A 72,089-nucleotide genomic window follows, 5' to 3' on the forward strand; every position below is an offset into this window, starting at 1 on the left:
GTGATCGCTGGTATCCCAACAAATGGGTATTGGCCAATAAAATCATGATAGATGCGTTGTGTTTGGTATCTATGCGAATGAAAAATCGAGATATAAAATATGACACCAATATCTCTCACCTGTGTGGCCCACGGGAAAAGATATCCAAAAACTAGAATTATTTAATTTTTCGGAAGTCCTCAGCAGGTCATAAAAGTCAGAAGCTCATTTTTTGCCTTGGTCAGTACTGGAGGGCATACCTATGTGGTGGTGCTGCCCATTTGCATCTTATTCTGGAGACCCTCCCTCCATAAATTAGGACGTCACATCTATGGCACAAGTTTAGTAAGTTTGAAGTTTATCCCTTTTATTTTTATGTAATGGTCTACACTGTATTTGCATTGTTCCACTTTGTAACAATTTGTATATTTTATAAACACTGCCTATTTTTGGTTTCAATGTATAAAATTTAACAGCTCGTTCCACCTGCTCTATTTACGAATCCGAACCCGAAGAGCCTTTTGCTATCTGTAATGGGTATCCAAACTACCTGTGGAAAGTTCAGTGGTCGCAGCATAATTATTGTTGTGTAAAATTATTGGGGTGCTAGCAGTAAGGGTATCGTGGTATATATACAGTATATTCCATTAGCGGGAATTGGTGATATATACAGTACTGACCAAAAGTTTGGACACACCTTCTCATTCAAAGAGTTTTCTTTATTTTTATGACTCTGAAAATTGTAGATTCACATTGAAGGCATCAAAATTATGAATTAACACGGGGAAAGAAATACTTAAAAAAGTGTGAAACAACTGAAAATATGTCTTATATTCTAAGTTCTTCAAAGTAGCCACCCTTTGCTTTGATTACTGCTTTGCACACTCTTGGCATTCTCTTGATGAGCTTCAAGAGGTAGTCCAAGACCGATAAGGAGAGGGTATTCTGGGATCAGGGGAAGTTGTACCGGGAGACTGTTCCCTGTAACCCCCAACAGGAGTGGCTGAGGGAAAAATAGCTGGTGGTGCCCTGCCCCTATAGGGGTGAGTTGCTGCGGATTGCCCATGAGATCGCACTCGCTTGACACTTGGGGGTCAGCAAAACCAAGGCTCGGCTGTCTCACCACTTCTATTGGCCCAAAATGGGGACAGATGTTGCCAACAAATGCTGCTCCTGTATCACGTGTCAAAGAGTGGGAAAGTCAGGGCCTACTCTCGAGGCTCCCCTGATCTCTTTGCCGGTGATAGAGGAGCCTTTCTAGAGGGTCACTCTGGACATCGTTGGGCCTCCAGCTGTCCCCAGCAGTTCTGGAAAATGTTTCATCCTTACTGTAGTAGACTATGCTACCTGGTATCTGGAAACTGTGGCTTTGTCCTCAATTAGGGCCGATAAGGTGGCAGATGCCATCTTGACTATTTTTCCTGAGTAGGATATCCCAGGTAGATGCTTACTCAGTTCATGTATCATTTAATGGAGGCTCTCTGTAAGAAAATGCAGCTGCAGCATCTGGTATCAAGGTCCTATCACCCTCAGACCAATAGTTTGTGTGAGCGATTTAATGGTACCCTTAAGCAGATGCTTTAGATGTTGGTTGAGTCACATGGACGCGACTAGGAGCGGTACCTCCCACACCTGCTGTTTGCTTACCGAGAGGTACCACAGGCCTCAACGGGGTTCTCCTCCTTCGAGCTGCTGTATGGCAGACGAGTCCGGGGGCCTCTTGGTCTGGTATGGGAATCCTGGAAAGAGGAACTGAACTCCCCAGAAGTGTCCATTGTGGAATATGTTATGCGGCTCCGTGACAAAATGCAGTCAATGATGCGGCTAGTGCATGAGAATATGATGCAGGCCCAGGCCAGCCAGAAACTGTGGTACGACCAACACGCTTGGGAGTGGGTGTACGATGTGGATCAGAAGGTGTGGGTCCTAGTCCCAATGACCCAGAACAAGCTTTAGGCGGCCTGGGAGGGTCCATACCTTGTGCATCAGCGCGTTAATGACGTAAACTATGTGGTCACGATTGACCACGCCAAGAAGAGGCAAAAGGTCTTCCATGTCAACATGATGAAAGCTCATCATGACAGGGAAACCTTCGCTCTTCCTGTGTGTAGCCTTCCCAAGGAAGGCGAAAGCGAAGTCTTGGTAGACTTGCTCGCATTGGCCTGGGATGGAGGGTCTATTGAAGAGGCGGCATTCAACCCACAGCTATCCATGGACCAGAGGTCCCAGCTGTGAGAGGTATTCCTGCCCTATATGACGATCTTCACGAATGTCCCTGGGAAGACGTTGGTAGCCATCCACCAGGTGGACACAGGAAATCATTCCCCAGTCCGTCAATCCCCATACCGTGTCTCCCTAGAGGTACAAAAGGACATAAAAAGGGAGATAGATGAAATGCTAGCCCTGGGGGAGATCCTGAGGTAAAAAAGTGCATAGGCCTCGCCGATAGTTGTGGCTTCAAAAAAGGACCAGACGACCTGGTTTTGTGTGGACTACAGGAGGCTAAATGCCATTACAGCACCTGACGCATACCCAATGCCACGCATCGATGAGCTGCTAGATTGCTTAGCTGGGGCTCGGTACCTGACAATCATGGACCAGAGTCGAGGGTACTGGCAGATTCCTATGACCAAGGAAGCACAAGAAAGGTCCACCTTCATCACCCCATTCGGGCTGTATGAATCTCGTCATGCCCTTTGGCATGAGAAATGCTCCTGCCACTTTCCAGCAATTGGTCGACCAGCTGCTCGAGGGACTAGGAGGGTTTGCCATTTCTAACCTGGATGAAATTGCTATCTTTAGTCCCACTTGGCCCGAACACCCGGGGCACCTGGAACAGGTGCTCAGGTGGATCCAGAGAGCTGGTCTGAATGTAAAGCCAGGGAAGTGACAGATCGGCATGACAGAGGTGCAGTACCTCGGACACCAAGTGGGTGGCAGAACTCTGAAACCAGAGCCAGGGAAGGTTGATGCCATCACCTCCTGGCCTACCCCCAAGTCAAATAAGCAGGTTATGTCCATCTTGGGTAAAGCAGGGTACTATATGAAGTTCGTTCCTAATTATACTGCCCATGCTAAGCCGTTGATGGACCTCACCAAAAAGAAGCTACTGCAAGTAGTCACCTGGACAGTTGACTGTGAGCGGTCCTTCAGAGCATTGAAAGCTGCCTCACCAGTTCCCCAATCCTACAAGACCCGGACTTCACTCGACGGTTCATAGTTCAGACAGATGCCAGTGCATTTGGGCTAGGTGCAGTACTCAGCCAGGTAAAACAGGAAGGGGGAAGAGCACCAGGTGGTGTTTCTCAGCTGCAAGCTCTTACCCCGGGACATGGCCTACACCACTGTGGAGGAGTGCCTCGCTATAGTGTGGGCACTGCAGAAACTGCAGCCCTACCTATCTGGATGCAACTTCACCATAGTAACAGACCACAACTGTTTCAGCTGGCTGCAACGGGTGGCCGGCGACAATGGTAAGCTACTGCGGTGGAGCTTGGCTCTACAGCAGTATGATTTTACCATTCAACACAAGAAGGGAACCGAACATGGCAACGCTTACGGGCTGTCCCGGGAGGGGAATGCCAGCGAGGTAGGCTTGGGAGACTATTGGCAAATCAATCTCCCATGCTGCCTCAAAAAGGGGGAGGTGTCATGTTAAAACTCTTACGGTCCCTTATACCACCCCCCACCCCAGCACTAGCACAGATCGCCATGAGGACACTATCTGATCGGCCTGAGAGTTTTGGTATTTACGACAAGCGGGATGGAACAACTGAATCCAAATATGTACGCACAAAAACGCTAATTTGTTCTTTTAAGTAGAAAAGCTATTAACCCAGTTTTTAGGTGACACGTTAATGCTAGAAAAATGAAAAGTATGTTGCTGGAATCCCAGTGAACCGCTGAACACGGAGCACCGTCTGGCTTTGCTAAGTGATTGCTGGTATCCCGACAAATGGGCTTTGGCCAATAAAATCATGCTAAATGCGTTGTGTTTGGTATTCATGCGAATGAAAAAAAAATCGAGCTCTAAAATATGACGCTAATATCTCTCACCTGTGTAGCCCAGGGGCACAGATATGCGAAAACTAGAATTATCTATTTTTTCGGAAGTCCTCGGCAGAGCCTACAAGATATTGTAAAATGAGGTCACAGATGGGAGGGTGAACTTAGGTCAGAAGCTCATTTTTCACCTTGGTCAGTACTGGAGGGCATACCAATGTGGTGGTGCTGCCTGTTTGAATCTTATTCTGGAGACCCTAGCTCCATCAATTTTTAGACGACACATCTACGGCACGAGTTTAGTAAGTTTCATGTTTATCCCTCTGATTTTTATGTAATTGTCTACACTGTATTTGTATTGTTCCCCTTTGTAACATCTTGTATATATTATAAACACTGTCTATTTTTAGATGGAATATATAAAATTTAAGAAGCAAGCAGGGTAAGGATCCAGCTCAGACTCCAAGGATTTGAATAAAAGGCATTTCTTTATTTCAACTTGTTAAAAAGAATATTTATAAAGAAAAAAGTATGACACCGGCTGATAATACTGACAGATGGTAGGTGAAGAAAAAAAAAACTACGCGTTTCGGCAGTACGCCTTGATTAGGTTTAACAAGCTGAAATAAAGAAATGCCTTGTATTCAAATCCTTGGAGACTGAGATAAATCCTTCCCCCGCTTGCTTCTTGTCTATATACGGCTGGCTGCCATGAACCGTGCTGGAACCGAGGATACTCATCTGGTGGAATAATCTGGCTGACTTCCATTGTGGTGAGCGGTTCGTGTGTCCACTGTCTACAATTATATAAAATTTACCATCTCTTTTCTTCTGCTCTATTTGAAATAGAAAAACGGATTTTTGTGTACTCACCGTAAAATCGTTTTCTCTTAGCCATCATTGGGGGACACAGGACCATGGGTGTTATGCTGCCTATCCATAGGAGGACACTAAGTAGATGCAAAAGCATAGCTCCACCTCTGCAGTATACACCCCCTGGCCGGGCCAGGCAGTCTCAGTTTTAGTACACAAGCAGTAGGAGAAAAAAGCAGTAAAAAACTTTTCAACAGAGGAACATGAGAAAAGAAGAGTCAAAACCAAATAAGGTACTGAGAGAACCAAGGCCCCGCAGGGCAACAGGGTGGGTTCTGTGTCCCCCAATGATGGCTAAGAGAAAACGATTTTACGGTGAGTACACAAAAATCCGTTTTTCTCTGATGCCTCATTGGGGGACACAGGACCATGGGACGTCCTAAAGCAGTCCATGGGTGGGAAACAGAAAAGAAGACAACACAACCCAAGGACTAGGAACCAGTCACAGACAGCCTGGAGCGCCTACTGAGAGAGGTGCTCTACTGCCGTTTGCAGAATTTTCCTACCCAGATTTGCCTCAGTTGAAACCTGGGTATGGACTCTGTAATGCTTTGAAAACGTATGTAGGCTAGACCAGGTTGCAGCCTTAGACACCTGTTCCACTGAAGCCTGATGCCGAATGGCCCACGAAGCGCCAACTGCTCGCGTGGAATGAGCCCGCACCCACTAGGAATGGGCTTGAGTTGCAGGCGGTAGACTTCCTGGATCGCAGAGCGAATCCAGTGAGCCAGAGTCGCCTTTGAAGCTGCCTGTCCCTTCTTAGGCCCCTCAGGAATGACGAACAAAGAGTCCGTTTTCCTAAAGGGGGCTGTCCTGGATATGTAATATCTGAGAGCTCTGACGAGGTCTAACGAATGCAGAGACCTTTCCACCCTATGAACTGGGTGTGGACAAAATGAAGGCAGAACAATGTCCTCGTTCAAATGAAACAGGGTAAGAATCTTTGGAAAGAAATCCGGAAGGGGGCGCAGAACCACCTTGTCCTGGTGAAAGATAAGGAAAGGCTCGCGGCAAGAGAGTGCTGCTAGCTCCGAAACCCGTCTGATGGGCGTAATTGCCACCAGGAATGTTACCTTCCAGGACAGAAGAGCAAGGGAGGATTCCTTGAGGGGTTCAAAGGGAGACCTCTGGAGACCATCCAGAACGAGGTTGAGGTCCCATGGGTCCAGCGGCCGTTTGTGCGGGGGAACTAGATGGAAAATGCCCTGGAGGAAGGTCTCGACTTGCGGTTTTTGAGCCAGGCGGCATTGGTAGAAGATTGAGAGCGCTGAGACCTGCCCTTTAAGGGAACTGAGAGCCAACCCCGCTTGCAAGCCAGACTGTAGAAAATCGAGAATTCTGGGGATGGCCAGAGGCATAGGCTGGACGTTAGTTTCTCTGCACCATGAAAGGAAGATTTTCCACGTACGGTGGTAAATGCGGGATGAAGCAGGCTTTCGATCCTTTTGATGGCCTTTTGATCATGGTGAAAATAACCGCGGGGGAGAATTCCGCTCTTGTTAATACCCAGGTTTCAATGGCCATGCCGTCAGCTTCAGGGCTCTGGAGTTCTGATGGGAAATGGGCCCTTGGGTCAGCAAGTCTGGGATGTCTGGAAGGTGCCACGGTGCGTCTGTGAGCATTTGTACTAATTCGGCGTACCAGGCGCGCCTGGGCCAGTCCGGTGCTATCAGTATCACCGGGACTCCCTCTGCCTTGATCTTCCCGATCACCCGCGGCAGCAGGGGTAGAGGTGGAAATATGTAAGGCAGGCGGAAGTGGTGCCAGGAGCAGACTAGAGCATCCGCGCCGATGAACTGCGGGTCGCGTGACCTGGCTATGAACGCGGGTACCTTTGCATTCAACCTTGAGGCCATTAGGTCCACGTCTGGTGTGCCCCAGCGAGTGCAGATGTGTAGAAACACATCTGGGTGGAGAGACCATTCTCCGGCGGCCAGGCCTTGGCGACTTAGAAAGTCTGCTGCCCAGTTCTCTACCCCCGGTATGTGTACCGCTGATATCACTGATCCCGTCGATTCGGCCCAGCTGAGGATCTTGTGGGCCTCGAGATAAGCCGCTTTGCTGCGGGTGCCCGCCTGCCGATTGATATAGGCTACAGCTGTTGCATTATCCGAGTGGACTCGAATCTGACGACCCGCTAGCAGAGGGCAGAACTCTCTGAGCGCGAGGAAGATCGCAGAGTTCCAGGGTGTTTATGGGTAGGGAAGACTCCTGGGGCGTCCAACGTCCTTGAGCAGTGTGGTGCCGGTACACTGCTCCCCAGCCTAGGAGGCTGGCGTCCGTGGTCAGGACCAGCCAGTTCACTGGGAGAAAGGATCTCCCCTTTGAAAGGGATGAGGACCGAAGCCACCAGCGGAGTGCATACCTGACTGAAGGCGTCAGGTGAAGAGGTCTGTCCAGGGAGAAGGGGCTCTTGTCCCAGGCCGCTAGAAGGGCTAGCTGCAGTGGGCGGAGGTGCAGTTGAGCAAAGGGTACTGCTTCCATAGTCGCCACTATCCTGCCGAGCACTTTCATGCTGAATCGAATGGAGCGAAATGGAGGACGTAGAAGGCAGCGTACCGCTCGTTGAAGAGCGATCGCCTTGTCCTGAGGGAGAAGGATCAAGCCCCGACGGGTGTCCAGGGACATGCCCAGGAAGGTGATGGATCGTGATGGTACCGGGGATGATTTGTCCAGATTCACTAGCCATCCTAAGCGGGATAGGGTGTCCACAGTGATCTGTACGCTGGTTGAGCAGTCGCGGAAGGAGGGGGCCTTGATGAGGAGGTCGTCCAAGTAAGGGAGAACGACCACTCCCCTGGCGTGAAGGACGCTCATGGCGGCCGCCATGACTTTGGTGAAGACCCTTAGTGCGGTGGCAAGGCCGAAGGGTAGAGCTACGAATTGAAAGTGGGAGTCCTGAATTGCAAAGCGGAGGAACTTTTGGTGATCTGGGGCGATGGGTATGTGCAGGTACGCGTCCTTGATGTCTATGGATGCGAGGAATTCCCCTTCGACCATGGATGCAATAATGGACCTTAGGGACTCCATTCTGAATCTCCGTACGTGCACATGCTTGTTTAGGTGTTTGAGGTCCAGGATGGGTCGAACTGACCCATCTTTTTGGGGACCACAAAGAGGTTGGAATAAAAACCTCCGAACTTCTCGTCGTCTGGGACAGGTATCATCACTCCTGCTGTTAGAACCGACTCGGGGGTCGGGTCCGAAATTCTATGTGGTAACCGGAAGACACAAGGTCTCGCACCCATTTGTCGTCTGAGGCGGGAGCCCAGATGTGTTGAAAGAGCCGCAGTCTACCTCCTACAATGAGTGTGTCTTCCGGGGCGCTGAAGGAGTCACGAGGGGGGAAAACGTCGTGGCCGAGTCTCCCTAGTCCTGGACTGTTTCAGTCTAGCCTGCCATGACGAAGTAGGTTTCGGGGAGAGCTGAGAAGGTCGGTCCCTGCGTAGTCCGCGGCTGGTGGCGTGGACAGCACGGGGTGTCGACCAACCAAATGAGTTCCGAAAGGAGCGGAACGAGGACTGTGGACGTCTGGTGAAGGACGTCCTGGACTTCAGCTGGGGGAGGGAGGTACTCTTTCCTCCCGTGGCGTCAGAAATGAGCTTGTCCAGACGTTCGCCAAACAATCGGTCTGGAAAAAAGGGGAGGCCCCGCTCGCCATTGTCGGAGCCAGAGAGCTCTATGGATGGCTATGGTATTTGAGGCGGCAAACGCTGCGCAGGTAGCAGCGTCCATGGAGGCCTGCATGAGGTACTCCGCCGCAGTGGCAATTTGAGCTGTCACCTCTGTGAAGGTATGAGTGAACTGGGATTCCTCAAGCGAAGTGTTAAGGGATTCTGCCCAGACCGAGATCGCCTTTGCGACCCACACAGAGGCAAAGCAGGGCGAGAGGGAGGAACCCGCAGCCTCAAAAGCAGAGCGGGCGAGGTGCTCCACCTGTCTGTCTGTCGGGTCCTTGATGGACGAACCATCGGGTAAAGTCAGGAGCGTCTTTGTGGTAAGGCGGGAGACCGGGGGGTCGACCGAGGGCGGATCGGCCCAGCCCTTAGGGGCAGGTGAGGCAAAAGGGTACCGGGACTCCATGAGTTTTCGGTTACCGAAGTGCCTGTCAGGCTTCTCCCTTTGCTTTGTGAGTATATCCTGAAACTCAGGGTGATCAGCGAAAACCTTTTGGGTTTTCCTTGCCCTCTTAAAGGAGACCGCATGGTCAGTGGTAGTGGATGGGGGATCCTCCACATGCAGAGTTTGGTTGATTGCTGCTATAAGGGAGTCTATTGGAGTTTGATCATCTGGGGAGGATGAAACCAAGGAATCCTCCTGGTACAAACAGCATTCTCCCTCCTCCAGCTCTTCAGAAGCTGTGGAGCGTGTGGGAGAGCCTGCCCTGTGTGCTCCCGATGGAGAGCCCACTGGAGCAGTGTGGAGGACAACATTGCATAGCCAGCACCAGGTTCTGTGACAGTTTGTCCATGGATTGGGACAGAAACTGTGCCCATTCCGGTGGGCTGGGAGCCCTAGGCTCTGGGCTGACGGTTGCGGCGGTGGTGGCAGGGGGGTCTTGGAGGGCTATAGGGCACAGGACTCACAGAGAGAAGAGGTGTGGTTACGTGGTAGCTCAACGTGGCAGGCAGTGAGCCTTAGCCCTCTTAGTGCCTTTTGAATTCTGCATGTTCCTGATAGAAGTATGCCAGGAGGGGGAGCAATGCTCAGCAGAGCTACAGTGAGCAGCACCTTACCAGAATCAGCCGATGGCTGGAGATCTTCCCACGCTTTCCGGGGGGGGGGGCTTATCGCAGCCGCGGGGGGGGGCGGGGCTTAGCGCTAAAAGAGCACGAAGAAATAGTCAGTGTGCCCCCCCGCTGTGGGTTTTAAAAAACGGCGGGAAAGGAGCTTCTGATAGTTTTCCTCCCTCTCCCTCTAGTCAGCACACATGTCACTGGTGGTTATCAGCCGGCTTTTCTGCTAGATCAAATAAACAGAGCAGATAATAAACAGCTCGAGTCCCTGAGCTCTGTGATTCTCTAGCCACCCCCTCCCCCCTACCACCAGGAAATTATCTGTGCAGGAGTTTGCAAACAGGAGGGACTTCCCCCCCCCCTCCTCCAGACAGCAGGCTAGGGAAAAGTTAACACTGTGTGTTCAGGATTCCTGGCGCTCTCTTCCTTGCATTAGCCAGGGACTTTCTCATAAAAAATACTGTATATTCAGCCCTTGGGAGCCTTTCCTGCACAGCCTTTTCTCCCTTTGTCTGGGAAACCAGTCAGGGGGGATCTCACCTTAAACACTGCTTCAATCCAGGCAGTGACAATAGCAGAGTCAGCTTGCTGTATCCGGTCACAACGGTGCCATATTCAACTCAGAGCTTGCAAAGAGGGACTGAGGAATTGTGCCTCTGCCCTGGGCTTTAGAAAATCGGTGTCTATGGAACCCGTCATCCAGCCCAGGATCCAGCGTCGCGGGAGGGGGTACGTGTAGGCAACACTTCACGTTCCCGCCCGTTGATGGTAGTGGGACATCGGTCCCAAAAGGAAACCGTCGCCCTCAAAAAATAACAAACCTTGAAAGGAAGTGCCTCCTATAGACACTAAGCTAAAACTGGGACTGCCTGGCCCGGCCAGGGGGTGTATACTGCAGAGGAGGAGCTATGCTTTAGCATCTACTTAGTGTCCTCCTATGGATAGGCAGCATAACACCCATGGTCCTGTGTCCCCCAATGAGGCGTCAGAGAAATGCTCTATTCTGCTCTATGCAAAATGATTGTTGTGTAAAAATATTGGGGTGATATCAGTAAGGGTATCGTGTCGTGAGATTATATATATTATACACACACACTAGCTGTAGTACCCGGGTGTCGCCCGGGATAGTAACTGTCTCTCTCACAGTCTCTGTCTGTCTGTATCAGACTTAGTCTCTCTCTCTCTGTCTGTCTCGTTCCAGGTCTGTATTGTTCCAGTTCTGCAATACAAAACAATCACTGATCTTTGGGAAACCAGCCAGAGAAAACATTGCCGGCAGCCAGCAAAGGTGCTCAACACAGTGAAATCATAGGTACATCGTTCCCCGTCTGTCCCGTTCCCAGTCTGTGCCGTTCCCAGTCTGTCCCGTTCCCCTTCTCTGTCTGTCTGTCTATCTGCCTGCCTGCCTCTGTCTGTCTCTTTGACTGTCGGTCTCTATCTCTTTCTGTCTCTCTCTCTATCCGTGTCTCCACCGACATCTTATTACCTCACACAAACTTCTTATACTAACAATTTATTTTCTTCCTATAGCAACCAATTACAGCTCCTAATAATAACCTAATAGCTCGCAGCTCCATTGACTTTAATGGAGGCATGTTTTTTCAAGAGTAACTAAAGCGAGGGGTTAAATTTTCCCATCAAAACATAGTCTATGATGTTCCCCGAGTCACATGGGGTGTCTGTGCAGAATATCGTGATTGTAAATGCGACGGTGCGGACATTTGGCATTAGTAGCTCAGCAGCCTCATTAACTTATTGTCCAAATTGGTGAACAGCGAGACCCCCACCCGGCTGTTCGTGACACCTGTTATAAGAAATTAACATGTAATCCACTACCTCAGTACAAAGTGGAACTATTGCACATTTTGGAATGGAATGGAGTTAAATATGTCACACAATAGATCATTGTCAAAAAACCTTTGGTTTTCAACCCTACATTCTTACATCAAAGACACCACAGCAGCATTACAAAGACTGGACGATCTCAATCTGCCAGATAACATGATCTTAGTTACAGCAGATGTTGAGGCTTTATATACCTCCATAAGGCATCACGATGGCCTCTCGGCTACTGCTTGGTTACTCCGCAATAGTAATTTGGATCCCAAAATGGCCACACTATTATTGACATGGCTAGAATTTATTTTAACACACGTTTCTGTTTTCATAAACAAATTTACCTCCAGACGCAAGGGACCGTGATGGGGGCGGTGTGCACCTTTTCATATGCAAACCTTTTCATTGGTGCTTGGGAACTTGAGATCTTCATCAGTGAACCCATACCTTAAATGAAAAAAAGCACAACAATGGATGAGGTATATTGATTACATGCTCTTTGTATAGGAGGGTACAATTCATGAGCTTGACAGTCTGATGGCCCAGTTGAACACTACAATATCAATGTAAAATTGTCATAAATATGGCAAAGAAGGGAATTTTGTTTACTTACCGTAAATTCCTTTTCTTCTAGCTCCTATTGGGAGACCCAGACAATTGGGTGTATAGCTTCTGCCTCCGGAGGCCACACAAAGTATTACACTTTAAAAAGTGTAACCCCTCCCCTCTGCCTATACACCCTCCCATGCATCACGGGCCCATCAGTTTTGGTGCCAAAGCAGGAAGGAGGAAACTTATAAATTGGTCTAAGGTAAACTCAATCCGAAGGATGTTCGGAGAACTGAAACCATGAACCAAAGAACAATTCAACATGAACAACATGTGTACACAAAAGAACAACAGCCCGAAGGGAACAGGGGCGGGTGCTGGGTCTCCCAATAGGAGCTAGAAGAAAAGGAATTTACGGTAAGTAAACAAAATTCCCTTCTTCTTTGTCGCTCCATTGGGAGACCCAGACAATTGGGACGTCCAAAAGCAGTCCCTGGGTGGGTAAAAGAATACCTCGATAAAAAGAGCCGTAAAACGGCCCCCTCTTACAGGTGGGCAACCGCCGCCTGAAGGACTCGCCTACTTAGGCTGGCATCTGCCGAAGCATAGGCATGCACCTGATAGTGTTTCGTGAAAGTGTGCAGACTCGACCAGGTAGCCGCCTGACACACCTGCTGAGCCGTAGCCTGGTGCCGCAATGCCCAGGACGCACCTACGGCTCTGGTAGAATGGGCTTTTAGCCCTGTAGGAACCGGAAGCCCAGACGAACGGTAGGCTTCAAGAATCGGTTCCTTGATCCACCGAGCCAAGGTTGACTTGGAAGCCTGCGACCCCTTACGCTGGCCAGCGACAAGGACAAAGAGCGCATCAGAACGGCGCAGGGGCGTCGTGCGAGAAATGTAGAGTCTGAGTGCTCTCACGAGATCTAACAAGTGCAAATCCTTTTCACATTGGTGAACTGGATTAGGACAAAAAGAAGGTAAGGAGATATCCTGATTGAGATGAAAAGGGGATACCACCTTAGGGAGAAATTCCGGGACCGGACCCAGAACCACCTTATCCTGGTGAAACACCAGGAAGGGGGCTTTGCATGACAGCGCTGCTAGCTCAGACACTCTCCGAAGTGATGTGACTGCCACTAGGAAGACCACCTTCTGCGAAAGGCGTGAAAGAGAAACATCCCTCATCGGCTCGAAAGGTGGTTTCTGAAGAGCCGTTAGCAACCTGTTAAGATCCCAGGGTTCTAGCGGACGCTTGTAAGGTGGGACTATGTGGCAAACCCCCTGCAGGAACGTGCGTACCTGCGGAAGCCTGGCTAGACGCTTTTGAAAAAACACGGAAAGCGCCGATACTTGTCCCTTGAGAGAGCCGAGAGGCAAACCCTTGTCCATTCCGGATTGAAGGAAAGACAGAAAAGTGGGCAAGGCAAACGGCCAGGGAGTAAAACCCTGATCAGAGCACCAGGATAAGAAGATCCTCCACGTCCTGTGGTAGATCTTGGCGGACGTTGGTTTCCTGGCCTGTCTCATAGTGACAATGACCTCTTGAGATAACCCTGAGGACGCTAGGATCCAGGACTCAATGGCCACACAGTCAGGTTGAGGGCCGCAGAATTCAGATGGAAAAATGGCCCTTGAGACAGCAAGTCTGGTCGGTCTGGTAGTGCCCACGGTTGACCCACCGTGAGATGCCACAGATCCGGGTACCACGACCTCCTCGGCCAGTCTGGGGCGATGAGGATGGCGCGGCGGCAGTCGGACCTGATCTTGCGTAACACTCTGGGCAGCAGTGCCAGAGGAGGAAATACATAAGGCAGTCGAAACTGCGACCAATCCTGAACTAATGCGTCTGCCGCCAGAGCTCTGTGATCTTGAGACCGTGCCATGAATGCCGGGACTTTGTTGTTGTGCCGGGACGCCATTAGGTCGACATCCGGCGTTCCCCAGCGGCAACAGATCTCTTGAAACACGTCCGGGTGAAGAGACCATTCCCCTGCGTCCATGCCCTGGCGACTGAGAAAGTCTGCTTCCCAGTTTTCTACGCCCGGGATGTGAACTGCGGAGATGGTGGAGGCTGTGGCTTCCACCCACAGCAGAATCCGCCGAACTTCTTGGAAGGCTTGACGACTGCGTGTGCCGCCTTGGTGGTTGATGTACGCCACCGCCGTGGCGTTGTCCGACTGAATTCGGATCTGCCTGCCCTCCAGCCACAGCTGGAACGCCTTTAGGGCTAGATACACTGCCCTTATCTCCAGAACATTGATCTGAAGGGAGGACTCTGTCGGAGTCCAGGTTCCCTGAGCCCTGTGGTGGAGGAAGACCGCTCCCCACCCTGACAGACTCGCGTCCGTCGTGACCACAGCCCAGGATGGGGGCAGGAAGGATTTTCCCTTCGACAAAGAAGTGGGAAGAAGCCACCACTGAAGAGAGGCTTTGGCTGCCCGAGAAAGGGAGACGTTCCTGTCGAGGGACGTCGACCTCCTGTCCCATTTGCGGAGAATGTCCCATTGGAGTGGACGCAGATGAAACTGCGCAAATGGAACTGCCTCCATTGCTGCCACCATCTTCCCTAGGAAGTGCATGAGGCGCCTCAAGGGGTGTGACTGGGCTCGAAGGAGAGATTGCACCCCTGTCTGTAGTGAACGCTGTTTGTCCAGCGGTAGCTTCACTATCGCTGAGAGAGTATGAAACTCCATCCCGAGGTAAGTTAGCGATTGTGTCGGTGTCAATTTTGACTTTGGGAAATTGATGATCCACCCGAACCTCTGGAGAGTCTCCAGAGCAGTGTTCAGGCTGTGTTGGCATGCCACCCGGGAGGGTGCCTTGACTAGAAGATCGTCTAAGTAAGGGATCACCGAGTGTCCCTGAGAGTGTAGGACTGCCACCACTGTTGCCATGACCTTGGTGAAGACCCGTGGGGCTGTCGCCAGGCCGAAAGGCAGTGCCACGAACTGAAGGTGTTAGTCTCCGATGGCGAAACGCAGGAAGCGCTGATGCTCTGGTGCAATCGGCACATAGAGATAAGCATCCCTGATGTCGATTGATGCTAGGAAGTCTCCTTGGGACATCGAGGCGATGACGGAGCGGAGAGATTCCATCCGGAACCGTCTGGTTTTCACGTGTCTGTTGAGCAGTTTTAGGTCCAGAACGGGACGGAATGATCCGTCCTTTTTTGGCACCACAAACAAGTTGGAGTAAAAACCGCGACCACATTCTTGAAGGGGAACAGGGATCACCACTCCTTCTGCCTTCAGAGTGTTCACCGCCTGAAAAAGAGCATCGGCTCGCTCGGGGGGCGGAGATGTTCTGAAGAAACGAGTCGGAGGACGAGAGCTGAGCTCTATCCTGTAACCGTGAGACAGAATGTCTCTCACCCATCGGTCTTGGACATGTGGCAACCAGGCGTCGCAAAAGCGGGAGAGCCTGCCACCGACCGAGGATGCGGTTTGGGGAGGCCGAAAGTCATGAGGAGGCCGCCTTGGGGGCGGTTCCTCCGGCGGTCTTTTTAGGACGTGACTTAGACCGCCATGAATCAGAGTTCCTCTGGCCCTTCTGTGGCCTGTTGGACGTGGAGAATTGAGATCTGGCTGAGGGCCGAAAGGACCGAAACCTCGGTTGTATCTTCCGTTGCTGAGGTCTGTTTGGTTTGGACTGGGGTAAGGACGAGTCCTTTCCCTTGGATTGTTTAATAATTTCATCCAATTGCTCGCCAAACATACGGTCGCCAGAAAATGGCAAACCGGTTAAGAACTTCTTGGAAGCAGAGTCTGCCTTCCATTCGCGTAGCCACATGGCCCTGCGGACTGCCACTGAATTGGCGGATGCTACCGCTGTACGGCTCGCAGAGTCCAGGACGGCGTTCATGGCGTAGGACGAAAAAGCCGACGCCTGAGAGGTTAAAGACACAACCTGCGGAGTAGAGGCACGTGTGACTGCATTAATCTCAGACAGACAAGCTGAGATAGCTTGGAGTGCCCATACGGCTGCGAATGCCGGAGCAAAAGACGCGCCTATGGCTTCATAGATGGATTTCATCAGGAGCTCTATTTGCCTGTCAGTGGCATCCTTGAGCGATGAACCATCTGCCACTGCTACTATGGATGTAGCCGCCAGTCTAGAGACTGGAGGATTCACCTTGGGACACTGAGCCCAACCCTTAACTACGTCAGTGGGGAAGGGGTAACGTGTGTCATTAAGGCGCTTAGTAAAGCGCTTGTCCGGAAATGCTCGGTGCTTCTGGACCGCATCTCTGAAGTTGGAGTGATCGAAAAACGCACTCCGTGTACGTTTGGGAAACCTAAATTGGTGTTTCTCCTGCTGTGAAGCTGACTCCTCTATCGGTGGAGTTGGAGGAGAAAGTTCTAGCACCTGGTTGATGGACGCTATAAGGTCATTTACTATGGCGTCCCCTTCGGGTGTATCAAGATTGAGAGCAACGTCAGGATCAGAGTCCTGATCTGCCACCTCCGCTTCATCCTCCAGAGTGTCCTCATGCTGAGACCCTGAGCAGTGTGATGAAGTCGAGGGAAGTTCCCAGCGAGCCCGCTTAGCCGGTCTGGGACTGCGGTCCGTGTCGGAGTCCTCACCGTGGGACCTAGGAGTCACCCCAGGAGCACTTTGCTGCGCCGACCGAGGGGGGCCTGGGGGCAATGATTCAACAGTGCCCGGGGCCTGTGTTACCGGTCTGGACTGCAAAGCTTCTAGTATCTTAGCAGACCATCTGTCCATAGACTGAGCCATGGATTGTGAAAGTGACTCAGAAAGTTTCTCAGCCGACACTGCAAACTCTGTCCCTGCCACCTGGACAGTGGCAGCCGGTGGTTCTACCTGGGCCGAGGGTCCCACCAGTGCCTGAGGCTCCGGCTGAGTGAGTGTCACAGGGGCCGAGCATTGCACACAATGAGGGTAGGTGGAACCTGCAGGTAACATAGCCGCACAAGAGGTACAAGTTGCAAAATAAGCCTGTGCCTTGGCACCCTTGCTTTTTGCGGACGACATGCTGTTGTCTCCTCTTAGAGCAATCAGTGAGGGTATATAGCCAAAAGCAAATAATGCGGCCGAACAGAGCAAATGTATACAAAATATGGATATATATATACACTTCGGCACCCAGGGGGGCCAGCACCTGGTAACTGGTGCGGCTTACCGACCGCCCTCAGCGGTTGTGTGTCCACCAGATTCCCTGCCTGGGCCTCCCAGAGCTGTTGGAGCTCGGTCTGAAGTTCTCCAACGGCAGCAGTGATGATAACAATGGCTGCCAGCGTTCTCAGAGGAGGAGGGAGCCGTGGGCGTGCCTCATAAAGTGCGGGAATCTGGTGCCCCACAGTGCTCAGTGAGGGGGGAGGAGGATACCTAAGTATGCTCCAGCCCTCACCGCTGACGTCCAGTCTAGCGTCCCGCCCTTACCCCTGACTGGCAGGCCCGGGGGCGGGAGTATGCCGTACTAGGCCGCAGAAGCCGGGGACTAAATTTAGTAACGTGGCCGGCAAACAGGCGCGGTCGGCGCGGTAGTCCCGGCGACACAAAACACACAGCAGCCGCCGCAGCGTCTGTTACACAGGCGCTCTATGCGCCGTCCCCAAGGGGACACAGAGTACCTCTGAGAAGCAGGGCCTGTCCCTGATGATACCCGGTCTCCTGTCCGTCAGATTCCCTCAGGGGCTGCGGAGGGAGCCCGGTCCAAGTGCATGGTGACCGGTTAGGATCCCACTTCTCCCAGAGCCACTAAGGGATGGGGAAGGATAACGGCATGTGGCTCCAGCCTTTGTACCCGCAATGGGTACCTCAACCTTAACAGCACCGCCGACCATAGTGGGGTGAGAAGGAAGCATGCCGGGGGCCCTGGGGCCCTCTTTTCTTCCATCCGATAAAGTCAGCAGCTGCTGCTGACTAAAATGTGGAGCTTGCGTGAATGTGTGCCTCCTTCAACACAAAGCATAAAACTGATGGGCCCGTGATGCACGGGAGGGTGTATAGGCAGAGGGGAGGGGTTACACTTTTTAAAGTGTAATACTTTGTGTGGCCTCCGGAGGCAGAAGCTATACACCCAATTGTCTGGGTCTCCCAATGGAGCGACAAAGAAAGCATTGATTTCCTCAACATTAAAATAAACATTTGCGACAATGGTGACATTTCTACTGAAATTTTTAGAAAGGAAACGGCCAATTCATTGTTGCAGGCCAATTCTTCACACTTACCTTCTACTATTAGAAGTACAGCATATCCACTAGTCAGTTCCTCAGAGCAAGAAGGATCTGCTCTACCAAATCATCTTTTGAGAAATACTCTAAAGACCTACATTCTAGAGTTAGAGAGAGAGGTTAAGGTCACAAGTGCATTAGGCAAGAATATTTGCGGGCCAAGAATTCACAAAGAAATGATCTTTTGTGTAAACAAAGTTTACCAGACTATTCCATCAATAATGACAGCTCGGAGATCCAAAAACCTAAGGGACATCTTGATCCATAGCCATTTTAACCCTAAACAAGAAAGAGAATCTCAGGCTAACTGGCTATCTGTTAAGGGCTTTTACCCTTGTGGACACTGTTAGACCTGTCCCAGTATGATTAAGAGTAAGAATTTCCATAATGTTGACTACTCGGACCTTTGAAATACAACATCTTCTAAATTGCACATCAAAGGGCGTTATTTATTGGGCCAAATGCCCCTGCGAGAAAATTTATATAGGAATGACCACGAGGCAACTTAGGATACGGATCCGCGAACATATTAGGGACATTGACTAAGGAAAAGCCACTGAGGACACTTCCCACTCTTGGTAGACACTTTTTCCATCATCACCAATTCAATTCAAGCTTACTAAAGGTTATGGGAATTGATCAGGTTTGTTTGAGTACTAGAGGAGGCAACCTGGCCAAAATTCTGGCACGTATAGAGAGCAAATGGATCTATAGAATCAACATGATCAATCCTTTTGTCTTAAATGAAAATTTTGGCTTTAGTGCATTTTTTTAATTTTCCATAATGGGACTTCCCTAGTACAATAACTGTGTTCATGGGGTGAGGGGTGGTTGTTTTTATATTTGTACATATTTTAATTTTGTTTTTAATATTTTCTTTACATAGTTTATACTTAATACTCCACGCTTGTGCCGCTGTTATCTGGTGTTCGGTAGTCCGTGAGGGGTTGAGGAGTATGCTGAATCTTGAGCGTCCTAAAAAAGAAAAATACATTTCTTTTATGAGAAGGTCCATGATTGAAGAAAGGGGATCTCATCACTATGCATTACAGAATTATCCTAGATAAGGACTATCTGACATATTTTTTCATTATTACATGGGACACTTTTCTACATATGGATTTGCATCACCTACCGTATATTATCAACAGGACACCTCCCTCTGGATTTTTGTTTTTTCCTTATTTTCTTGGATTTTTTCTTCATCCATTACTTTATTATTATTAGAGTGGTGGGCATCTATTATTGTTAATTTATTTTTTTTTTTTTTTTTAATAACATACCGTATTTTTCAGACTATAAGACGCACTGGACCATAAGACGCACCCTGGTTTCAGAGGAGGAAAATAGGAAAATAATATTTTAAGCAAAAAATGTGGTCATGACACACTGTTAGGGGGTGAGGATCTGCTGCTGACACTGTGCCCTGTGTGCACTGGAAAAAGGAATTTTCTTAAGAAAATTCCGCAGGCACTGAAAGATTACCGCACCCGCGGGAAAAAAAAACGCAAAAAAAACGCACCGAAATCCGCGTTTTATTGCGTTTTGGTGTGGTTTCGGTGCGTTTTTTCCGCAGGTTGGTACATGTGTTTTAATGCATTTAATGCAATAAAGCACATTGAAAGAATAAAAAAAAAAAAGGTAATTTCCTTCTGATATAGATAGAGAAATAGATAGATCATGGATAGATAGATAGATAGATAATCATTAGATAGAGTCCCTGTGAGGACACGCTGCAGTTCTCACGATCAGTGGTGTGTTCACATTACCGACCATGAGAAATGTCCTGTAGCTACCTCTGCAGGCTCGTTACGAGGCTGCATTCAGTACAGTGTGTCAGTCGCAGCTGGATGCAAGCGTCGTGGGACCTCGGTGGATTTTCGCAGGAGCTGTGTTGGAGGGGTTAATAAAAGGGTGAAAGAGGGGCTTTTTGTCTTTTATTTAAAAAGAAGGGAATTTTGTTACTTACCGTAAATTCCTTTTCTTCTAGCTCCAATTGGGAGACCCAGACGATTGGGTGTATAGCTACTGCCTCCGGAGGCCACACAAAGTATTACACTAAAAAGTGTAAGGCCCCTCCCCTTCTGCATATACACCCCCCGTGGGATCACGGGCTGCTTCAGTTTTAGTGCAAAAGCAAGAAGGAGGAAAGCCAATAACTGGTTAAACAATTCAATCCGAAGGAACATCGGAGAACTGAAACCATTCAACATGAACAACATGTGTACCCGAACAACCAAAAATCCCGAAGGAACAGGGGCGGGTGCTGGGTCTCCCAATTGGAGCTAGAAGAAAAGGAATTTACGGTAAGTAACAAAATTCCCTTCTTCTTCGGCGCTCCATTGGGAGACCCAGACGATTGGGACGTCCAAAAGCAGTCCCTGGGTGGGTAAATTAATACCTCAAGTTTGGACTGTAAAAACAGCCCTTCCCTACATGGAGGCAACCGCCGCCTGCAGGACTCTTCTACTTAGGCTGGCATCCGCCTAAGCGTAGGCATGCACCTGATAACGCTTGGTGAAGGTGTGCAGACTCGCCCAGGTAGCCGCCTAGCACACCTGCTGAGCCGTAGCCTGGTGCCGTAATGTCCAGGACGCACCCACGGCTCTGGTAGAATGGGCCTTCAGCCCTGATGGAACCGGAAGCCCAGCAGAACGGTAGGCTTCAAGAATTGGTTCCTTGATCCATCGAGCCAGGGTGGATTTGGAAGCCTGCGACCCTTTGCGCTGACCAGCGACAAGTACAAAGAGTGCATCCGAGCGGCGCAGGGGCGCCGTGCGGGAAATGTAGATTCTGAGCGCTCTCATCAGATCCAACAAATGCAAATCCAATTCATATCGATGAACTGGATGAGGACAAAAGGAAGGTAAGGAGATATCCTGACTGAGATGAAAAGGGGGATACCACCTTAGGGAGAAACCCCGGAATCAGGCGCAGCACTACCTTGTCTTGGTGAAACACCAGGAAGGGAGCTTTGGATGACCGCGCTGCTAGCTCGGACACTCTCTGAAGAGACGTGACCGCTACCAAAAAGGCCACTTTCTGTGAAAGTCGAGAAAGTGAAACATCCCTCAGAGGCTCAAAGGGCGGCTCCTGGAGAGCAATTAGTACCCTGTTCAGATCCCATGGGTCTAACGGCCTCTTGTACGGAGGGACAATGTGACAAACCCCCTGCAGGAACGTGCGTACCTGAGGAAGTCGTACTATGCGCTTCTGAAAGAATACAGACAGCGCTGGGACTCGTCCGTTAAGGGAGCCGAGCGACAAACCTTTTCCCAAACCAGATTGCAGGAAGGAAGGAAAAGTAGGCAATGCAAATGTCCAGGGAGACACTCCCTGAGCAGAGCACTAAGATAAGAATATCTTCCACGTCTTGTGGTAGATCTTGGCAGACGTCGGCTTCCTAGCCCGTCTCATGGTGACAATGACGTCTTGAGATAATCCTGAAGACGCTAGGATCCAGGACTCAATGGCCACACAGTCAGGTTCAGGGCTGTAGAATTCAGATGGAAAAAACGGCCCTTGGGACAGTAAGTCTGGCCGGTCTGGTAGTGCCCACGGTTGGCCGACCGTGAGATGCCACAGATGCAGGTACCACGACCTCCTCGGCCAGTCTGGGGCGACGAGGATGGCGCGGCGGCAATCGGAGCTGATCTTGCGTAGCCCTCTGGGCAACAGTGCCAGAGGGGGAAACACATAGGGTAGCTGGAACTGCGACCAATCCTGAACTAAGGCGCCTGCCGCCAGAGCTCTTTGATCGTGAGACCGCGCCATGAAAATTGGGCCCTTGTTGTTGTGCCGAGACGCCATTAGGTCGACGTCCGGCCTCCCCCAGCGGCTACAGATTTCTTGAAACCCGTCCGGGTGCAGAGACCATTCCCCTGCGTCCATGCCCTGGCGACTGAGGAAGTCTGCTTCCCAGTTTTCTACGCCCGGGATGTGAACTGCGGATATGGTGTATGCTCTGTCTTCCACCCACATCAGAATCCGCCGGACTTCCTGGGAGGCTTGCCGACTGCGTGTTCCGCCTTGGTGGTTGATGTATGCCACCGCTGCGAAGTTGTCCGACTGAATTCGGATCTGTTTGCCTTCCAGCCTCTGCTGGAAGGTTTGCAGGACAAGATACCCTGCCCAGATTTCCAGAACATTGATCTGAAGGGTGGACTCCTCTGAAGAGAGTCCTTGCCCGTCTGAGAAAGGGGTACGTTCCTGTCTAGGGACGTCGACTTCCCATCCCATTGGCGAAGAATGTCCTATAGAAGTGGACGCAGATGAAACTGCGCGAAAGGGACTGCCTCTGCATGAGGCGTCTTAAGGGGTGTGACTGGCCTTGAAGGAGAGACTGCACCCCCGTCTGTAGTGAACGCTGTATGTCCAGCGGGAGCTGCACTATCGCTGAGAGAGTGTGAAGCTCCATGCCAAGATATGTCAGCGATTGGGTCGGTGTCAGATTTAACTTTGAAAAGTTTATGATCCACCCGAAACTCTGGAGAGTCTCCAGCGCCACGTTCAGGCTGTGTTGGCATGCCTCTTGAGAGGGTGCCTTGACAAGTAGATCGTCCAAGTAAGGGATCACAGAGTGACCCTGAGAGTGCGGGACTACTCCCACTGCTGCCATGAACTTGGTGAAAAGCCGTGGGGCTGTCGCCAGACCGAAGGGCAGGGCTACGAACTGAAGATGCTCGTCTTCAATAACGAATCGTAGCCAACACCGGTGCTCTGGAGCAATCGGCACGTGGAGATAAGCATCCTGATGTCTATTGACGCTAGGAAATCTCCTTGAGACATTGAGGCAATGACGGAGCGGAGGGATTCCATCCGGAACCGCCTGGTTTTCACGTGCTTGTTGAGCAGGTTTAGGTCCAAAACGGAACGGAAAAAGCCGTCGTTTTTTGGTACCACAACCAGATTGGAGTAAAAACCGTATCTTGTTCCTGAGGAGGAACAGGGATTACCACTCCTTCTGCCTGCAGAAGAGCATCGGCTCGGTCGGGAGGTGAGGAACTTCTGAAGATCTAGTCGGAGGACGAGAACAGAACTCTATCCTGTACACGTGAGACAAAATGTCTCTCACCCACCGGTCTTTGACCTGTGGCAGCTAAATGTCGCCAAAGCGGGAGAGTCTGCCACCGACCGCGGATGTGGAGAGAGAGGGCTGAACGTCATGAGGAAACCGCCTTGGTAGCGGTTCCTCCGGCTGCCTTCCTTGGGCGTGATTGAGCCTGCCAGGAATCTGCGCCTCTCTGAGCCTTTTGAGTCCTTTTGGACGAGGACAATTTGGACCTGCCCGAGCCTGGGAAGGACCGAAACCTCGACTGTCCCTTCCTCTGTTGGGTGTTGTTTGATCTGGGCTGGTGTAAGGAAGAGTCCTTACCCTTGGACTGTTTAATGATTTCATCCAATCGCTCACCAAACAGTCTGTCACCAGATAATGGCAAACTGGTTAAGCACTTTTTTGGAAGCAGAATCTGCTTTCCATTCCCTCAACCACAAGGCTCTGCGTAAAACCACGGAGTCGGCGGACGCCACTGACGTACGGCTCGTAGAGTGCAGGACAGCATTAATAGCGTAAGTCGCAATGCAGACATTGCGAGGTTAAGGACGCCATCTGCGGCACAGATGTACATGTGACAGTGTCCACGTGCGCAAGACCAGCTGAAATAGCTTGGAATGCCCATACGGCTGCGAATGCCGGAGCAACCGACACGCCGATAGCTTCATAGACAGAATTCAACCAGAGGACCATCTGTCTGTCAATGGCATCTTTAAGTGAAGTCCCATCTTCCACTGCAACTATGGATCTAGCCGCAAGCCTGGAGATTGGGGGATCCACCTTTGGACACTGGGTCCAGCGCTTGACCACGTCAGGGAGAAAAAAGGATAACGTGTATCCTTAATACGATTGGAGAACGCTTATCTGGATAAGTGTGGTGTTTCCGGATTGCTTCTCTGAAGTCAGAGTGGCCAGAAAAGTACTCAAAATACGCTTGAGATACTGAAAAGGGATTTCTCCTGCTGTGAAGCTGACTCCTCCACCGGAGGAGCTGAGGGAGAAATATCCAACATTCCCTTGATGGACGCTAGAAGATCATTCACTATGGCGTCACCATCCGGAGTATCCGGATTGAGAGCGGTCTCAGGATCAGAGTCCTGATCAGCTACGTCTGCCTCATCATACAGAGAGTCCTGCTGGGACCCTAACCAGTGGTGAAGCCGAGTGCCGCTCCCAGCGAGCTCGCTTAGACTGTCTGGGACTGTCGTCCGTGTCAGAGCCTGCGCCCTGGGATGCATGGGACCCCCCCCGGAGCACTGATTTTTTCCAAATGAGGGCGGCCAGGGAGCATTGTATCAACATTGCCCATGGTCCGTCTGGACTGCAAGTCTCTAAGATGTTAGTCACAGTCACAGACAATCTATCAGCCGAAAACTGCAACTCCGTCCCTGTCCCTGGACAGGGTTCACAGGTGGTTCCTTTGGCCACCTCTAGCAGAGACCCCGGCTGACCAAGTGCTACAGGGGAGCATTGCACACAATGGGGACAGTGGAACCTGCCGTGTGGAACAGTATCACGTGCAGTACAAGCAGCATAGAAAGCCTGTGCCTTGGCACCCTTTCTTTTTTGCTGCCGTTGTCTAGCCATCTAGAAGCATATAGCCAAGAATAGCGACCGTACAGTGCAATGTATAGCATACAAGCATAAAGTACAAATGAACACTTCAGCACATGCAGTACAAGCAGCATAGAAAGCCTGTGCCTTAGCACCCTTGCTTTTTTGCTGCTGTTGTCCAGCCATCTAGGAGTATATAGCCAAGAATAGCGACCGTACCGTGCAGTGTATAGCATACCAGCATAAAGTACAAATGAACACTTCAGCACATGCAATACAAGCAGCCTAGAAAGCCTGTGCCTTAGCACCCTTGCTTTTTGCTGCTGTAGTCTAGCCATCTAGGCATAAAGTACAAATGGCATTAGTGGGGTCAGCACTTCAGGTGCTGCTTACCGCCCGCACAAAGGCGGGTGTGTGGTCGCCCGAATCCTGTGACTGGTTGCCCAGAGCTTGTCTCCCTTCTCCAGCCCAGACTGCGTGCAGGAATGGCTGCCGGCGTCTTGTGAAGAGGGGCGGGCCGTGGGCGTGCCCCAGACAAGAGCGGGAAACTGGCGTCCCACTGTGTCCAGTGAAGGGGGCTGGAGAATGCAAAGCAGACTCCAGCTCTCGGCGCTGACTTTCTGTACAGCGTCCCGCCCCTCCCCTGACTGGCAGGGCTGGGGGCGGGAACGAAGCGAAAACTAGGCCGCAAAGCCGGGGACTCGAGTAATAAGCGCGGCCGTCCTATGTGCACGGCCAGCGCGGAAGTCCCCGGCGCACCACAAGTCCCAGCCGCGCCACAGTGTAAAACACCCCGCAGCGGCCGGCGCGGCAGTTTCTAACACATAAATTCACTCAGCTAAGCTGCAGTGAATAATAGCACAAGCGCTCCGCGCTGTTGTCCCCGGCGCACTAGCACTCCCAGCAATGCTGGTGTGTGTGTGCGCGATGTGTACGGGGACACAGAGTACCTTAATGTAGCAGGGCCCTGTCCCTGACGATACCCAGCTCCATATCCAGCAGGTTCTCCGGGTCTGTGGATGGAGCCCGGTCTCAGTGCCTGGAGACCGGTAAGATCCCACTTCACCCAGAGCCCCGAGGGGGGATGGGGAAGGAAAACAGCATGTGGGCTCCAGCCTCCGTACCCGCAATGGGTACCTCAACCTTAAACACCGCCGACAAAAGTGGGGTGAGAAGGGAGCATGCTGGGGGCCCCATATGGGCCCACTTTTCTTCCAACCGACATAGTCAGCAGCTGCTGCTGACTAAAAACAGTGGAGCTATGCGTGGATGTCTGACCTCCTTCGCACAAAGCATGAAAACTGAAGCAGCCCGTGATCCCACGGGGGGTGTATATGCAGAAGGGGAGGGGCCTTACACTTTTTAGTGTAATACTTTGTGTGGCCTCCGGAGGCAGTAGCTATACACCCAATCGTCTGGGTCTCCCAATGGAGCGCCGAAGAAAAGGATTTTTCGGTGTGTGTGTGTTTATTCACTTTACTTACGGGTTAATCACGAAAGCTGTCTCATAGACACTGCCATGATTAAGCCTGGACTTAAATGGCAGCGATCTGCTGCCATTTACCTCCTTATTACCTGGATTGCCACCGCATCACGGCAATCTGGAAGAGCCGGGGACACTCCGGGACTGTCGCATAATGGTGCGACAGTCCCGGGGCAGCTGTGGCTGATATTCTCAGCTGCGGGAGGGGGGTGGCATTAACCATTGCCCTCGCCCTCCCCAGCCTGAGAATACCGGGCCGCTGCTGTGTATTTACCTCGGCTGGATGGTAAAAGAAGGGAATTTTGTTTACTTACCGTAAATTCCTTTTCTTCTAGCTCCTATTGGGAGACCCAGACAATTGGATGTATAGCTTCTGCCTCCGGAGGCCACACAAAGTATTACACTTTAAAAAGTGTAACCCCTCCCCTCTGCCTATACACCCCCCAGAAGAAGGCATTAAGATCGAAACCTAGGTCGGGTTCTCTTGGATTCTCACCCCACAACCCAGGTATATGACATCTCCACTCGTTGTGTGCTGTTACTTTGATTCTTTTTCTATGTGCACCTGCTGCTTTATACCCTGAAACTGCCTGACTGCTTTTGCATTACTATTGACTTTTGGGACATGCCGTTTGGCAGTCATTTACGATATAGCTTTTAGGCAGTTTCTGTTAGTGCTTTCAGCATGGTGCCTCAGCACATTTTATCATTTCTATAGACTTGGTCTTTGGGTTGTGGTGTGAGTACGCCACCTGCTGGCTCTCTCATATCATTCTCCTTTTTAAACTTTTTTATCTTTTGTAAACTTTGACTCTAATAAAATTATACAAATTTTCTAAGCCTTTGTACAGTCTTGTCCTTTTTCATTTGATATTATATCTGTATATGGCTTTTTCCATGTACACACTATGGCACGGGTTCTACTCCCGTGTATGTTGGTTGTTCTAACCCTATATATCACGGGCTCCTCAGTTTTGGTGCAAAAGCAGGAAGGAGGAAACTTATAAATTGGTCTAAGGTAAATTCAATCCGAAGGATGTTCGGAGAACTGAAAACCATGAACCAAAAGAACAATTCAACATGAACAACATGTGTACACAAAAGAAGTAACAGCCCGAAGGGAACAGGGGCGGGTGCTGGGTCTCCCAATATGAGCTAGAAGAAAAGGAATTTACGGTAAGTAAACAAAATTCCCTTCTTCTTTGTCGCTCCATTGGGAGACCCAGACAATTGGGACGTCCAAAAGCAGTCCCTGGGTGGGTAAAAGAATACGTCGATAAAAAGAGCCGAAAACGACCCCCTCTTACAGGTGGGCAACCGCCGCCTGGAGGACTCGCCTACCTAGACTGGCGTCTGCCGAAGCATAGGTATGCACCTGATAGTGTTTCGTGAAAGTGTGCAGACTAGACCAGGTAGCTGCCTGACACACCTGCTGAGCCGTAGCCCGGTGCCGCAATGCCCAGGACGCACCCACGGCTCTGGTAGAATGGGCTTTCAACCCTGAAGGAAGTGGAAGCCCAGAAGAACGGTAGGCTTCAAGAATCGGTTCCTTGGTCCACCGAGCCAAGGTGGACTTGGAAGCCTGCAAACCCTTACGCTGGCCAGCGACAAGGACAAAGAGCGCATCTGAACGGCGCAGGGGCGCCGTGCGAGACACGTAGAGCCGGAGAGCTCTCACCAGATCTAACGAGCGCAAATCCTTTTCACATTGGTGAACTGGATGAGGGCAAAATGAAGGTAAGGAGATATCCTGATTGAGATGAAAAGGGGATACCACCTTACGGAGAAATTCCGGGACCGGACGCAGAACCACCTTATCCTGGTGAAAAACCAGGAAGGGGGCTTTGCATGACAGCGCTGCCAGCTCCGACACTCTACGGAGCGATGTAACTGCCACTAGAAATGCCACCTTCTGCGAAAGACGTGATAAAGAGACATCCCGCAGCGGCTCGAAACGTGGTTTCTGAAGAGCCGTTAGCACCCTGTTAAGATCCCAGGGTTCCAGCGGACGCTTGTAAGGTGGGACTATGTGGCAAACTCCCTGCAGGAACGTGCGGACCTGCGGAAGCCTGGCTAGACGCTTTTGAAAAAATACGGAAAGCGCCGATACTTGTCCCTTGAGAGAGCCGAGAGACAAACCCTTGTCCATTCCGGATTGAAGGAATGAAAGAAAAGTGGGTAAGGCAAAGGGCCAGGGAGAAAAACCCTTATCAGAGCACCAGGATAAGAAGATCCTCCAAGACCTGTGATAGATCTTGGCGGACGTTGGTTTCCTGGCCTGTCTCATGGTGGCAATGACATCTTGAGATAACCCTGAGGACGCTAGGAGCCAGGACTCAATGGCCACAGTCAGGTTGAGGGCCGCAGAATTCAGATGGAAAAACGGCCCTTGAGACAGCAAGTCTGGGCGGTCTGGGAGCGCCCACGGTTGACCCACCGTGAGATGCCACAGATCCGGGTACCACGACCGCCTCGGCCAATCTGGAGCGACGAGAATGGCGCGACGACAGTCGGACCTGATCTTGCGCAGCACTCTGGGCAGCATCGCCAGAGGAGGAAATACATAGGGCAGTCGAAACTGCGACCAATCCTGAACTAATGCGTCCGCCGCCAGAGCTCTGTGATCTTGAGACCGGGCCATGAATGCCGGGACTTTGTTGTTGTGCCATGACGCCATGAGATCGACGTCCGGCGTTCCCCAGCGGCGACAGATCTCTCGAAACACGTCTGGGTGAAGAGACCATTCCCCCGCGTCCATGCCCTGTCGGCTGAGAAAATCTGCTTCCAAGTTTTCTACGCCCGGGATGTGAACTGCGGAGATGGTGGAAGCTGTGGCTTCCACCCACTGCAGAATTCGTCGGACTTCCTGGAAGGCTTGATGACTGCGAGTGCCGCCTTGGTGGTTGATGTATGCGACGGCAGACTGGATCCGGATCTGCCTGCCCTCCAGCCACCGATGAAAGGCCAATAGGGCTAGATACACTGCCCTTATCTCCAGAATATTGATCTGAAGGGATGACTCTATCGGAGTCCAGGTTCCCTGAGCCCTGTGGTGGAGAAAAACCGCCCCCCCACCCTGACAGGCTCGCGTCCGTCGTGACCACAGCCCAGGTGGGGGGAAGGAAGGATTTTCCCTGCAATAGAGAGTTGGGAAGGAGCCACCACTGAAGTGACGTCTTGGTTGCAAGGGAAAGAGAGACGTTCCTGTCGAGTGAAGTTGACCTCCTGTCCCATTTGTAAAGAATGTCCCACTGGAGTGGCCGCAGATGGAATTGCGCGAAGGGCACTGCCTCCATCGCTGCCACCACCTTCCCCAGGAAGTGCATGAGGCGCCTCAAGGGGTGTGACTGACCCCGAAGAAGAGATTGCACCCCTGCCTGCAGCGAAAGCTGCTTGTCCAGCGGTAGCATGACTACTGCTGACTGAGTATGAAACTCCATCCCAAGGTACGTCAGTGATTGGGTCGGTGTCAACTTGGATTTTGGGAAGTTGATGATCCAACCGAACTGCTGGAGAGTCGCCAGAGCGACGGAAAGGCTGTTTTGACACGCCATCTGAGAGGGTGCCCTGACCAGAAGATCGTCTAAGTAGGGAATCACCGAGTGGCCCTGAGAGTGTAGGACCGCCACAACAGATGCCATGACCTTGGTGAACACCCGTGGGACTGTCGCCAGGCCGAAAGGCAATGCCACGAACTGAAGGTGTTCGTCCCCGATGGCGAAACGCAAAAAGCGTTGATGTTCGGGTGCGATCGGCACATGGAGATAAGCATCCTTGATGTCGATCGATGCTAGGAAGTCTCCTTGTGACATCGAAGCGATGACAGAGCGGAGAGACTCCATCCGAAACCGTCTGGTGCTCACATGTCTGTTGAGCAGTTTGAGGTCCAGAACGGGACGGAACGAGCCGTCCTTCTTTGGCACCACAAACAAGTTGGAGTAAAAGCCGCGACCATGTTCCTGGAGGGGAACAGGGATCACAACTCCTTCTGTCTTCAGAGCGTTCACCGCCTGAAAAAGTGCATCGGCTCGCTCGGGGGGCGGAGATGTTCTGAAGAAACGAGTCGGGGGACGAGAGCTGAACTCTATCCTGTAACCGTGAGACAGAATGTCTCTCACCCATCGGTCTTGAACATGTGGCCACCAGGCGTCGCAAAAGCGGGAGAGCCTGCCACCGACCGAGGATGCGGTTCGGGGATGCTGAGAGTCATGAGGAGGCCGCCTTGGAAGCAGTGCCTCCTGCGGCCTTTTGGGGGCGTGACTTGGACCGCCACGCATAGGAGTTCCTCTGGCCTTTCTCCGGCCTGCTGGACGAAGAGGATTGGGGCTTGGCGGAGGGACGAAAGGACCGAAACCTCGATTGTATTTTCCGTTGCTGAGGTCTCTTTGGTTTGGACTGGGGTAAGGAGGAGTCCTCTCCCTTGGATTCCTTAATAATCTCATCCAATCGTTCACCAAACAAGCGGTCGCCAGCAAACGGCAAACCGGTTAAGAACCTCTTGGAAGCCGAGTCTGCCTTCCATTCGCGCAGCCACATGGCCCTGCGGACTGCCACAGAGTTAGCGGATGCCACCGCTGTACAACTAGCAGAGTCTAAAACTGCGTTCATGGCGTAGGAAGAAAAAGCTGACGCCTGAGAAGTCAAAGACGCAACCTGCGGAGCAGAATTACGTGTGACCGCATTAATCTCAGCCAGACAAGCTGAGATAGCTTGTAGTGCCCACACGGCTGCAAAGGCCGGGGCAAAAGAAGCGCCCGTGGCTTCATAGATGGATTTTACCAGGAGCTCTATCTGCCTGTCAGTGGCATCCTTTAGCGATGATCCATCTGCAACCGATACCACAGATCTAGCCGCCAATCTAGAGACTGGGGGATCCACCTTGGGACATTGAGCCCAACCCTTAACCACGTCAGAGGGGAAGGGGTAACGTGTGTCAGTAAGGCGCTTAGTAAAGCGCTTGTCCGGAACCGCTTTGGGCTTCTGGACAGCATCTCTGAAGTTAGAGTGATCGAAAAACGCACTCCGTGTACGTTTAGGGAACCGAAACTGGTGTTTCTCCTGCTGAGAAGTCGACTCCTCTACCGGTGGCGGCGGGGGAGAGATATCTAACACCTGGTTGATGGACGAGATAAGGTCATTTACTATGGCGTCCCCTTCAGGTGTATCAAGATTGAGAGCAACGTCAGTGTCAGAGCCCTGAGCTGCGACATCCGCCTCGTCCTCCAGAGAGTTCTCACGCTGGGAACCCGAGCAGCGTGAAGAAGTCGGGGAAGATTCCCAGCGGGCCCGCTTAGCCGGTCTGGGACTGTGGTCCGGGACGGAGTCCTCCACGTGAGACCTAGGGCCCCCCTGGGAACGTGCTGCGGCGCGGACAGAGAGGGGCCTGGAGGTGAAGATCCAACAGGGCCTGGGGCTTGTGTAAGGACCGGTCTGGACTGCAAAGCTTCTAGCAGCTTGGCAGACCATTTGTCCATAGACTGAGCCATGGATTGTGAGAGTGACTCAGAGAGTTTTTCAGCAAAAACTGCAAACTCTGTCCCTGCCGCCTGGACAGGGGGAGCAAGGGGTTCTACCTGAGCCGAGGGGCCCACTAGTGACCGAGGCTCAGGTTGAGGAAGCAAAACAGGGGTTGAGCATTGCTCACAGTGAGGGTAGGTGGAACCCGCAGGTAACTTAGTCGCACAAGAGGTACAGGTCGCAAAATAACCCTGTGCCTTGGCACCCTTGCTCCTTGTGGACGACATGCTGTTGTCTCCTAGGAGAGTGATCACTGAGGGTATATGGGAAGGGTATACAGCCCGACCAAACAGAAATATATAAATATATATATAGTATCTATTCCGGTACCCTAAGGGGACCAGCACCGGGTGACCGGTGTGGCTTACCGACCGCTAAAAAGCGGAGTGTGTGTCCTCCAGATTCCCTGCCTTAGGTCTCCCAGCGTTGCAGAGCTCTTTCCAGGAAATCCTCCACAGGCAGAATGCCAAAGAAATGGCTGCCGGAGCTCTCAAGGGAGGAGTGGAGCCGTGGGCGGCGTTAGAAAAAGTGCGGGAATCTGGAGTCCCCACAGTGATCAGTGAGGGGGGAGGAAACATACAGGATGCTCCGGCCCTCACAGCCGACGTCAGGCCGGCCGTCCCGCCCTTACCCCTGATAGACAGGCCCGGGGGCGGGAGTTTTGCTACTAGGCCGCAATTGAAGCCAGGGACTAAATTTAAGACCGCGGCCGACAAACAGGCGCGGTCGGCGCGGAAGTCCGCCGGCCGTCACAAATAAGCAGCTGCTGCAGCGTCCGGGATGAAGGCGCTCCATGCACATCCCCCATGGGGATACAGAGTACCTTAGTGATGCAGGGCCCGGTCCCTGAGGATAAATAAATTCCTGTCCGACAGATTCCCACAGGGGCTGCGGAGGGAGCACGGTCCCAGTAGATGGATGACCGCTCAGGATCCCACTTCTCCCAGAGCCGCTAAGGGATGGTAAAGGAGACGGCATGAGGCTCCGGCCTTTGTACCCGCAATGGGTACCTCAACCTTAACAGCACCGCCGACATAGTGGGGTGAGAAGGGAACATGCCGGGGGCCCCGTGGGGGCCCACTTTTCTTCCAACCGATATAACTAATCTGAGAATTCATGAGTGGATGTGTGCCTCCTTCCACACAAAGCATAAAACTGAGGAACCCGTGATGCACGGGAGGGTGTATAGGCAGAGGGGAGGGTTTACACTTTTTAAAGTGTAATACTTTGTGTGGCCTCCGGAGGCAGAAGCTATACACCCAATTGTCTGGGTCTCCCAATGGAGCGACAAAGAAATACAGCGGAGCCCACGTTTTTTTTTTTTATATATATGTACGTTTCATTTCTATGTGTATTCTATATGTCTGTGTGTGAGAGTGTGATGTGTGTGTTTTCTATATATTATAAATGCAAACAGTTGCACACTGAAAAAGCCAAAAATGTACAAGGGAAAATATGGCACTGCATTACTGCAAAAGAAAGATAGTTAGTTTATGTATTAGCCAATGCATGTTAGCCCGGAAACCAAACGGCAAGGTATATCTCTGTAATCCGGGAACCTAACGTTCCCAGATTACAGAGATATACCTTGCCGTTTGGTTTCCGGGCTTACATGCATTGGCCAATACATAAACTAAATATCTCTCTTTTGCAGTAATGCAGTGCCATATTTTCCCTAGTACATTTTTGGCTTTTTTAGTGTGCAACTGTTTGCATTTATAGTTACTATGTTTTTTCAGTTAGCACCTGTTCACCTTTGTTGGATGTGCGGGTCAGTTTTTTGATATTTCTTGTGTTTTCTATATGTCTGTGTCGGATATGTGTGTGTTTACTCTCGGCTCATCTTCCTCTTCCTATCATAATGACATCACTTCCCTGCAAAACGCAGGGCAGTGATGAACATTATGTCCCGAAAACGCGAAATACCGCAGGGAATAACGCAGGAAAGCGCAATGAACTGCCCAGAATTTGCTACCTGCGTTGTTCCCTGCGGGATTTCATGATTACATTACAGTCAATGGAGTGAAATGGCGCAGCTACCTGTGGAAAAGAAGTGACATGCAATTGTTTTTGCTGCGGGAATCCCGCAGCAAAACATGCAGCTGTCAAAATCCGCATAGTGCGCACAACTTTTTTTCCCATAGGATTTTCTGGTGAATCACTGCAGAGATGTTATGAACATTTTCTGCAGCAAAACATGCAGCAAATCCGCAGGAAATCCGCGGCAAAATCCGGCAAGTGCGCACAGGGCCTTATGGGGGTAATGTCCCCAAATTCTCTACTAAGGTACCCCATCCTGGAAATGATCCTCCTGCCTTGTATATGATCCTCCTGCCTTGTATATATATGTCCCTCATCCTGGTATAGCCCCCATCCTGCTATATACTGCCATCCTGGTATGTGCTCCCATCCTGCTATATACCCCATCCTGGTATATGGCCGCATCCTGCTATATACCGCCATCCTGGCATATTGTCGCATCCTGCTATATACCCTCATCCTGGCATATGGCCGCATCCTGCTATATACCCCCATCCTGGCATATTGCTGCATCCTGCTACAGTGCTGGCCAAAAGTATTGGCACCCCTGAATTCTGTCAGAGAATACTCAGTTTCTTCCTGAAAATGATTGCAATCACAAATTCTTTGGTATTATTATCTTCATTTAATTTGTCTTCAATGGAAAAAAAAAATTGTCATAAAGCCAAATTGGATAGAATTCCACACTAAACATAAAAAGGGGGTGGACAAAAGTATTGACACTGTTTGAAAAATCATGTGATGCTTCTCTAATTTGTGTAATTAACAGCACCTGTAACTTACCTATGGCACCTAACAGGTGTTGGCAATAACTAAATCACACTTGCAGCCAGTTGACATGGATTAAAGTTGACTCAACCTCTGTTCTGTGTCCTTGTGTGTACCACATTGAGTATGGAGAAAAGAAAGAAGACCAAAGAACTGTCTGAGGACTTGAGAATCCAAATTGTGAGGAAGCATGAGCAATCTCAAGGCTACAAGTCCATCTCCAAAGACCTGAAAGTTCCTGTGTCTACGGTGCGCAGTGTCATCAAGAAGTTTAAAGCCCATGGCACTGTGGCTAACCTCCCTAGATGTGGAAGGAAAAGAAAAATTGACAAGAGATTTCAACGCAAGATTGTGCGGATGGTGGATAAAGAAGCTCGACTAACATCCAAACAAGTTCAAGCTGCCCTGCAGTCCGAGGGTACAACAGTGTCAACCCGTACTATCGGCGTCTGAATGAAAAGGGACTGTATGGCAGGATACCCAGGAAGACCCCACTTCTTACCCCGAGACATAAAAAAGCCAGGCTGGAGTTTGCCAAAACTTACCTGGGAAAGCCTAAAATGTTTTGGAAGAATGTTCTCTGGTCAGATGAAAAAGCCATCAACATAGAGTTTACAGGAAAAAAAAAAAAAAGAGGCATTCAAAGAAAAGAACACGGTCCCTACAGTCAAACATGGTGGAGGTTCCCTGATGTTTTGGGGTTGCTTTGCTGTCTCTGGCACTGGGCTGCTTGACAGAGTGCATGGCATTATGAAGTCTGAAGACTTCCAACAAATTTTGCAACATAATGTAGAGCCCAGTGTGAGAAAGCTGGGTCTCCCTCATTGGTCATGGGTCTTCCGGCAGGACATTGACCCAAAACACACTTCAAAAAGCACTAGAATATGGTTTGAGAGAAAGCACTGGAGACTACTAAAGTGGCCAGCAATGAGTCCAGACCCGAATCCCATAGAACACCTGTGGAGAGATCTCAAAATGGCAGTTTGGAGAAGGCACCCTTCAAATCTCAGGGACCTGGAGCAGTTTGCCAAAGAAGAATGGTCTAAAATTCCAGCAGAGCATTGTAAGAAACTCATTCATAGCTACCGGAAGAGGTTGTTCGCAGTTATTTTGGCTAAAGGTTGTGCAACCAAGTATTAGGCTAAAGCTGGGTTTACACACTGCAACATCACAAAGGACATCGCTGTAACGTCACCGGTTTTGTGACGTAACAGCGACCTCCCTAAGTCTCTGGTGAGTCGCTGGTGAGCTGTCAAACAGGCAAACCTGGCCAACAACGCAACAGCGATCCGGACCTGCAGAACGACCTAGCTGGTTGTTGAGGACGTTGATAAGCAGCTTTTTGAAAGGGAAGTTGCTAACAAAGTCGCTGCAAAGTCTTTCACACACTGAAACTTTGTAGTGATGCATGCTGCACAGCGGGAAACAAAGGACCTAGGAATGGTCCTGAACGATTTGTAGCGATCAGCAACTTCACAGCAGGGGCCAGGTTGCTGATGTATTTCACACACTGCAACATCGCAAACGACATCGCTATTGCGTCACAAAACCGGTGACGTTACAGCGATGTCGTTTGAGATGTTGCAGTGTGTAAACCCAGCTTTAGGGTGCCGATACTTTTGTCTGGCCCATTTTTGGAGTTTTGTGTGAAATGATCAACAAGTTGATTTTTGTTTCATTCTCTTTTGTGTGTTTTCATTGCAAGCAAAATAAATGAAGATAATAATACCAAAGAATTTGTGATTGCAATCATTTTCAGGAAGAAACTGAGTATTCTCTGACAGAATTGCAGGGGTGCCAATACTTTTGGCCAGCACTGTATATACCCCCATCCTGGCATATGGCCGCATCCTGCTATATACCCCCATCCTGGCATATGGCCGCATCCTGCTATATACCCCCATCCTGGCATATGGCCGCATCCTGCAATATACCCCCATCCTGGCATATGGCCGCATCCTGCAATATACCCCCATCCTGGCATATGGCCGCATACTGCTATATACCCCAATCCTGGCATATGGCCGCATCCTGCTATATGGCCGCATCCTGCTATATATCCCCATCCTGGCATATGGCCGCATCCTGCAATATACCCCGATCCTGGCATATGGCCGCATCCTGCAATATACCCCATCCTGGCATATGGCCGCATCCTGCTATATACCCCCATCCTGGCATATGGCCGCATCATGCTATATACCCCCATCCTGGCATATGGCCGCATCCTGCTATATACCCCCATCCTGGCATATGGCCGCATCCTGCTATATACCCCCATCCTGGCATATGGCCGCATCCTGCAATATACCCCCATCCTGGCATATGGCCGCATCCTGCAATATACCCCCATCCTGGCATATGGCCGCATACTGCTATATACCCCAATCCTGGCATATGGCCGCATCCTGCTATATGGCCGCATCCTGCTATATACCCCCATCCTGGCATATGGCCGCATCCTGCAATATACCCCGATCCTGGCATATGGCCACATCCTGCAATATACCCCCATCCTGGCATATGGCCGCATCCTGCTATATACCCCCATCCTGGCATATGGCCGCATCATGCTATATACCCCCATCCTGGCATATGGCCGCATCCTGCTATATACCCCATCCTGGCATATGGCCCCATCCTGCTATATACCCCCATCCTAGCATATGGCCGCATCCTGCTATATACCCTATCCTAGCATATGGCCCCATCCTGCTATATACCCCATCCTAGCATATGGCCGCATCCTGCTATATACCCCATCCTGGCATATGGCCGCATCCTGCTATATACCGCATCCTGGCATGTGGCCGCACCTTGCTAAATACCCCATCCTGGCATATGGCCGCATCCTGCTATATACCCCATCCTGGCATATGGCCGCATCCTGCTATATACCCCCATTCTGGTATATGGCCGCATCCTGCTATATACCCCCATCCTGGCATATGGCCGCATCCTGCAATATACCCCGATCCTGGCATATGGCCGCATCCTGCAATATACCCCCGTCCTGGCATATGGCCGCATCCTGCAATATACCCCCATCCTGGCATATGGCCGCATCATGCTATATACCCCATTCTGGCATATGGCCGCATCCTGCTATATACCCCATCCTGGCATATGGCCGCATCCTGCTACATACTGCCATGCTGGCATATGGCCGCATCCTGCTATATACCCCCATCCTGCTATATACCCCCATCCTAGCATATGGCCGCATCCTGCTATATACCCTATCCTAGCATATGGCCCCATCCTGCTATATACCCCATCCTAGCATATGGCCGCATCCTGCTATATACCCCATCCTGGCATATGGCCGCATCCTGCTATATACCGCATCCTGGCATGTGGCCGCACCTTGCTATATACCCCATCCTGGCATATGGCCGCATCCTGCTATATACCCCATCCTGGCATATGGCCGCATCCTGCTATATACCCCCATTCTGGTATATGGCCACATCCTGCTATATACACCCATCGTGGCATATGGCTGCATCCTGCTATATACCCCATCCTGGTGTACGGTCGCATCCTGTGGCACAGAAAAAAATAAACGTTCATACTCACCTTTCCTCGCTCCACACAGCATCGCTCCTCCTCCTGTTTGTGCCAGCAGCAGCGCCGCTGACCTGTGTAGAGCCGGCCACGAACCCTGCAGCACCGCTCGTCCTCCTGTCTGTACCGGCCGCGGCTATGTGGACACGTGCACACAGTGATAACGTCATTGCTGTGCGCACCACTAGTCTCTACACAGCCGCGGCCGGCAGACAGGAGGATGAGCGATGCTGCAGGGATCGTGGACGGCTCTACACAGGTCAGCGGCGCTGCTGCTGGCACAAACGGGAGGAGGAGCGATGCGGCATGGAGCGAGGAAAGGTGAGTATGAACGTTTATTTATACATGATCACTCCAGGCTGTAGTTGCCAGGGGTGATCATGCGGGCCAGCTGTTTAGTATGCGCGCATCCCCCACCCACCTGTCAGCGCCGGCTTCAGCGCTGAGAGATGGTGGGTGAGATGATGGGCGTGCATATGAAATGAGCGGGCGCACGTGGTCACACCAGGCGCAGGTACAGCCTGCCCATGCCCCCGATGACCCGCTCCACCTCAGCACCCTCATTCCCCGCAGTCGTGCCCTACATTTAGACTATAAGACGCACCCCCCAATTTCCCCCAACATTTGGGGGAAAAAAGTGCATCTTATAGTCCAAAAAATACAGTATATCACAGTATTCATGTTCATGCAAGCTCATCCGTACACATCTCAGATACTATACATTTTTGCACATTAATGCTTTAATTGCATATATACTGTACATATATATTTTACTGCTGGGTGATGAGGAATTATCCTTATCATATAGATTTCCTATTCTTTTCCCTATATAATCTAGTGTTAAATTGCTTGCCATTATGTTGGATCATAAATTAATCCCTTTAATGACTTGATCCCCTTAAGATATAGCCAGTAAATCACAAATTCTCTCTTTTAGGGAAAATTCAATGGTCTCTGAATGCGCAACCTGATTAATAAGTGAACACTAAACAAAGATGGCTTATTTACACTACAGTCCGGACCCATAACACACGGGTCACTCTGCCCTCGGACTTTCGAGGACATGAAATCGCGCGAGCCATCCTTGGCACAAATATTCCTGATGTAATTCTTTTATTAAGTGTCTTTACGTGATTGGTTAAAACAATAATTTCTGTTACTGTATTGGCTGTATCATTTGTAACTCCCTATTTAATTTTGTATAAAAAGGTGGCTCCGACAATATGGAGTCAGTTCTGTGATCCAATCAGAGCTCTTGCATATGCAATAAATCTTTCTTTCTTTCATCAAAGAAAGTCTGACGTCTGATCCTTGGGAGACTGAGATCGTTATTTCCATAACATTTGGTGTTTCCGCCCGGTTCCTCTCCACCAGCCAGACGGGAGCCAAGCCAAGCGGAGGACCTGTGGAGGAAGGTGGATTCGATACCTACAAACAGCGCTGTGCAGGTGAGCTCTTATCCCTGTCAAAGGGTGACGAATCCACTTTCTCTCAGAGTAATCCCGCATGAAGTCCCGTCTTGCGGTGGCAAGGTACTTTTGTGTTTATATAGTTATCCACTCTCCCAATGGATGTTTGTTTTGTTATATAACAGTAAGATCACGTACTAAAGTGTACTAAAGTGTATAGAAGTATAAGGAATGTATAGTAGAAGTGCCATGATATAGAATTACAGTGTATTGTAACTTCTGTACTTTTGTCTCTTTCTGCTATTTTCCTACTTTCTCTCTCTTAACTTGTATCTAGGTAAAATCAATATCTGTGTTTGCCAACTAGTACGTTATTATTGACCTTTATACCGTCCTCTTAAAACGTGAAATAACAGATATATAGTACAAGGCTTAGTTACATGAAAAGTTGTGTTATATAATACTGCAAATTATAAGGTACCTTTAGGATCTATATAGAGTTTTAAGTTAAGAATATCTTAAGATAAGCGCTGGTAAATTGTAAAACTTATAAGAATAAGTAAGCTGGTCTGACGAGACCCACATATTGTGTTTCTGTTGAGACTCCCAAGGGATTATGGGGAATACAACAAGCTGTTGTGCTTGTGCCAAATGTAGCAAGGTACCCATAAAGGAAACCAAGTGTGTACAATTTACAGCAGGGAGTCCGATGATCTATATGTTAGATACATATGGTCAAACTGCCTATTCCATATGGAACAGGTGGAGATCTGTACTACCAGATCTACCCATAGATGGTACATTAGATGTGGAAAAGTTAACAATCAACTTTCCCTGCGATATTAGATGAGTTATATCATCATGAACAGAATGTGCAAAATCAGCAAAAGAGAAAGGAGGCTCACCTTTTAAATTTACAGATTGAAGAAAAGGAGACAAGTCTGGGTAAAGGTAAGGATCGGTTTAAAAATGTTCAGTGTTACAACTGTAAAGGAAGAAGGGAATTTTGTTACTTACCGTAAATTCCTTTTCTTCTAGCTCTTATTGGGAGACCCAGACAATTGGGTGTATAGCTACTGCCTCCGGAGGCCACACAAAGTATTACACTAAAAAGTGTAAGGCCCCTCCCCTTCTGGCTATACACCCCCCGTGGAATCACGGGTTCTCCAGTTTTAGTGCCAAAGCAAGAAGGAGGAAAGCCAATAACTGGTTTAAACAAATTAACTCCGAATAACATCGGAGAACTGACAAACCGTTCAACATGAACAACATGTGTACCCGCAAACAAAACCAAAAATCCCGAAGGACAACAGGGCGGGTGCTGGGTCTCCCAATAAGAGCTAGAAGAAAAGGAATTTACGGTAAGTAACAAAATTCCCTTCTTCTTCAGCGCTCTATTGGGAGACCCAGACAATTGGGACGTTCAAAAGCTGTCCCTGGGTGGGTAAAGAAATACCTCTTGTCAGAGCTGCAAGACAGCGCCCCCCTACTGGGAAGCCACCGCCGCCTGCAGGACTCTTCTACCTAGGCTGGCATCCGCCGAAGCATAGGTATGCACCTGATAATGTTTGGTGAAAGTGTGCAGACTGGACCAGGTAGCTGCCTGGCACACCTGTTGAGCCGTAGCCTGGTGGCGTAATGCCCAGGACGCACCCACGGCTCTGGTTGAATGGGCCTTCAGCCCTGATGGAACCGGAAGTCCAGCCGAACGGTAGGCTTCCAGAATTGGTTCTTTGATCCATCGAGCCAGGGTGGCTTTAGAAGCCTGCAATCCCTTGCGCGGACCAGCGACAAGGACAAAAAGTGCCTCGGAGCGGCGCAAGGGCGCCGTGCGGGAGATGTAGATTCTGATTGCTCTGACCAGATCTAACAAATGCAAATCCTTTTCATACCGGTGAACCGGATGAGGACAGAAAGAAGGTAAGCAAATGTCCTGATTTAGATGGAAATCAGATACTACTTTAGGAAGAAATTCTGGAGTGGTATGACCTCCTTCACACACAAAGCTAAAACTGGAGAACCCGTGATTCCACGGGGGGTGTATAGCCAGAAGGGGAGGGGCCTTACACTTTTTAGTGTAATACTTTGTGTGGCCTCCGGAGGCAGTAGCTATACACCCAATTGTCTGGGTCTCCCAATAGAGCGCTGAAGAAAAGGGCATATTGCACGGTATTGCAAGAAACCAAAGAAGGAAGGGAAAAAGGAGGAGGAGGATAAGCTAGATTGACTAGACGTGGATAGAAATGAGTTTTCTAACCAGGACAGCAATGTCCATAATCTAATGAATCTTTCTTCCTCAAGTTTTCTTCCAATAGAACCAGTCCTGCAATGTGAAATTTCTGGAACTAACGTACCTTTTCTTATTGATACAGGAGCAGCTATGTCTTTGTTAAATGACACTTTCCTTCCCAGGTCAGGAGAAAAATTAGCAACAGTTGGGGTGACTGGAAAACCTAACTACCTTTCCCTTTCAGATCCTGCTATGGTGTCCATAGGCCCAATCACAACTGAGCATTCCTTTTTGCTTTCTGCAGATGCCCCGATAAGCCTTTTAGGACGGGATCTGCTGTGCAAACTCAACTGTACAATCTTCTGTACTCCAGATGGTGTACACTTGCAAGTACCGAGGGATAACTCAGAGGAAGTAGTGAGCCTGTTGTTTCTATCTCCAAAAGACCCACTTCTCAATGAGAATGTGAGTCCGGAAGTGGAAGAAGTGATATCCAGAGTTCCTCAGGAATTATGGAACACTGAATCCACTGAGGTTGGGCAAATGAAACATGTCCAACCTGTGCAGATAGAACTCAGACCACACTGCATCCTGCCTTGTAAACCTCAGTACCCCCTAAAACCAGAAGCAGAAGTTGGAATTGCTCCCACCATAGAGTCTTTACTGAAACAAGGAGTCTTGAAAAAGACTCAGAGTCCATGTAACAGCCCTATCTATCCGATTAAGAAAGCAGGAGGAAAGGGTGCATGGAGAATGGTACAGGATCTGAGGACACTAAATGAAGTAGTAGTCCCTTTACACCCGGTAGTTCCAAATCCAGCCACAATCCTGATGCAGATTCCCTCCGACAGTACTCATTTTTCTGTAGTAGATCTGTGTTCAGCCTTTTTCTCCATCCCGATACACCCCGATTCACAGTATCTTTTTGCTTTCACATACAGGGGACAGCAGTACACATGGACAAGGTTGCCCCAGGGTTTCCTCAACTCTCCCACCATCTTCAGTCAGGCACTAAGTAACAATTTGGCAGATTTGCAGTTCCCATGCGGATCAACCCTGATCCAGTATGTGGATGATCTTTTGTTGTGCTCCTCCTCAAAGGAGAACAGTTTGAAAGATACAGAAACCCTTCTGTGCTTTCTGGCTGAGAATGGGCACAAGGCAGCAAAAGCCAAATTGCAACTGTGTCAGCCTAGAGTCACATACATCGGACATTGTCTTACACAAGGCCAAAGACACCTTTTGACTGACAGAGTTGAAGTCATACAGAGACTCACCATTCCCCTGAACAAAAAGCAGATGAGACGATTTTTGGGAATGGTGGGGTATTGTAGACAATGGATCCCATGTTTTTCTCTGTATGCTACTCCACTCTACGCGCTTACAAAAGACACGGTAACAGAACCTTTTGAGCACACTGAGGAAACCCAAACCGCATTTAAGGAACTCAAACAGGCATTACAAACAGCACCTGCACTTGGGCTACCCAACTACAAACTACCTTTTCAACTTTTTTGTCATGAAGTACAGGGCCATGCACAAGCTGTTTTAGCTCAGCAACACAACGATGCAACACGACCCATTGCATACTATAGCACTGAGTTAGATCCTGTGGCTCGTGGTATGCATGCATGTCTCAAAGCCGTTGCAGCAGCAGCATATGCCGTGGACAGATCCGCCGATCTGGTGCTCATGCACCCTCTGACCGTGTGGGTCCCGCACTCAGTTTATGCTCTGCTCAACTGCCAAAGGACAAAACATGTTACCCAAGCCAGGCTTTCTCGGTGGGAAGTGGCACTCTTACAACCAAGTAACATTACACTACGGCGGTGTTCTAAATTGAACCCAGCAACATTGCTTCCTTATGAGACAGGTGTGTCTCAGAGAGAGGAAGAGATAAGTGAGTACACAGAAGATGCTCACTTACAAGACACAACACAAGAAGACACACATGATTGCATACTTCATACGCAAACATTGACATTGCCCAGGTTAGATCTACACGAAGAACCACTTGACAATCCAGAGCTAGTGTTATATGTAGATGGAAGTTGTCACAGGCAAACTGACACTGGTGAGTTGACCTCTGGATATGCAGTAGTAGATGATCACGAGGTGGTCCATGCGGAATCCTTGGATCCACCGCACTCAGCACAAAGAGCAGAGTTAGTTGCACTCACAAAAGCATGTCAGATAGCAGAAGACAAGCGAGTAAACATATACACGGACTCAAGGTATGCATTTGGGGTAATTCATGACTTTGGCACACTTTGGAGAATGAGAAACTTTCTCACAGCGAATGGTACTCCAGTAAGTCATGCTCAGGAGGTCACAGGATTACTAGATGCAATACACCTACCTACAGAAGTCTCTGTCATTAAGTGTCAAGCACATACAAATGGGCAAGACCCCATTGCCAAGGGTAACTATAGAGCAGATGCAGCAGCAAAAGCGGCTGCGAGTAAAAAGAAAATAATTTCTCAAATGAATGTAAATGTCATACCAGATTGGGAAAAATTGAAAAACATGCAAAAACATTGCTCTCCACAGGAACAGGCCCGATGGAAGGATATTGGGTGCACCCAGGACCCCGAGGGCCTCTGGAGAGATGGTGAAGGTAAACCAGTTGCCCCAAAATCACTGCTCACTGCGCTGGCTGATGCCGCTCATGGTTTAACCCATGGAGGTAAAACTGCCATGCGAAATTTGGTCTTCACATACTGGTGTGCACCAGGATTCACAGTGGTTGCGAAAAGAAAGTGTTTGTCGTGTCAAACATGCCTCCAGCACAATGCTGGAGGAGCTGTGAAAGCCCCTCCTTCACACCTTCCATCCACCACGGGCCCATTCCAGATACTACAGGTTGATTACATTCAACTCCCAAAGGTTGGCAGATTGCAATATGTCTTGGTATGTGTTGATCAATTCTCAGGTTGGGTAGAAGCCTATCCAACGGCTTCACAAACAGCAGAGGTAACGGCATTAAAAATATGCAAGGAATTTGTGTGCAGATACGGTATTCCACAGGTTATCTCCAGTGATCAAGGACCTGCCTTCACAGGTAAAATGTTTGAAAAAGTGTGTTCAATGATAGGGGTAAAGAGACAGTTGCATACCCCCTACCATCCAGAGGCTAGTGGTAAAGTGGAGCGATATAATCGATCCATTAAGGAAAAGTTGGCCAAGTGTTGTAAAGAAACAGGGATGAAATGGCCAGATGCTCTTCCTTTGGTACTCATGGACATACGAACCACTCCTCGTGGTCCGTTACAGCTATCACCTTTTGAGGTACTATATGGAAAGCTTCCTAACATTCCGCTTTCGCCCCCAGAGACTACTCACGTTACACAAGACACCCTTAACGTGGACTACGTTTTAAGACTGCAGCAGCAATTGAGAGACATCTCCAAGGGTGTTCATCAACATCAGCCTTCTACTACTTTGTCTTGTCACAAGGTGCAGCCAGGAGACTTAGTGTTGGTAAGAAAGTTCCTGAGGTCCGGCTCCCTCACCGAGCGGTGGGAAGGTCCATACCAAGTCCTGCTGACCACGCCTACAAGCGTCAAAGTTGAAGGCAGAGGTTCGTGGATCCACGCGTCCCATTGTAAGAAAGTGACAAGCACTGATGAGACGACACCGACAGCCGTGACCAAAGAGGAGTCTGCCGACATCATCAGTACCACACGCCCTGAGCTGCACCCATAAGTAAGTGGTCTGAGACGAAGCAGAATTACGCTTCCCCCAGGCTGCCACCTAAGCCGCTGCTGAAACAGCTGAAGATTTGGACCAGCGCTGTTTCTTCCATCGCGTGAAGAGGACTCAGAAGAAAATGTCTCTCTATGAGCAGTTGTTTGGACCACGTCCAAGCAAATCTCTCTGGGGGGGCGATATTGACTGTTTGGTCCCTCTTAATGATAGCTGTGTGTGTGATACAGACTGGTTGTTTTCACACCCCAGAAACCCCTGACAATGAGTACCCCAACTTGATTCCTCTGGATGGTAGATCTAAGAGAAGTGTACCTGATATACACGATTGCATTGAATATTACTGCAAACCTAATCACTACGAAGCAAGATGTATACTATGGTGTTATGATGAGAATGAGTTTCTCCGAGGTAAAAGAGATTTACATGAATATTTACGAGACCCATGGGAAAATAGGTTGATAAATATGCATGACACCATAGCAAAAAGAACAAAAGTAAAAGATTGTTGGATTTGCACACATTCCCCCATCTCTTCGAAGTCAATGCCCTTCCTGGCCACTCCTGTTCCCATAGAAGAACTTACACTCATGCCAAATGAAACATTTGAATTCCCTGTGAACATTAGTGCCTCTAGATACAATAACACACGGGTGGCACTTCCTATAGCTGGGTGGACTACATCACCATGGTGGGTAGCTAGAAGAGATTTGTCTCTATACTCCCCACACACTATAGCTGTATGTGGTCCAGGGTCTACCAGTGTAAGATGTAACAGGATGAGCTCCCCAGACAATAACTTGGGGTCCATTCCCACATACCTGGACACAATAGAGGTAGTTTTTGCCCCTAGTCGCATCACATATGGTCACGACAATTCCAATGCAACAATATTTGGAGGGATGGCATACAGGTTAACGGACAAGGCCTCTGATCTATTACAGTCACTGATAAACGGTTCTGAGTTGCTGTCAGAAGAAAACAGGTGCAGTGAAACGGTAAAAGGTATATTGAGGTATCCCTGGTGTCCCTCTCCTAGGCTACAGCCCTTGATATGGTATGCGTCTGAAATATCATATAGGTTATTGTCGCATTTGGGGGGTAATCATATTGTGTTACCAGAGAACATGTATTATGTGTGTGGGACATTTGCTTACAAGTTTCTGCCACATGATGGGGTGGGTTCATGTACCCTGGCAAGACTGACCATGGCTACATGGACTATCTCTCATGATGAGGTAGATTTTGATCAAGTACCAAGACATATGCTACAAAAGAGAGCCAGTGCTAAACCATTAGTACATACCCCATGGTATTTTAAGGTAGGACTTTCATTCATTTTTTCAGGCTTATCCATACATAATTCACGCATCATTGAATCCTTTGCTGATTTATTCGACAATGTAACAGATGAAGTTTTTGATGCGCTCTACATCATAAATAATCAGACTAGGTTTCACGCAAAGGTACTCAATCAGCATACGCTGGTCTTGAACTTTCTGACAGCCAGTCAAGGTGGGATATGTCAGATAATAGGGCCAGCCTGCTGTAATTATATGGATGCCAATTTTTCCATCCTAGTAGGAAGACATATTTCTAAAGCCCAACACGATAAAGAGGTCTTCCGAGGAACATTCTCAATAGAACTCCTCCACCTTACACCAGCCGTCCTCCATCTCCCATTAATGGAGAGACCCATCGGTATTACTTTTTCGAAGAAGAAGTATGCTAGAGTGATAATATTAATTATCAGAGAGAGGAATGATGAGGAATTATCCTTATCATATAGATTTCCTATTCTTTTCCCTATATAATCTAGTGTTAAATTGCTTGCCATTATGTTGGATCATAAATTAATCCCTTTAATGACTTGATCCCCTTAAGATATAGCCAGTAAATCACAAATTCTCTCTTTTAGGGAAAATTCAATGGTCTCTGAATGCGCAACCTGATTAATAAGTGAACACTAAACAAAGATGGCTTATTTACACTACAGTCCGGACCCATAACACACGGGTCACTCTGCCCTCGGACTTTCGAGGACATGAAATCGCGCGAGCCATCCTTGGCACAAATATTCCTGATGTAATTTTATTAAGTGTCTTTACGTGATTGGTTAAAACAATAATTTCTGTTACTGTATTGGCTGTATCATTTGTAACTCCCTATTTAATTTTGTATAAAAAGGTGGCTCCGACAATATGGAGTCAGTTCTGTGATCCAATCAGAGCTCTTGCATATGCAATAAATCTTTCTTTCTTTCATCAAAGAAAGTCTGACGTCTGATCCTTGGGAGACTGAGATCGTTATTTCCATAACACTGGGGATTTATTATTATTTTTCAATTTCATCAATTTTATTACAGTATTCATGTTCCTGCAAGCTCATACGCTCACATATCACATACTACACACTTTTTTTGCACTTTCATCCATTTGTTGCATATATTCATACACTCATTATTTTGCATGAATTACACTTTACACACTTCTTTGGCACTTCTTTACATACACTGACCATTTACACATTTTTCTTCCTACGGTCCTCTTTTACTCTCATTTTTTTGTCATACTGTATTTCATGTATAATATTTCATTCTTCTCATAGACATTTTATGATTGCTGTTCCCCACATTGTTCTACACATCACCTCATTTATACATATTTTTATACTATTTTTCATATTTTCTTTTCTTTTTCACTGTATTGCATACAGTTTTTCTGTTCATACTTTTTTTTTGTATGACATCGCATTACTGGTGGTTTCAAAAAAGGACCAGACGACCTGGTTTTGTGTGCACTACAGGAGGCTAAATGCCATTACAGCACCTGACGCATACCCAATGCCACGCATCGATGAGCTGCTAGATTGCTTAGCTGGGGCTCGGTACCTGACAATCATGGACCAGAGTCGAGGGTACTGGCAGATTCCTATGTCCAAGGAAGCACAAGAAAAGTCCACCTTCATCACCCCATTCGGGCTGTATGAATCTCTTGTCATGCCCTTTGGCATGAGAAATGCTCCTGCCACTTTCCAGCAATTGGTCGACCAGCTGCTCGAGGGAGTAAGAGGGTTTGCCGTCGCTTACCTGGATGACATTGCTATCTTTAGTCCCACTTGGCAGGAACACCCGGGGCACCTGGAACAGGTGCTCAGGTGGATCCAGAGAGCTGGTCTGAATGTAAAGCCAGGGAAGTGACAGATCGGCATGACAGAGGTGCAGTACCTCGGACACCAAGTGGATGGCAGAACTCTGAAACCAAAGCCAGGAAAGGTTGATGCCATCACCTCCTGGCCTACCCCCAAGTCAAATAAGCAGGTTATGTCCATCTTGGGTAAAGCAGGGTACTATATGAAGTTCGTTCCTAATTATAGTGCCCATGCTAAGCCGTTGATGGACCTCACCAAAAAGAAGCTACTGCAAGTAGTCACCTGGACAGTTGACTGTGAGCGGTCCTTCAGAGCGTTGAAAGCTGCCCTCACCAGTTCCCCAATCCTACAAGCCCCGGACTTCACCCGACGGTTCATAGTTCAGACAGATGCCAGTGCATTTGGGCTAGGTGCAGTACTCAGCCAGGTAAAACGGGGAGGGGGTAGAGCACCCGGTGGTGTTTCTCAGCTGCAAGCTCTTACCCCGGGACGTGGCCTACACCACTGTGGAGGAGTGCCTCGCTATAGTGTTGGCACTGCAGAAACTGCAGCCCTACCTATATGGATGCAACTTCACCATAATAACAGACCACAACTGTTTCAGCTGGCTGCAAAGGGTGGCTGGCGACAATGGTAAGCTACTGCGGTGGAGCTTGGCTCTACAGCAGTATGATTTTACCATTCAACACAAGAAGGGAAGCAAACATGGCAACGCTTACGGGCTGTCCCAGGAGGGGAATGCCAGCGAGGTAGGCTTGGGAGACTATTGGCAAATCAATCTCCCATGCTACCTCATAAAGGGGGAGGTGTCATGTTAAAACTCTTACGGTCCCTTATACCACCCCCCACCCCAGCACTAGCACAGATCGCCATGATGACACTAATCCTACAATAAACTCATAGTATATATAAAGAAATATTCAAAAACATTATTTTCCAAGTGGATTCAATATCAATTTTATTATTATTATTTTTGTATTAATATTTTTTGGATATTGCATATTATTGCACCTCAAACATATTACACATATCCCACCATGTGCAACATAACAGATGTACAACAAATTGCTTTGAATATAATGAAAGCAGCATTGGTGCCAAGCCTCCCGGTCTAGTCAAAATGACTGCTCCTATGTTTGAGGTGCAATAATATGAAATAGGTCATCTGACTAATAGCACTATAAATAAGCACCTTAATCTATGTTCACATGTCCCTGGGTGCCACTATATGTACATATATTTATATGGGAAATGTGCAATATCTTTATACTGGCTACATGTATATTATAGCTAAGTATTGTATCCAAACTGATGCCCATTTGTATGTTATATTGCACAGAGTATGATAGGTACTTTATGATTGAGGTGCAATAATATGAAATATGTCATTTGACTAATAGCACTATAAATAAGCACTTTAATCTGGGGTTATACATCCCTGGGTACCGCTATATGTACATATATTTATTGCCTTGTGAATGCTGCATATAAGATCATTGTACGAATTTCTGATTATAGCCTGTTACTTGGGTCGCACTGTCCTGTTTCTTCGGTTTACCCAAACGTATGTTGTTTTTATACTGCACTTTCTGCACTTTGTGTATCCAAAAAATATTAATACAAAAATAATAATAATAAAATTTATATTGAATCCACTTGGAAAATAATGTTTTTGAATATTTCTTTATATATACTATGAGTTTATTGTAGGATTAATGTAAGGTTTGGGAACCGTAGTATAGAAATAACAATGTTATAAAGATAGTATGGATCTACTAATTCTAATTTTGAGGTCTCCGCCATGATGACACTATCTGATCGGCCTGAGAGTTTTGGTATTTACGACAAGCGGGATGGAACAACTGAATCCAGATATGTACACACAAAAACGCTCATTTGTTCTTTTAAGTAGAAAAGCTATTAACCGAGTTTTTAGGTGACACGTTAATGCTAGAAAAATGAAAAGTATGTTGCTGGAATCCCAGTGAACCGCTGAACACGGAGCACCGTTTTGCTTGCTAAGTGATTGCTGGTATCCCGACAAATGGGCTTTGGCCAATAAAATCATGCTAGATGCGTTGTGTTTGGTATTCATGCGAACGAAAAAAATCGAGATATAAAATATGACGCTAATATCTCTCACCTGTGTGGCCCAGGGGCACAGATATGCGAAAACTAGAATTATCTAATTTTTCGGAAGTCCTCGGCACAGCCTACAAGATATTGTAAAATGAGGTCACAGATGGGAGGGTGAACTTAGGTCAGAAGCTCATTTTTCACCTTGGTAAGTACTGGAGGGCATACCAATGTGGTGGTGCTGCCTGTTTGCATCTTATTCTGGAGACCCTAGCTCCATCAATTTTTAGACGACACATCTACGGCACGAGTTTAGTAAGTTTCATGTTTATCCCTTTGATTTTTATGTAATTGTCTACACTGTATTTGTATTGATCCCATTTTTAACATCTTGTATACATTATAAACACTGTCTATTTTTGGATGGAATATATAAAATTTAAGAAGCAAGCAGGGTAAGGATCCAGCTCAGACTCCAAGGATTTGAATAAAAGGCATTTCTTGGGGGGCGTGGCCTGGCTATGGAGGAGTAAAGACACACGTCTCTCTAGCTCCCAGCCCAGGCCGACAGAAACACAATATTCCAGAGTACCACGGCACCCAGAAGGACCTCCATGGGTGCTAGAAAGAAGAAATGAGCACCCTCCAGCGCGATAGGCACCATGGAGCCCCTGTCCCAGGACATATCCCGCTTCATGTCGGGAGCGGGCCAGACGGAGCAGCGGGGACCAGGGCCTGTAATGGCGTCGCAGGCAGGCGGCGGTGCGGAGCAGAGGGAACCGCCAGCAGACACACTCACCCCTGGAGAGAACAGCGGAGGAGCAACGGAACTGGTGGGAGGCGAGCAGGCAACGATTCAAATGCAGGTCAGAGGAGGAGGGGGTGGACTGGGACCCACACCACGAGGCCAAGATGGTGCCGCGGTGGAAGCAGGAGGAACACCAGAGCTGGCAGCACAGGCAGAGGTGGAGGGAGGACCTCAGGAGCGGTGTGGAGAGATAAGCGGCGCCCGGGGCATGCTGCAGGCAGGGGCACCAGTGGAAAAGATAATCCCAGACACCTCTCCAAAACAGCAGGCAAGTGGACACAGACAGAACTCACAAAAACATAATGAGGCTGATAGGATGGGACAGCAGCCACCCCCCATAGTGGAGCAGATGGAGGGCCTCCAGACCGTAGCTTCACCACATACAGAGGCAACCCCAGCCCATGACTCACAGCATATAGCTCAGTCTCAGGAGACAGGGACCCTGGAACAGGGGAAGGAAGCCCACTCTCAGAATACAGGCTCCCCCTGGGGAGGCGCTGACACCCCACAGGGAACCCAGGATCAGATGCTACAGCAAGGGAATGAAGGTCACATGTCGTTGAGGAAGGCAGCCCTCACAGATCTTCGGGACTTAAGCAACAGAATCAAAAATATGCCATCAAGGGAGGAAATGGAGAGCTATGTTACCCGATTAGAAAATGCATATAAAGCTGAACTGGTGGCCCTGAAAGATGATATACAGCACGTGGGGGAGAGAGTGACCGCCGTGGAGGCAACTACATCTATGTCACAAACATTGAACACCCACTCCTCTGACCTGTCAATCCATTCTTACCAACTGCACTACCTAGCTGATCAAATGGATGATGCAGAAAACAGAGGAAGACGAAATAATATAAGGATATGAGGCCTCCCAGAGTCTATTGAACCGGGTGAGCTGGACAAAACAACACATCATTTATTCAACTCACTCCTACAGGTTCCTCTGGATACCAACCTTGAACTAGATCGAGTTCACAGGGCCTTAGGAAACAAATCAATGGATCCAGCCTACCCCAGAGACGTGATCTGCAGAGTGCATCGCTATCAGCTAAAAGATGCCATAATGGCACGGGCCCGTGCCTCTGGAACCATTCGTCATCAAGATACACAACTTCAAATACTCCCAGACTTATCAAGATGGACACTGCAAAAACGGAAGGCGCTGAGACCTCTTTTGGACGTCCTCTGGCGACACAACATGCCATGCACGTGGGGATTCCCGTTCCGCCTAAGGGTCTGACAAGATGGTAGAGTCCACACCCTCAGCCATCCCAGAGGAATCAACGCCTTTACTGCAGCTTTACGCCTTCCGCCGGTGGAGGTCACGGACTGGCCCCAGCTGCCCTCAGGCCTTTTGGGAGGGGGACCCCCATACCCAGCACCGCCGCTTCCTCATAGAAGGCGGGACCCCAGAAGGAGGGGGGATGATCACTGAGATTGGAGTTGCGCGCTGAGAGGTCATCACTTTCCAAGTCATTACCAGTTTTTCGTTCACAGGGACACCCATTATTTCTCCCCCTAAGAAACTGATGAGACTGTCTTATCTGAGGCGGAGATGGAGGGAGAGGTGCAAATAGTGTGATCAAAGACGAGAAGACCATCATAGGGGCAGTTAAGCCCGCCGCCTTAGAGACAGTGGTAGTCACTTGAAAAAATTGAGGGAGAGGTGGGGGGGAAATGGGAAAAATGGGGGGCGATTGCCTCTCTACGCAGAGTGTTCGATACACTATTTAAAAATCTATTTTTGTTGTTTATGATATCATGACTTTACCCAGAGCGGTGGTTATGAGATAACTGTTGATATGTTTTGAGTTTCAGATTGTGGTTCTGTCGGTCTGGGGGGAGATCTCCTCGGTGGAAAGCTCGCTACTAACAGGGGGAGTTTAACCTCGCTGGACGCGGTACAGTAGGAAAACTACTTCCCCCATACCCTCTGACTCTGGGGGTACCCCTCCTTTAGGGGACGCCCTACTACCTCCTACTTCAATATCCTATTCTTCCTGATTCTTTAAAAACTCTCTGAGCTCTCTTTTTTTTTTCCACTTCCCTATCAACCGCCCACTTCTCTTTCTTCCCCTAACCCCCCTTTTTTTTCTCCTTCTCTATTCCACCCCCTTCTCCTCTCCCCATCCTACCCTTGTTCCCCAGTTACCAATACACATCAGTAGATACACAGGCCCTACAAAGTCTTGACACGACAGTGACTGGAGAACATGGCATCTCTAAACTTCAGATCCATTAACATTCGAGGCTTCAACACCCCGCAGAAACGATCACAGGTTCTATATGGCGTGCATAAACAAAAGATCCAGATACTCATCCTAGAGGAAACACACTTTAAAACGGGTCATGTCCCTAACATCAAAGATAGATATTTTACCAAATGGTTCCACAGTTCCAACTCGGAATCACGTTCCAGGAAGGTCTCCATAGCGATTCATAAAAACCTGGGTCACTCAGTAGTTGACTCAATTATAGACCCCAATGGCAGATTCATTATGATAAAAATCAGAATCGACTCAACTCTTTACACGGTGGCGGGATGGTACTCGCCGAGTCAGAATCAAGCAAAAGCGTGCTGTTCCTTCCTGAAAACCTTATCCAGGTTTTCTGAGGGGGTGGTGGTGATAGGAGGAGACTTCAACCTAACATTGAACCCGAGGGTGGACACCACATCGGGGAGGAGCGCTGTCCCGGAGGGGTCCCGGGCGTTGAAAAAAGAAATACATAGACTGTAGTTGGTAGACATCTGGAGGATAATGAACCCCCAGGGAAAAGATTATACATTTTTCTCAAACCCCCACAATTCATATAGTAGAATTGACTTTTTTCTAATAAGTCACCACGCTCTCAAATGGCAACCCAGCCCCTCCATCGGCAATTTCGTGTGGTCAGACCACACACCAATTTTTCTGAAACTGTCCCCACCGGATAGACCTGAGCAGAACTGGAGTTGGAGACTCAACAACACTTTGCTTTGGGATCCCACGTGCGTGGCGGATATTGGAGACTCAATTGACTCATTCCTTTTAGTACATGCTTGGGACAGCACACCATACCCCATTAAGTGGGAGGCTCTGAAATGTGTCCTGAAAGGCACTTTTATAAAATACAGGGATCATGCATCAAAAAGGCTAAAGAGGCTAAGGTGAGGAACCTCCTGGCCCAAATTCAAATATTAGAAACTCATCACAAGGGTACACCATCTTCAGAAACACTGATAGAACTCACTAAATGCAGAGATGAACTGAAATCCATTTTAAATCTCAGTTACCTTAGATTCAAAAATCAGTTCAAAAAGACCCTTTACAACTATTCGGATAAATGTGGTCGCCCAATGTCACGCCTCCTACATCCCCGTATACAGACTAAATACATCCCCCGAATAAGGCACCCAAATGAGACAGAGGAACACAACCCTGTAGAAATCCTAGACATAATGAAAACATTTTACTCCAACTTATACAATATCAAAGGAAAATTCTCAGACCTGGATCCCCAGGAATTTCAAAGGCGGGTAGAAGAATACATAATAGACACAGCCCTCCCGGTAATAGGGGACGAAATATCAGCACAGCTTGAGGAACAGTTCACTGAGGCGGAGGTAGAGGAAGCTCTCAATAATACACCTAGCGGAAAGAGCCCTGGACCAGACGGGTTTTCCCCATTATTTTTTTAAATTTTTAGAGACAAACTTACGCCCTTTATGACAAAGGTGTTTAACTCAGTGACATATACCAACGGGTTTGCCCCACAATCATTGGAGGCCCACGTAGTCGTAATACCCAAACCAGAGAAAGACCCCACGATGGTCTCAAACTATCGCCCAATCTCGTTGATTAACGTAGACATCAAAATCTTTGCAAAACTACTAGCGAATAGACTGTCACCGATACTTCCAGACATAATACACTCGGACCAGGTGGGAGTTATACAGGGACACGAGGCAAGGGACAATGTGAGCAAGACTATCTCGTTAATCGCTGGGGCGGGGGCGTGCCCGGGTGGAGTGGGCCTGTTATCAATAGATGCCGAGGTGGCCTCTGACCGCGTACACTGGGGTTTTATGGAGGCGGACCTTAACCCCTTCACGACCGGACAATTTTTTGCTTTCCGTTTTTTTTTTTCACCATTCTTTTTCTGAGAGACGTAACTTTTTTATTTTTTAGTCAATATGGTCATGTGAGGGCTCATTTTTTGCGGAACGAGCTGTACTTTTAAATGAAAGCATCAGTTTTACCATATAGTGTACTGGAAAACGGCAAAAAAGTTCCAAATGCAGAAAAATTGCAAACAAAGTGCGATAGCACTAAGGTGTTTGAGATATTTTATTCACTGTGTTCACTACATGGTAAAACTGATGTGTGGGTGTGATGCCTCAGGTCAGTGCGAGTTCGTAGACACCAAACATGTATAGGTTTACTTTTATATAAGGGGTTAAAAAAAATCGGAAGTTTCTCCGAAAAAAGTGGCGCACGTTTTACGCCATATTCCGTGACCCGTAGCATTCTCATTTTTCGGGATCTATGGCTCAGTGACGGCTTATTTTTTGCGTCTCGAGCTGACGTTTTTAACGGTACCATTTTTGCGCAGATGCTACGTTTTGATCGCCTCTTATTGCATTTTGCGCAAAAGTTGTGGCCACAAAAAAACGTTGTTTTGGCGTTTGGAATTTTTTGACGCTACGCCGTATACTGACCAGATTAATTGATTTTATATTTTGATAGATCGGGCATTTCTGAACGCGGCGTTACCAAAAGTGTGTATATTTTTTATTTTTTTAACCCTTTAATTTTCAATGGGGTGAATGGGGGGTGATTTGAACTTTTAGGTTTTTTTTAATTTTTTAAAACTTTTTTTTACTTTACTAGTCCCTTTAGGGGGCTATTGCGATCAGCAATCCGATCGCTCTGCAGTATCTGCTGATCACAGCTACACAGCTGTAAACAGCAGATACACTCTCTTTCTCTTTTGCTGTGCCGCTGGCACAGCGAAAGTGAAAGCAAGTCATGTGTAGTACAGGAGTCATCACATGACCCTGTGCTACCATGACAACTATCGGAAGTCACGTGATCGCGTCACGTGACTTCTGGTATCGGGCGGTAAGTAAAAGTTTACCGCGATCGCGCTTATAATGGCGCTGTCACATATTGACAGCGCCATTTACGGGGTTAATCGGCACGAGCAGATAACGATTCTGCTCGTGCCTAGCAGGCACACATCTCAGCTGTGAAAATCAGCTGAGATGTGCGCCGATCGCGGCATGCTGCCGCCGGAGGACCGCAGGCAGTAACCTTATGACATTTAGGACGTAATTTTACTGCCCGCGGTCGTTAAGGGGTTAAACAGATTGGACAGAGGGGAGGTTTCTTAACTAAAATAATGGCCCTCTACAACGGCCCTACAGCACGGATGAAAGCTAACGGCTCCCTCTCAACCCCATTCCAGATCCACAATGGTACTAGACAGGGATGCCCACTATCCCCATTGATCTATGCCACTGTTATGGAACATTTGGCAATGGCTATCAGGAAGAACCCCAGTGTGCGGGGTCTAAGTGTGGCTGGGAAACAATACAAAACGGCCCTTTATGCAGATGACTTGTTGCTATATATCTCAGAACCCCATATCACCTTCCCCTCAATTATGATGGAATTTGAACGTTATGGGGACCTCAGTAACTTCAAGGTCAACTACAAAAAAACAGAAACCCTAAACATTTCATCATCGGAAGTCCAAAGATCCCAAAACAACTTCCCATTCAAGTGGCAGGCACACTCATTAAAGTACCTGGGAATTCAGATACCTTCCGACCTCAGTAAACTGTACACACTAAATTACCAAACCCTATTAGACAAGACCCTTAAGGACCTCAACACATATAACAAAAAACCTCTATCTTGGTTTGGAAGAATTAACACCTTTAAAATGGACATCCTCCCAAGATTCTTATATGTATTCCAGGGGTACCATCAACCCTCCACTAAGCTTTTTTAAAACCATGAAATCCGCTCTTACAAAATTTATATGGAAGCAAGCAAAACCCACAGTAAAGTTCCTCACCCTTACTAGACACAAGCAAGAGGGGGGGGGGGGGGGGGGGGGGCGGTTTTGCCAAATCTACGACTTTATCACCAGGCGTCTGTGTTGGTCAGATTGTTTGACTGGCACTTCCGGACAGACGCAATACAGTGGGTGGAGCTGGAGCAAAATTGCACACAGACACCTCTGAAGAACCTCCCATGGGTGGGACAACGGGATAGGATACATATTGAACCCAAGGGGGTTTTGGTGAAGGCAACGTTCACGTTGTGGGATAGTTTGAGAACAAACAGCAGGCTGACTAAACCCCTCAGCCCATTGACCCCTATCTTCAACAACCCGGAGTTTCCTCCTGCGTTGGGGGTGGAGAGGTTCCTTCGTTGGCACAAAAACTCTGATCTTCGAGTGGCTCACTTACTACAGGACACACATATCCCCACGCGAGAACAGTTAGAGGCAAGGAATTCTCCCATGAAACTCTCTTGGTTGCAGTATGGACAGCTGCGGTCCTTTTTGGGGAAATGGACGGCCGAGTGCCAACACCCTCACCTGACGTCGCAAACAGCGTTTGAAGGTTTGTTCCTAAGGGATTCACCACCCCCCCATCTGATCTCAGTGATATATAAACACCTTAACGGACAGCCTGATCACCCGGACCCGGACTATGTCCAGGCATGGGAAAGGGAATTGGGAACTACGTTTTCAAAGGGGACAGACAAAAAGCTTTCCTCTTTACACATAAAATGTCGGTGGCAGGATTTGCTCAGGAAAAGAATTACAAGATTCTGGCACGGTGATACCTTTTGCCCTACCAAAATTCACAAGCTATTTCCTTCAGTTCCGGATAAATGCTGGCGCTGTGGAATTGGAAAGGGGACAATGTCCCACATATGGTGGGAATGCGATAAACTCAAACCCTTCTGGGACGCGGTATTCGGGGCCTACACGAGAATTACAGGAACCCAGGTCAGACCTATCCCTCAGGTGGCGATTCTCTCCATGCTGCCAGGCTCCCTCGGGGCACAAAAAAGAGATCTCCTCAGGTTTTGCCTGATTGCAGCTAGATCAGTAATTCCCAGATACTGGCGGAGGACGGAGACGCCACCTGTTGGGGACTGGTTTAAAGAATTCTCACACATAGCCCTAATGGAAGAACTTTCTAAAATAGCCAATGACACTACTGACACCTACACCCGGATTTAGCAACCTTGGATCATGTTTAAGGAAACTCAGGACTTCTCGAGGTTACTGGCTCAGTAAAGGAGAATCTAAGGGCAAGTCACATCTACCCTTAACCCCATCACCTCTCCCTCCCCCTCTCTACCCCTCTCCCCTAATCTCCCCGTCTTCATATAGCCCCCTCCAAACCACGCACTCCACCTCCCCCTCCCCCTTTTTTTTTTTTTTTTTGTGCGTGTTTTTCTTCCCTCTCCCTTTCTCCTCTATCTATTGTTTTCTTCTTTGTTCTCTTTCTTTTCCCTTCCTTCTCTCTCTTGGTACTTTTTCCTCCTACACTAGAACATCTCACTTCTCACTGTTCTGCCTCATACACATCCTCAGTAATCAAATCCCCTCTAGAACTTCATTACCCTACACCGTGGACGCAAAGCTTACCCCCTACTATCACGTACACTTTTTTTTCGATCTTCACTCTTGTCCTCGCCAGGCAGAAGACATTCTGTTAACAAGGGGGCAAAGCTTATGATCCTCCCCAGACCGAACAATAGGAAAGAAGGGAATTTTGTTACTTACCGTAAATTCCTTTTCTTCTAGCTCCAATTGGGGGACCCAGACGATTGGGTGTATAGCTACTGCCTCCGGAGGCCACACAAAGCATTACACTAAAAAGTGTAAGGCCCCTCCCCTTCTGGCTATACACCCCCTGTGGGATCACGGGCTGATCAGTTTTAGTGCAAAAGCAAGAAGGAGGAAAGCCAATAACTGGTTAAACAAATTCAATCCGAAGGAACATCGGAGAACTGAAACCATTCAACATGAACAACATGTGTACCCGAACAAACCAAAAATCCCGAAGGAAACAGGGGCGGGTGCTGGGTCTCCCAATTGGAGCTAGAAGAAAAGGAATTTACGGTAAGTAACAAAATTCCCTTCTTCTTCGGCGCTCCATTGGGAGACCCAGACGATTGGGACGTCCAAAAGCAGTCCCTGGGTGGGTAAATGAATACCTCAAGTTTGGACTGTAAAAACAGCCCTTCCCTACATGGAGGCAACCTCCGCCTGCAGGACTCATCTACTTAGGCTGGCATCCGCCTAAGCGTAGGCATGCACCTGAAAATGCTTGGTGAAGGTGTGCAGACTCGACCAGGTAGCCGCCTGGCACACCTGCTGAGCCGTAGCCTGGTGCCGTAATGCCCAGGACGCACCCACGGCTCTGGTAGAATGGGCCTTCAGCCCTGATGGAACCGGAAGCCCAGTAGAACGGTAGGCTTCAAGGATTGGTTCCTTGATCCATCGAGCCAGGGTGGATTTTGCAGCCTGCGACCCCTTGCGCTGACCAGTGACAAGGACAAAGAGTGCATCCGAGCGGCGCAGGGGCGCCGTGCGGGAATGTAGATTCTGGGTGCTCTACACCAGATCCAACAATGCAAAGCCATTACATATCGATGAAATGGATAAAAGGAAGGTAAGGAGATATCCTGATTGTGATAAAAAGGGGATACCACCTTAGGGAGAAACTCTGGGATCGGGCGCAGCACTACCTTATCTTGGTGAACACCAGGAAGGGAGCTTTGGATGACCGCGCTGCTAGTTCGGACACTCTCCGAAGAGACGTGACCGCTACCAGAAAGGCCACTTTCTGTGAAAGTCGAGAAAGTGAAAACATCCCTCAGAGGCTCGAAGGGCGGCTCCTGGAGAGCAATTAATACCCTGTTCAGATCCCATGGGTCTAACGGCCTCTTGTACGGAGGGACAATGTGATAACCCCCCTGCAGGAACGTGCGTACCTGAGGAAGTCGTACTAGGCGCTTCTGAAAGAATACCGACAGCGCTGCGACTTGTCCTTTAAGGGAGCCGAGCGACAAACCTTTTCCCAAACCAGATGCAGGAAGGGAGGAAAAAGGAGACAATGCAAATGGCCAGGGAGACACTCCCTAAGCAGAGCACCAAGATAAGACTAACTTCCACGTCTTGTGGTAGATCTTGGCAGACGTCGGCTTCCTAGCCCGTCTCATGGTGGCAATGACGTCTTGAGATAATCCTGAAGACGCTAGGATCTCGGACTCGATGGCCACACAGTCAGGTTCAGGGCCGTAGAATTCAGTGGAAAAAGCGGCCCTTGGGACAGTAAGTCTGGCCGGTCTGAGAGTGCCCACGGTTGGCCGACCGTGAGATGCCACAGATCCGGGAACCACGACCTCCTCGGCCAGTCTGGGACGACGAGGATGGCGCGGCGGCAATCGGAGCTGAGCTTGCGTAGCACTCTGGGCAACAGTGCCAGAGGTGGAAACACATAGGGTAGCTGGAACTGCGACCAATCCTGAACTAAGGCGCCTGCCGCCAGAGCCCTTTGCTCGTGAGACCGCGCCATGAAAACCGGGACCTTGTTGTTGTGCCGAGACGCCATTAGGTCGACGTCCGGCATCCCCCAGCGGCTACAGATTTCCTGACACCATTCTGGGTGCAGAGGCCATTCCCCTGCGTCCATGCCCTGGCGACTGAGGAAGTCTGCTTCCCAATTTTCTACGCCCGGGATGTGAACTGCGGATATGGTGGATGCTCTGTCTCCCACCCACATCAGAATCCGCCGGATTGCCTGGTAGGCTTGGCGATGCGTGTTCCGCCTTGGTGGGTGATGTATGCCACCGCTGTGGAATTGTCCGACTGAATTCGGATCTGTTTTCCTTCCAGCCACTGCTGGAAGGCTTGCAGGGCAAGATACACTGCCCAGATTTCCAGAACATTGATCTGAAGGATGGACTCCTCTGAAGAGAGTCCTTGACCGTCTGAGAAGGGAGACGTTCCTGTCTAGGGACGTCGACTCCCCAACCCATTGGCAAAGCATGTCCCATTGAAGTGGACGCAGATTAAACTGCGCGAAAGTGACTGCCTCTGCATGAGGCGTCTTAAGGGGTGTGACTGGCCTTGAAGGAGAGACTACACCCCCGTCTGTAGTGAACGCTGCTTGTCCAGCGGAAGCTTCACTATCGCTGAGGGAGTGTGAAACTCCATGCCCAGATATGTCAGCGATTGGGTCGGTGCCCGATTTAACCTTGAAAAGTTGATGATCCACCCGAAACTCTGGAGAGTCTCCAGCGCCACGTTCAGGCTGTGTTGGCATGCCTCTTGAGAGGGTGCCTTGACAAGTGGATCGTCCCAGTAAGGATCACAGAGTGACCCTGAGAGTGCAGGATTGCTCCCACTGCTGCCCTGAACTTGGTGAAAACCCGTAGGGCTGTCGCCAGACCGAAGGGCAGGGCTACGAACTGAAGATGCTCGTCTTCAATAACGAAACGTAGCAAACGCTGGTGCTCTGGAGCAATCGGCACGTGGATATAAGCATCCTGATGTCTATTGATGCTAGGAAATCTCCTTGAGACATTGAGGCAATGACGGAGCGGAGGGTTACATCCGGAACCGCCTGGCCTTCACGTGCTTGGTGAGCAGTTTTAGGTCCAGAACGGAACGGAAAGAGCCACCCTTTTTTGGCACCCCAATCAGATTGGAGGAAAAAACCGTGTCTTGTTCCTGAAGAGGAACAGGGATTACCACTCCTTCTGCCTGCAGAAGAGCATCGGCTCGGTGGGGGGGGGGGAAGTTCTGAAGAATCGAGCCGGAGGACGAGAACAGAGCTCTATCCTGTACACGTGAGACACAATGTCTCTCACCCACCGGTCTGTGACCTGTGGCAGCTAAATGTCGCCAAGCGGGAGAGTCTGCCACCAACCGCGGATGCGGAGAGAGAGAGCTGAAAGTCATGAGGAGACCGCCTTGGTAGCGGTTCCTCCGGCTGCCTTCCTTGGGCGTGATTGAGCCCGGCCGGAATCTGAGCCCCTCTGAGCCTTTTGAGCCCTTTTGTACGAGGACAATTGGGACCTGCCCGAGCCTGGGAAGGACCGAAACCTCGACTGTCCCTCCAGGACAGCATTACTAGGGTAAGTCGCAATGCAGACATTGCGAGGTTAAGGACACCACCTGCGGCACAGATGTACATGTGCTCAAGACCAGCTGCGCAAGACCAGCTGAAATAGCTTAGAGTGCCCATACGGCTGCGAATGCCGGAGCAACCGACACGCTGATAGCTTCACAGACAGATTTCAACCAGAGGTCCATCTGTCTGTCAATGGCATCTTTAAGTGAAGTCCCATCTCCACTGCAACTATGGATCTAGCCGCAAATGGAGATTGGGGGATCCACCTTTGGACCCTGGGTCCAGCGCTTGATCACGTCAGGGGGAAGGGATAACGTGTATCCTTAATACGTTTGGAGAAAACGCTTATCTGGTAAGCGTGGTGTTTCTGAACTGCTTCTCTGAAGTCAGCGTGGCCAGAAAAGTACTCAATATACGCATGAGATACTGAAAGGGATTTCTCCTGCTGTGAAGCTGACTCCTCCACTGGGGGAGCTGAGGGAGAAATATCCAACATTCCATTGATGGACGCTATAAGATCATTCACTATGGCGTCACCATCCGGTGTATCCGGATTGAGAGCGGTGTCAGGACCAAAGCCCTGATCAGCTACGTCTGCCTCATCATACAGAGAGTCCTCCTGCTGGGACCCTGACCAGTGATGAAGCCGAGTGCCGCACCCAGCGAGCTAGCTTAGGCTGTCTGGGACTGTCGTCCGTGTCAGAGCCTTCACCCTGGAATGCCTGGGACCCCCCCGGAGCACTGATTATGTTCCAAATGAGGGTGGCCAGGGAGCTTGATCAAGATTGCCCATGGCCTGTCTGGACTGCAAAGTCTCTATCCCATGACAAGCTATCAGCCGAAACTGCAACTCCGTCCCTGTCCCTGGACAGGGTTCACAGGTGGTTCCTTTGGCCACCTCTAGTAGAGACCCCGGCTGACCAAGTGCTACAGAGGAGCATTGCACACAATGGGGGTCAGTGGAACCTGCCGGTGGAACAGTCTCACATGCAGTAAAAGCAGCATAGAAAGCCTGATCCTCTATCTCTGCCTTATCATACAGAGACTCTTGTCGCTGAGACCCTGACCAGCGTGATGACGTGGAGGGTCTCTCCCAGCGAGCTCGCTTAGGTTGCCTGGGACTGTCATCCGAGTCAGAGCCATCAGCCTGTGATGCTTGGGACCCCCTTGGAGCACGGATTAGTTCCAACTGAGGGGGACCGGGGAGCATTGACTCAGCAGTGACCATGGTCTGAGTGACTGGCCTGGACTGCAATGTGTCTAGGATTTTTGTCATAGTCACAGACATCTTATCAGCAAAAAGTGCAAACTCTGTCCCCGTCACCGGGACAGGGTTCACCGGTGACTCTGCCTGGGCCACTACCACCATAGACTCCGGCTGACGAAGTGGCACAGGGACCGAACATTGCACACAATGGGGGTCAGTGGAACCTGCCGGTAGATCAGCCCCACATGCGGTACAGGCAGCATATGAAGCCCGTGCTTTGGCACCCTTGCGTTTTGCGGATGACATGTTGTTGTCTCCTTAGAGCAGTATAGGGTATAAGCCAAGAAGCGACCGTACAGTGCAATATATCTATGGTACAGTGACAAAAAGTACACCAAATAACACTGTGGCACTAGTGGGGCCAGCACTTATGTGCTGCTTACCGCCCGCTAAAGAGCGGGTGTGTGGTCGCCAAATCCCTAGTCTGGGTCTCCCAGAGCCTGTGTCCGTTCTCCAGCCAGACTGCATGCAGGAATGGCTGCCGGCGTCCTGTGGAGAGGGGCGGGCCCTGGGCGTATACAGACAAAGAGCGGGAAGCTTGCGTCCCACTGTGCCCAGTGAGAGCCTGGAGCATGTAAATAAGGCTCCAGCCCTCGGCGCTGCCTATTGTACAGCGTCTCTCCCTTTCCCTGATTGACAGGGAGGGGGCGGGAACGAAGCGGAGCTAGGCCGCAAAAGCCGGGGACTAAATTTATAAGCGCCGCCGTCGTAAAAGCACGGTCGGCGTGAAGTCCCCGGCGCACCACAAGTCCCAGCCGCGCCGCCGCTCCCGGGGCGGCCGGCGCGGTAGTTCCCAACACATAACGTCACTCAGCTAAGCTGCAGTGACCTGACCCCAGCGCGCAGCGCTACTGTCCCCGGCGCACTAGCACACCCAGCAAGCCTGGAGTGTGCCTGTGCCTGCCTAAACGGGGACACAGAGTACCTGAATGATGCAGGGCCTTGTCCCTGAATGGTACCCAGCTCCGTATCCAGCAGGTTCTCTGGGTCTGTGGATGGAGCCCGGCCTCAGGGCTTGGGGGCCGGTAAGATCCCACTTCCACAGAGCCCTTCAAGGGGATGTGGAAGGAAAACAGCATGTGGGCTCCAGCCTCCGTACCCGCAATGGGTACCTCAACCTTAACAAACCACAAGTGGGGAGAGAAGGGAGCATGCTGGGGGCCCTATATGGGCCCTCTTTTCTTCCATCCGATATAGTCAGCAGCTACTGCTGACTAAACAGTGGAGCTATGCGTGGATGTCAGCCTCCTTCGCACAAAGCTTGAAAACTGATCAGCCCGTGATCCCACGGGGGGTGTATAGCCAGAAGGGGAGGGGCCTTACACTTTTTAGTGTAATGCTTTGTGTGGCCTCCGGAGGCAGTAGCTATACACCCAATCGTCTGGGTCTCCCAATGGAGCGCCGAAGAAATAGCATAGTTTCAAATTAGAGTAAGATAGTGAATTCGAAATATTTTGGAATTGGTCATATAGGGAGCAATGTTAATGTAGAGTAAATGATATCTTGATTAGCATTTTAGTCACTATATGTAATGGAGGATATAGGATGGGTCGACCCGGAGTGGGACCATACATGCAAATTGTCTATTTAATCTTCTCTCTTCTATTTTACTACTTTCTTACTATTTTTTACAAGGCTGTTTGTTTTGTTGTGAAAATTCAATAAAAACAGATCATAAAAGAAGGATTTTTGTGTACTCACCGTAAAATCTCTTTCTCTGAGTCTTCATTGGGGGACACAGGACCATTGGGGGACACAGGACCATGGGTGTATGCTGCTGTGACTAGGAGGCTGACACTAAGTGAACACAAAAAAGGTTAGCTCCTCCCTGGCAGTGTACACCCCGAGCCAGAGGCGGGACTATGCCAGTTTTTGTGTAAAAGCAGTAGTAGGAGAGCCTTGAACAAACATGACTAAACAATGTAATACAAGAGAAAAATGTGTGGTGAAAACAACACAGTGCCTTATGGTCACGTAAATATATAGTAGCCGGATGGAAACAAAGGTGACCCGCAAACAACATCGGGAAACATCCGGTAAATGAAGACCTCACAATCCAAACAGGGTGGGTGCTGTGTCCCCCAATGAAGACTCAGAGAAAGAGATTTTACGGTGAGTACACAAAAATCCTTCTTTCTCTATCGCCTTCATTGGGGGACACAGGACCATGGGACGTCCAAAAGCAGTCCCTGGGTGGGAACATAAGCCGTTCCACAGAACCAAAAGAAACAATAAATTCTGTGGGAAAGCTCTGTACAAATGTTTATTACCTTTTTAGAGGTGTGCAACAGCCATCTGCAACACCTTTCTCCCAAGGCAGGCATCTGCTGATGCCTGGGTGTGGACCTTGTAAAACCTGGTGAAGGTATGAAGACTGGACCACGTTGCGGCTTTGCAGACTTGCTCGGCTGAAGCCTGGTGTCTGATTGCCCAAGACGCCCCAACTGCACAGGTGGAATGGGCTCTTACTCCCCTCGGAGGGGACTTGTCCCTGATTCGGTAGGATTCCGCAATGGCTGATCTGATCCATCTGGCAATGGTAGCCTTGGACGCCGGCATGCCTTTCTTGGAACCAGCAGGCAGGACGAACAGGTTGTCTGATTTGCGGAAAGGCGCAGTTCTCGAGACGTAAGTCCTGAGCGCTCGTACTAAGTCCAGAGTGTATAGTGACCTTTCCAAGGAGCGAGTGGGTGCCGGATAAAAAGATGAAAGCACGATCTCCTCATTCAGGTGAAAAGGAGACACCACCTTCGGCAGGAACTCCGGAGACGGGCGCAGGACAACCTTGTCCTGGTGAAAAACAATAAAAGGTGAGCGGCACGAAAGAACTGCCAGTTCGGACGTTCTACTGATTGAAGTGACCGCCACCAAAAAGACCACTTTCCAGGATAAGTGTGAGAATGAAGATTCTCTGAGTGGTTCAAATGGAGCCAGTTGGAGGGATTCTAAAACCAGATTAAGATCCCATGGTTCTAGCAGAGCCCGATAGGGTGGATTCAGATGAGCGACTCCTTGGATGAACGTCTTGACCTGTGGACGTGATGCTAGGTTTCTTTGGAAAAGAACAGACAAAGCCGAAACCTGCCCTTTGATGGTTGCCAGCGAGAGACCCGCTTGCAACCCTGCCTGAAGGAACGCTAGAAGCGTCGGTAGTGACAGAACTAGCGGGGACAGATTGCCGTTGACCTCGCACCACTGAAAAAAAGTCTTCCAGGTGCGGTAGTAGATCTTTGACGATGAGGGCTTTCGAGCCCTAATCATAGTCTGAATCACTTCTGGAGCAAATCCTGACTGGGCTAACAGCCAGGATTCAAGAGCCATGCCGTCAAATTGAGAACCCCTGAATTTTGATGGAAGAGCGGACCCTGAGACAGCAGGTCCGGCCGATCTGGAAGCCGCCATGGGGTGTCTGCGACGAGCTGTGCGAGTTCTGCGAACCATGCTCGCCTGGGCCATTCTGGAGCGATGAGAATCACCAGAATGCCCTCTGCTTTGATTTTCTTGAGGACTCTTGGGATCAGTGGCAGCGGCGGAAAGATGAACGGTAGTCTGAACTGATTCCACGGAAGAATGAGGGCGTCGACTCCTAGCACCTGCTGGTCGTGGTAGCGGGATATGAACTGTGGAACTTGATTGTTGAACCGCGAGGCCATCAGGTCCACATCCGGAGTCCCCCACCTGTGGCAAATCTGGTCGAAAACCTCTCTGTTTAGAGACCATTCGCCCGATGCCAGACCCTGTCTGCTGAGATAGTCGGCCGCCCAGTTTTCCGCGCTGGGGATATGTACAGCGGAGATCCTGGCGTTGCGAGACTCTGTCCACTGTATGATCCTCTTCACCTCTTTCATCGCCATGACGCTCCTCGTGCCGCCCTGATGATTGATGTATGCCACCGCCGTGGCGTTGTCTGATTGTATCCTGATTGGAGATCCCTGGAGAAGGTGCTGAAAGGCTTGCAGGGCTCGTAGGACCGCTCTGATCTCCAACACATTGATCGGGAGCCGGCTTTCCTGGTAGGACCACTGACCGTGAGAAGTGTGTTGATGGAAGACCGCTCCCCAGCCCAGAAGGCTGGCATCGGTGGTGACTGTCTTCCAGTGCACCGGTACGAACGACGTTCCCTTGACGAGATTCTGGCTGTTGGTCCACCAGCGCAGCGAGTGGCGGACTTTTGGGGACAAACGTATCTTGTGATCCAAGGTGAATAGAGACTTGTCCCAATTGTGCAGCAGGAATAGCTGCAGAGGGCGAAGGTGGAAGCGGGCAAATGGAACCGCCTCTATTGCCGCCACCATCCGACCTAGGGCCCTCATACCAAATCGTATGGACACCGCCCTGGAGTGGTGGAGGGTCTGGACGTCTTTCCGGAGGGAGACAATCTTTTCCTGTGGAAGGAACACACGACCTTGGATGGTATTGAACTCCATGCCTAGGAAGGTAATCCGGCGAGCCGGGGTCAACGAGGACTTCTTCCGATTGATGAGCCAACCGAGACGGGATAGAGTGTCGATGGTGACCTGGACACTTAGACGACAGTCGTTGAAAGAGGACCCCTTGATCAGTAAGTCGTCCAGGTATGGAATCACCAGAACACCTCTGGAGTGCAGGATCGACTTGGCGGCAGCCATGACTTTCGTGAACACTCGAGGCGCGGAAGACCAAACGGTAGGGCAGTGAACTGATAATGATCGTGTGCTACGGCAAAGCGTAGGAATCTTTGGTGCTGGTGTGCAATCGGGATATGTAGATATGCGTCCTGTATGTCCAGAGAGGCGAGGAATTCGCCGATCTCCATGGAGGCAATCACCGATCGGAGGGACTCCATGCGAAATCTTCGGGTTCTGACGTACCTGTTGAGGATCTTGAGGTCGAGAACAGGGCGCACAGTGCCATCCTTCTTGGGGACAACGAAGAGGTTGGAGTAAACTCCTCTGTACCGCTCCGAATCTGGAACCGGAATCACGACCCCTGAGCGGTGCAGAGATTTGATGGCGCGAAAAAAGGGGCGAGCTCGCGCGTCCGACTTGGGAGGATGGGAAAGGAAGAAGCGGCTTGGAGGAATTGACGTAAATTCTATCTTGTAACCCGAGACTAGGATTTCTCTGACACAAGCGTCTGTGATCAAAGGGAGCCAGACGTGTTGGAACAGAGAAAGGCGCCCCCCCACCTGGTCTGCGCTGACGCGCGAAGACCAGGAGTCATTTGGAGGAGTATCGCTGAGAGCTAGATGCTGGTTTGGAAGGCTGGCGTGGTCTGGGACGCCAGGAGGGATTTGTTTTGAAAGACGGGTTCTTCCTGCTTCTCTGCGGGGATCTGTTCCTCCTAGGGTGTGCCGGGGAACTGAAGCTGCAAAAGGGGCGAAAACCTGAGGTCGGCTGGCGGCGTGGGAAACGCCTTGGTTTCAGCTGTGGAAGGGAGGTGCTCTTTCCTCCCGTAGCCTCGGCGATAATCTGATCGAGCCTGTCTCCAAACAGTCGGCCTCCTGCAAACGGGAGGGCGGTAAGTGATTTCTTTGAAGCTGCGTCTGCATTCCAGGCTCTGAGCCAGACTGCCCGGCGGATTGCCACCGTGTTGCTGGCCGCTTGTGCTGCGCAATTGGCTGTAGACAGAGATGCATTAATGATGTACTCACCCGCCAGGGCAATCTGTGCAGCCATGTTGACGAGCTCGGGATCGCCAGATTGAGAGCGAGCCCTCTGCGGAGGGTGTCGGCCCAGGTCACCATGGCCTTAGCTACCCAGACGGTGGCGAAGGCCGAAGACAGGGCCGCGCCTGCCGCCTCAAAAGCCGAACGGGCGAATCTCTCGATGTTACGGTCCGTGGCATCACGGAGCGATGTTCCCTGCGGCAGAGATAGAACTGTATGCGAGGCCAGACGGGAGACCGGAGGGTCGACCACCGGTGAGCCCGACCATTCCTTCCTGAGATCCTCGGGGAAGGGATAGTGTAAATCAATCAACTTACTGTTGTTGAACGTCTTGTCCGGTTGCTGTCTGTGCTTATGTAAGATCTCAGCGAACTCCGGATGATCGCAGAAATACCTGTGAACACGCTTAAGTCGTTTGAAAGATACCTGTGAGCTTTGGGTGGTGGCAGAGTCAGGCTGTAGCTTCAGCGTCGTATTCACCGCGTCAACCTGGCTGTCTACCATACGCCTGACATCGGCTGCCTGATCCGAATCCAGCAGGGAGGCTGCATCCGACTCTTCCCCTGAATCATCAGACGGTCTCGGAGATGAGTGGCACTCGGGCCTTGGAGGGGATAGGGACCTCTGGGAGGAATTGGAAGACGAGACCGTGCGGGTTCGCTTCCGCGCTCCAGTAGCCAGGTCGGGGTCAGCACGACTGTCGTCCTGCGGCGGCTGGACCTGTCTGGCGTGGCTGAGCGTAGGGAGTGACTGCAAAGCCTGCGCGATGGTCTGAGACGCCCTCGACAGGGAATCCACCGACTGGGAGAGAGAAGTCAGCCACTCCGGGGGAGGGAGCGCATTGGGGCCCGGGGCGTCCTGTACTGCTGCAGTAGCGACGTGGACGGGAGAGCTGGCGGCGTCGGGGGCAATCTGCGTGGGCTGCGGATCAGGAGCGCAAGCTGCGCAGAGCGAGGTAGCCTGGCCTTGGGAGAATTTTTCGTTGCAGGACGAGCACGCAAAATGCATTATAAAGGGGGCCTGTTTGGATCGGGACAACTTAGAGTTAGGCATGGCTGCTCAGAGCTCCTACTAGGGACACTAGGGAGGAGACAGGAGAAAATTGGAAGAAAAAAACAAAAAAGTACAAAGTGTCGCTGGTCCTAATGAGGAGCAGCACTCACCTTGGCCTGTGTCCTTCCCGGGTCAGCAGGGGCCTCAGAGTAGCCGGGGTAGCCACAGAGAAAAGATGCTGTTGCCCACCAGCCTGCCTGTGCTGAAGTGAGCCGTTGGTAAGAGAAAAACGCGGGCTTTTTTTTTTTTTTTTATGCTGGAGGGGGCGTGCTGGCCGATGAGGTGGCTGTCTCTGGGCAGAATATGCAAAGGGCGGGCCAGAGGGGGCGCGCGTGCGCGCAAACGGGGGGCGGAGCGCTCCGGCCCGAGTTAGGCCCGAAGCCGGGGACTAAATTAATGAGCGGCGGCCGCCGGGAGCGCAGCGCTGGGCGCGGAACAGCGTCGCTTGGATCCATAAGTCCCCTCCATGATTGCTGCGGCCCCTGGTAAGCGAGGACTTCTTCTGTTGAGGCATCCGAGGGGCCGTGATGGAGACTCCGAAGCGCTCCTGCGCTGCAGTGCCAGAACCTCAGCCTGGGCCCAGGGTATCAGGTGAACGCTGGGGGAGGCCTGGTGACAGAGGACCCCTTGATGTGAGCGCTCCTGCGCTGCCACAGTCTGACATCTTCAGGGATTCCTCTTCACCTCCACCAGAAACACCCCCTGGGACGGTACCATGGGGGTCGACGGGGAGTGTGTGCCCTTAAAACAATAATATCGGTCCCCAATCAGCCCCTGGGGTGGTACCATGGGGCCGGAGGGGGATAGGGCCTGGCGTCTCGAGCCCTCAGGCAACCCTGGGGCGAGAGTTCTCTCAGAAGCAGGGTCTTTATCCCTGCAGAAGAGACAAAAAATGTAGAATGATGAGAATGCTGAGCGGCGCCGTATAGCCCGAAAAAAAACAGAAAAAAAACGCAATAGCCTAGGCTGAGGTTGGCCCACAGAGATATGGGCCCACTTCAGCCTCCTACGACACTAAGCAAAAAACTGGCATAGTCCCGCCTCCGGCTCGCGGTGTACACTGCCAGGGAGGAGCTAACCTTTTTTGTGTTCACTTAGTGTCAGCCTCCTAGTCACAGCAGCATACACCCATGGTCCTGTGTCCCCCAATGGTCCTGTGTCCCCCAATGAAGGCGATAGAGAAAGGCATTTCTTTATTTCAACTTGTTAAAAAGAATATATATAAAAAAAAAAAAGTATAATGACACCGGCTGATAACACTGACAGATGGTAGATGAAGAAAAAAAACTACACGTTTTGGCAGTACGCCTTCATTAGGTTTAACAAGCTGAAATAAAGAAATGCCTTTTATTCAAATCCTTGGAGTCTAAGATGAATCCTTCTCCTGCTTGCTTGCTTGGGACCAAGGATACTCATCTGGTGGAATTAATCTG

The sequence above is a fragment of the Anomaloglossus baeobatrachus genome, chromosome 6, assembly GCF_048569485.1.
Source record: "Anomaloglossus baeobatrachus isolate aAnoBae1 chromosome 6, aAnoBae1.hap1, whole genome shotgun sequence".
Lineage (NCBI taxonomy): Eukaryota > Metazoa > Chordata > Amphibia > Anura > Aromobatidae > Anomaloglossus > Anomaloglossus baeobatrachus.